This window comes from Urocampus carinirostris, chromosome 20 (genome assembly GCF_059441175.1).
Source record: "Urocampus carinirostris isolate Australia breed hairy pipefish chromosome 20, RoL_Ucar_1.0, whole genome shotgun sequence".
Classification (NCBI taxonomy): domain Eukaryota; kingdom Metazoa; phylum Chordata; class Actinopteri; order Syngnathiformes; family Syngnathidae; genus Urocampus; species Urocampus carinirostris.
Genome location: NC_142368.1, coordinates 17358330 through 17419277, shown reverse-complemented (window position 1 = coordinate 17419277; position 60948 = coordinate 17358330). Strand labels below are relative to the sequence as shown.

Here is a 60948-nt window from a genome sequence, read left to right as displayed (position 1 = left end):
TCAAATGTGACTACGTAAATGGTACAATAGCGCCCGGAAACCACAGGACACTTCAATTCTTGACCCGTGTAAAATACTGTGTCTAAAATATTGCAGTAACAGCACCCTGTAGTACTATTTAACAGATTTCTCAAACGAGAGACCCTAATGTACACTAACTTGTCCGCCGACTTCTCTTTCTACTCTCGTGAAGAGCCAGTTTGTGCCGTGTTCTGATGGAAGTAGAACACAGATGTTTGATTTCTTGACTATTTCTCGCACGGAATATCCTTTATTTCTTAGAAAAAGGATATACTGAAGACTTTCACGTTTTCTGGCCAAGTTGTGATGCTCCCACTAGCTCAAAGGAAGGTCGGTTTTATAGTTTCCCAAACCAGCTCAACTGTGCTAACATTATTGAACAAAGGTTCTTGAATCATCCATCGGTGATTGCTATTTTAGCAAACACAATGTACTATTGGAACACTGGAGTACTGGTTGGAGAGTGTTCTCCATCCGGGCACCGGTGCTGTGGAATGCTCTTCCTCCTGAGATCCGATCTGCAACCTCAGTGGAAATGTTTAAATCTAAACTTAAAACTCACTTCTACTCCATAGCATATGAATAACCTACTCTTCTCGTCAGCTGAAAAATAGTCTGTGTAATATAGTGTAATAATCTGTGAAGCCCTTTGAGACTCTTCGTGATTTAGGGCTATACAAATAAAGATGACTTGACTTGACTAGATGACTTGGTTGCTGGAAATACACCTACAGTGGCTGCCGGACTCATAAACGTGAAATGGTTCCCAACGTTCATTCGTAAGTTGAATTAGTTCCTAAGTTGCTTCACTGCTATATTTTGTATGTTTAAGGTTCGTATCCTGTAGTTTTGTACTAAAAAATAAATATTTCATAAAATAATATGCTCTATAAAGAAAAAGTTAACTTTAACTTACTCTTGGAAGATGAGCTTCAAGAGTTGGGTGACTTCCTCCCCCATGGTAAAAAGTGGCCGACAAAAAGAGTTCTCAACCGCATCAAGCTTTCTTGTTCCACGTTCATTTCAAAAGAAACTGCTTGCCGCCTCTTTACACTTTACACCAACCATATTGAGTGGATGAACGAGATACTAAACCATAAAAATGTCAAAGTTCTTAGTGCGGTGAGTATAGAATTTTTATACATGTACTAGGAAGAGGAAGCGGATTTCTTCTTCTGGGTGGATTCTGGGTGACCTCTCTCACAGAACCACACGCCGGTAGCGACAGAAAGAAGCACTACATTAATGTCCTGTACTCGGAAAAAGGTGCACACACAAACAAAATCTATCTTACAGCAATGGCCGGATATTTTTCGACATCCCGAAAAAAATGTTCATGTCCACCTTTTTAGGCATGTCGAATGGGCGTAAGTAGGTGAGCGTTTTTATAGATGTTGCATTAAAAAAAACAATACATTTGCGGCTAAAATAGTCATTACGGAGAAAAATAATAACGTATGGGGTGTATTTCTGATTAGTTTATTGTCATCTTCAAAAAAAAAAGTGATTTTTCTTTAAAAAATAAGGAGATAAGTGACAAACTTTTAAACAGTAGCTTGTATGAGATTTGTCATCAAAACATCCCAATTTTATATGTTGTTTACAGAAGCCATATCAAACATCAGATCATAAGAAAATGTAATTGTAATTCTTAGTTTCTCACTGCATTCTTGAATGGAGTAGTGTGAACGGTACCAAAGCCAGATAAAGCACTAACGGGAAAGAACCAAAGCTGATTTTCTGTTATCATTTAAATTGTTGCGTTAATTTGTCGTCTTTTGAATTGACCTCCTTTCTGGAATGAAAAGAGAGAATAGAAATAGATCAACAAAGTAGGGGCTGTTTTAATGCTTGCCTTCAGTGGAGGGAGAACATGAACGAGACCGAGAGCGGGAACGAGGAGCTTTGTCATTAATAGGAGGTGGGCTGCGTGAGTGCCTTGGAGAACTGGAGCGTCTAGGGCTGCCAGAACGCCTCGGTGACCGGGAGCGCCTGGGAGATTCAGAGCGGCGCCGTCCGGGACCATCGGAGCTCCTGGGCCCATCCGATCTTGGCGATTCAGAGCGTCTAGGGCTGTTAGAGTGCCTTGAGCTTCCGGACCGCCTGGGCCTATCAGAGCGCCCGGGAGATCCGGAGCGCCTGGGGGATCCAGAGCGCCCGGGGGATCCGGAGCGCCTGGGAGATCCAGAGCGCCTGGGAGATCCAGAGCGCCTGGGAGATCCAGAGCGCCTGGGGGATCCAGAGCGCCTGGGGGATCCAGAGCGCCTGGGGGATCCAGAGCGCCTGGGGGATCCAGAGCGCCTGGGGGATCCAGAGCGCCTGGGGGATCCAGAGCGCTTCGGCCCACCGGATGGAGAGCGATCACGAGAGCGGGAACGGGATCGGGAGAAAGAACTCCTGGAACTTGAACGGCTTCTTGACCTGTGTAAAGAAACAATGGTAAAAATGTAGTATGCAGGTCGTTTCAGTGCATCAGTTAAGCCAAGTTAACACTGCAAGCAAATAGGGCTGCAACAACTACTCGATGTTGTTGATGGATATCGATAATAGGAATAGACAACAATGAATTCCGTTGCCGATTAGGTCGCCATACTTGTTTTTCCAACAGAGGCATCTCTACGTGAACATCTCTGCTAAGAGTTGCCAATGCGCAATAGTGTCTCATCGGTACCAGAAAAGGCTGGCGTCAACATTAAGTACACATACCAAAACTTCTTTAGTTTGGGAGCATTTTCACCTGGATAGTTTGACACGCCTCGGTAAAATTCAAGTAACGTTCAAGCCAATACGGTTTATGTTATAGTACAGTTTATATGCGTATTTCACTATGAAATAGAACGAGAGCGTTAGGTCAGACTGTGCCTGTCAAACGCCAGTGGCTAAAACCGTGAGTTCAAACTGTTGAGAATTGTCATGTTCTTTCACTACAGTTGACCACAGAATGCTCTCTACAAAATGCATATATTTGATTTGATTACTGTTCTACTGCTGCTAATGAGTCTGTTCTTGGTTTGCAGGGATAACAAAAATGTTTACTCTATATTTACTTATGATTTTTTTGACTGTCCCTTAAGAATGGACAGATTTATTTATAGATTTATGTCTCGACTGATTAAGCACTGCACCTCGTTTTTACTGCTAATCCGAAGTATTTTCAATAAAATTTGGTTACGTACGAACATGATGTCGTAGTTATGTTTGGTGCGGCGACTGCTCCCATGGCTGTGCTCATGTGCCAGCAGTCATTTATAATCTACTGTTATTTACACATGTGGGGTTTTCATTAGGGAATGTTACCAAAAGTGTTTCATTGGTGAGATTAGATAGCCGCGCCATGTTGGTAATATTTGTGGTGGTGACACGCTTACACTTGCCTTTTTCACTCGCATTGAAGACTTGGTAACATACTCAAATATATCTTGTGTTACATTGATGAGAAGAATTAACTGTTATGAACTCGGTTTTCATTTATTGAATGCATTGTTTGATGGCAATGCAATGTACTTGGTTGATTTTGCACAGCTTTCTGCAATCATTTCGTCTCAATAGTAATGGTACTAATATAATGATGATGAAAAATATAAAGATGATCTTATCAGATACCTGTTCATAACCTGCGTTGTTTAAAAAACGATTTAAAATATAAATAGAACGAAATGAACCAGAAATATATGTAAATAGTTATGCAGTCACCTCTTGCTGCCTGCCTGAACGAGCTTGATTTTTCTGCCATTAATCTCCTTTCCAGAAAGTTTCTCAACCGCATTTTTCATGTCACTGGAAGAGGCAAACTCAACCACTCTGCAAAGAGCCAGACACGTTTAGGGTAAGTTCACAATGGTAGAATTTCGTCAAACAGAATCACGCTAAGAATATGACTCACCCTTGGTTGAGTATAGGTCGATGTGCATCCGCAAATGTGACCTCCCCAGCTTGTCTCATAAAATCCTTCAAGTCCTACATATGCAGACAGTAGTTAATGAGAGGAAAGGGAAAGCAGGAATGACAGTCAAACACGCGAGAAGACACTGAATTTGTAAAAAGGAGAGCTGGTTGGATAAGAGGGGCGAGAACCACAAACTTCCCAAATGACATCTTTAAAGGTATTCCCAAAATCTTAAGCAAAACGTTAGGAAATAGTACATGCCTTTTGTATAAAATCAATGTATATGGAATCCGTGAATTCTTATTACTTCCCGAGGTAATATATTTTAAGACGGCACGTCTCGTCTTTGTCACCCTGAACTGTAACGCCATCAGAGGAAAACCGGTGTCCTTGCAAACAATTCTCCTCTGTTGTATTATGAGTTAACCAGTCGAAGAGGTTTTGAGTGTTTTAAGCGAAGTTTTGGTGTTTTTTGTGGAGAACGCATAGGAGTTGTGTCACAGGTGAATGCAGTAATGCTACAACAAAAGGCCAGCAGCCAAAAGGGACTAACTGGCAAAAAACACAGACGTCTACGGGGGCTAACTGGGACCGATCGACGAAAGGCACCCAAAGCCTTGGCGGAAAAACGCAAACCTGGCTAATCACGCGGAACACGCAGTTAACCGCCAGGCAGTGGCCAAGGTGATAAATGCAAAACCTTTGGGCAACCCCGACACTAACGAGGAGAAAACTGGACACTGCCCTTATCACACCTGGCAAAAATCACAAAAAGCCAGAATCACCTACCTCCAAACAGAAATGAGCGGTCTGCTCACTGCAATCACCGTCTGTTACAGAGCTGGCTTCACGTGTTGTGTGTATGGGATTCGCTATTTCAAACTGTTGTGTTCCTTCAATGACGTCACAGCTCGGCAGCACACCACATGGGTCAGCTTTGAGAGTAAAATTTTTCGATTTTTGCAACATGTTTGTATGCTTGTGGGGAGAATCACTACACATTTTCCGTCTAATTGATAAAAAAATAATATTTTTGGGAATACCGTTAAGGACCAAATGACAACCATGTGAAGTTAAAATGAGAATCATCCAATTTAATATAGTTTGGATTCTCGGGCACCCCTCTAAAATTAGAACCTCAAAGAAGAATACGGCTGTATAAATTAAACTGCAGTGGTGCCACTTGGGAAGAATTTGGCACAACAAACACCGTTTTCTCAGGGCTCAGTGTCAGGACAGCCAATGACTTGGTACCCTGCCTCAGCAAAGAGAGTGAAACTACTACCTGAGAGCAAAAGCCTTTGGGATAACAGCAGATTAAATCCACGGGCACCTGGGAGGCATTCACGCGCTCTCGCTCTCTCGCGATGCAGTGGGAAGGGCAGAGGGGCATATCGTTCGATCGGGCGAAGACTCTCTATTTAACGATCAACTCGGCCATCGACTGGCAGTCTCTCCTCTGCTTTGTCAACTTCCCGTTTCCTTTCAGATCGCACAGCGCTTCCCCGAATGGGAAGCGAGCTCTCGCATGAGCAGCGGGGCTTCAACTAGCAGCCATAGGACAGACTGGCTGACACCACAGGCTCAACCCAGACAGAAGGACCCAGAAGGGGCTAGCTCCACCATAAGCGAGCGATTCCACATCACACAACAGTCAGGCTGGCAAATAAAGGGGTGAAGAATTGGTTAAAAGTAGAACACAAAGAACAGATAACTATATTTTCCAGAGTATAAGGCGCACTCAAAAACCCCAAATTGGCCATAATTTTGAAGTGTTTTTTGTAACAAAATCTAAATTATACTCGACTGCATCAACGTTTACACATTATATATTTGTGACGGCAGAGGTTATATCAACCGACCATTTTCCATCATTGACAGATTTGAGTAAGAGTTAACGGGGAATTTAAAGACCGTCTGTCATTCTGCGGGGATGAAAATTGGTATGTCCTTAAGATGTGCGGCACTTTAAGAGAGAGGGGCGGAGAGACAAAAAAGAACAATAACTGGTGAATAATAATAAAAGTCAGCAAGAGAAAAGCCTGGCCCAGTGGGGACACAACGATTGACATTTTATGATCTTAAGGCCAAAATCAATGTACAAAATAGCTTTTTCATTTTTTGTGCAACCCTAACTCTTGCAGTAGTTTTGATTATGTGTGCCTTATAGTTGGGTGCGCCTTATCTATGAAAGATCCCAAACCACTATTTTTGGGGTGTGCCTTATAGTGTGAAAAATACTTTACTCTTTTTGAGTAACCACTTCCATTTATACAGCATTTTCCGCACAAAAGGCACACCTAAAAATACCAAATTAGTCAAATTGAAAAGTGCATCTTATAATCTTGTGTGACGTATATACACGGGAAAATATGGTAGATAAAATAGGAAATGGTATACCGGTATGCCTTTAAGAAACATTAGTCTTCGAATACCCTCTTGTGGTTAACATGATAATTGTTTGTTGCTAAATTAAAACAAAGTGCAGAAATTCGACGGCAGCTCAAAAGACAACTTCCCAACGCCCGTTGAAAATCTTTTTTGTTGTTTCTTTGGACAATAAAATTCCGTAAGTATGAAACGAATTGCGATTACCCGAATGGAGATTTTTGTTTATGATAACGTTTTGTACAAAATGTCGTAGTCTTGTTTGAGTTGTCATCAGCATGTGTTAGCTTCGATTGGACAGTATCTGTATAGTTAACAAACTTAGTTTTAAATACGGATAACAGTTTACGCCATTGTCCGAATAAACAGTATCCAAATCAAACTTCTTGTTATTGGTGAATTCGTTCACTAGCCGTCTAGCTGGCATAAAAGGGGGATACTACGGAGCGAGAACAGCATAGTAAACATTTGGGAATTAATTCATTTTAGATTGAAACCAGATGTCATGTTATGCCCGATGAAATAAAGTATTCTAATCTAAATATATGTATTTATTATGCAACCCTAGTACTTACTGAAGTTTTTTTTCAATGCGCCTTATAGTCAGTCCAACGTGCCTCATATATGATATACATATCACAAAAACTATTTTTGGGGATGCGCCTTATAATCCGGTGCACATTATAGTGTGTAAAACACGGTACTTAAAACAGATGTTTATGTCACAAAATGTTCGACTTGTTTGTCCGAGCAGATGCAGGCAAAACTGCAGTGTTTTGAGTAAAAAAAAAAAAAGTCTACATTTACTTAATGCTAAAGGCATTACTGACCTGCCAGCTGACACGAGAGGACAAGTTTTCGACAATCAGGCGGTTTTCGGTACGCATCGGAGGCGGGTTTCGGCTGAAAAGAGGCAACTTCATGAAAATGGCGAAACCCTCCAGAAAAACATTCTCGCTTTGTGATTGAGCTGAAGGATGCGATACCTCCATTTGTTCTGACCGCCTCGGCCGTAACGATCGGAGAAGCGGCCTCCTCCTCCACCGCCTCCTCCTCCGCCACCACCTCCTCCTCCTCGACCGGTACGTGGACGTCCATGAGCGTGTTCTATGGTCACCCTGAAATCACAAACAACAAAAAAGTAGGTTAAGTATTTAACAACATACAGTTGTGGTACCACCTCTTTATACAAGCACCTCTAAACTAGAAGTCAATCGATTATCTGCACTGATATCGGTATCAGTATCACATTTTCAAATTGATTGTCTCCACCTCAGGTGTGTTATTCCCTTTCTTGTGAATGCCAACTTCGATTTTCTTTTGCCCCTGAATGCCGCCATAAAAATAGAACAAGTGTCATGGTAGTCTGTATCCTGTCTTTATTAAGAAATACTAACGTGATAAAAAAAAAGCGGTTTTTGTCCATATAATAAGTTTATTAAGACATATATCACCGACAATAGAGGCGAGCCAATATAGCTAAATGCTATAATATTCATGACTACAGCTAGTTGTACACAACTAAGCTTTATATAACGAGCGTGAGAACCTTATTGTAATGCACGCTTATTGTACGTAGTTGTTCACTGCTTGCTGTAACCAGAGAACTGTTTTGAATGAGAACCTGTTTTTATTGGATTTCCCCATGCAAACAAATGTTTGATTTGAATTTACAATTCGGACTATCACACATTCCAAACATATTGTGTTGTGTGGCTATGGGAGACTACAGAAGAATACCACATTTGTAATTCATGTTAAAATTATATTCCATTCACAGTAAAATGTTTCAGCGCGCTTGTAAAGCTTTATTTGAATTTATAACAAATAGTCCTTGTGTCTTTTTGCATTATTAAACATTTATTACGTCAATTTTCGAGCATATGAATACCCGCTCCAAAAAAAGGTTCATTGGCCTAATCTGAACACAGATAATCGGTAGCGGACCCGAAAAACACATGAGTCGATCTTTACTCCAAACACAAATATTTTTGGTGAACAAAAACCTTGCTTGCTATACAAAAGAAACTAGTGCACAAGCAGTCCCAGAGGCTACCACTAAAGACTACTAGCATCGGTGTGTTCAGTATGCGCATGTAAACTACTACAGGCAAAAAAAAACAACAACATCAAAAAAAAACAATTGCACTGTCAACAATTTTTGTGTACACCCTCAATTAGTTAAAATAACTTTAATTTTAAGTGTACAGTAAGTGCTTACAGTTGTATGCCCGGCCGGATGTGGCCTGTGGACAAATATGATCTACACGATTTTGTCAACAAATGAACCTGCTCACCTTTCATTACAAAGTTCTTTGCCGTCAAGTTCATACACAGCATCTTCGGCATCTCTGGGATCCTCAAACTCCTGCAAAAGATGAAGCACATTGCCCTTGGATTTTAGTGAAACCGGTCCCCAGTAACCGCGAAAACTGGGGGATTGCTTAATGCCATCTTTTTTTTAACCAAAAAATCAACTCTGCGTGCACAGTATACACAAGGTTTCACTGTATATTTCCATATTTGTACAATGACTCATAAATCGAAAAATATTGTTGACCACATTTGCACAACATTGGACGCAACAGGAACCGAATCTGATTTGCGGTGACAAGAGCACCTAATTTAAACCCACGAGTTGACTAGACCACTAAGGATGTAGATGAATTTAGAAAAAGCATTAGATTTTAATCTCATCATCTTTCTATTTTTACTCACGGGACAAAGTTGTTGAATACCTGAGGCCATGAAAACATTTTGAATACTGACATAAAATGATTTTATTCAATGTCCTTCAAAGTCTGGGTCATCATCAGAAACACGAAACAGTTTCCCCTGTCGTGCTTTTATGCTCTCACTTTAGATCTTTCAGGACAGTACAGGGACTCAAAGCAGTGAGATTAAACCCAATGCCTTTTCCTATGTCATCTACATTCCTTGTGATCACACATTGGATTTAGGCGTATCATCATTAATATGATTACCACTAATGTTATTATTGAGCCAGGCCGCGAAAATATTGTCAGACGTCAGACCGCGGTACAGAAAAGGTTGGAACCACTGCGCTGTTGGAGATGCAATTAACAGTTTCATTGCAATTTGTTAACAGTCAAGAATCCTTTAATACAGAATTTTCTTCCAGAGGATCAAAACAAGAATAATATTGAAATTGGTTTATATATACTATGGCAGCACAGCGGATGAGTTGTTGGCGAATCCGCGTTCTGAGGTCATGGGATTGAACCTTCCTGTGTGGAGTTTGCATGATCTCCCCAGGCTTGCGGGAGTTTACTCAGGGGCACTCCGGTTTCCTCCCACATTCTAAAAACATGCATTTCAGGTTAATTGGCCGGTTCAAATTCTCCATAAGTGTGAATGAGTTGTTATTTGAGTGCCCTGCGACCAGTTCAGAGTGTCACCTGCCAACTGCCCGAAGATGGCTAGGATTGGCCCCAGCACCCCCGCGACCCTACTGAGGATAAGCAGTGCAGATGATGGATGGATAAATAAACTAATTCACGCATCAGATTCTCTCTACGATTTAATTTCAGGTGCATTTTTGACCACTAGATGTTGCAGTACGGTGTAGCACAACCAAAAAGAAGTGATGCTGAGTGGCATACGGGTGTAGATGGCTCTTTTTCTTGACCAACTGTTATCGCGTGCGGACGTGCTTCGTTTTGCTTTCGCTTTTAATATAGGTGTACCAAGTGTTTTAGCCCCTAATTATGCCTCCGAAGAAAGTCAGTGCAAGCAGCAAAGTTGCTACAGGTGAAAAAAGAAAAGTAGTGCGTACAACTATTGCATTTAAGAAAGAAATAACAGCAAAATATGAAGGAGGTGTGCGAGTGTCTGATCCTCTCCCCACCGTCCACCTGCGCCTTCTGCTGACCACCACTAAGGTAAGAAATCCTATGCATAATTCTTAACTTTATCCTTTCTTTTTTATTTTTACACGTTCACGTTAGCGTAATCTTTCGTACGGAAGATTACGATAACGCGAACGTACGATTAGCCTGGGTTAGCTTTATGATTACGTTAAACATTCAAGGTAAACATTCAGGGTGTTGGAACGGATTAAAACGATTTACATTATTTTTAATGGGAAAAATAATTTCGGCAATCGAACAAATCTGTTTTCGAACAGGGTTCTAGAACGGATTATGGTCGAGAACCGAGGTTCCACTGTATGTAAAATATATTTTTCACAATCTAAAACACATGCTTGTAAAACTGTTAATGAATTTTGGCTTATTTAAAATCAATATTCATTTTTCAATGAATGAAGTTGTTTTTACCAGTAGGGGGCGCTAAATATTACACACTGTTTCTTTGTAATACGGTGACCAAATTTTCAACGAACTTTTACAAGCCTGTTTATTTGAACTTAAGTATTTATACTTCAATTACAGGCAGAGTGCACGTTTATCTATTTATAAGTTTGAAAACACGAGTGCGTATTTCCCTCACCACAAAGCCATAACCTCTTTTGAGATCGATGTCTCGTATGCGTCCGTATCCTTTGAAAAATCTCTCCACGTCCTTCTCCCTGGCCGAGGGGCTTAGTCGGCCGATGAATATTCGACCCCCAGTCATTTTCAAACCAATTGGAGTTACCTATGAACAAAAACAACGCAGAAATAAAACTTAATCATTTGTAGCGCGGTCACAATGAACCTCGTTAAACAACAGTCGCTCGGCCCTCGAGCTAGCATAGCCAAGCTAACGCTCAACAGCATTTCATGAAAATAATAGTATTCATGCGTAGTTTTACACGCGTTAAGAGGGAATAACTTCTTAAAAAATACAGTTTTAAAGAAAATACTCACACGTTGAGTTTGGTAAGTGAAACGTCGACTTGGAATCCGGATCGCAGAAGAGAAGGAATAGCCCGGAAAATGGCGGAAGATACCGAAATGCTCGAAGAAAGCCGAAGAAGAGAGCGGAAGTAGATATATTTCACATTGAGACCACAAGGCGTCGTTTCCGGATATTGCGACACTCAAAGGGACAGTGTGTTTTATAGAGCGCCTCTTAGTGGTGAGAATGGGACACACTGATAAATGAGTGTATACCTGTCAACCTGTACGGTTTTGCTGTACAAAGTACGTTTATTATGCATTTTAAGACATGTACAACGTACAAGAAAATCTGTAGGGAAAGACTTGTCAATTATGGGTACCATACACTGACTATCACGAAACGGCAAATCAATCAAGTCAAACCAGTTCGCCGCGGTAGCCTCTCTCTCGGTATCGTTTTTTTTTTTTTCGTTGCAAACGAAGCGAGCGGTTTGATACTACTGTGCGCATGCGTCTGCCGCCTCGGATTTCATGTGGTAGTTTGTGTAGTGAAAGGAAGTCCGTCTCTTTTTAGAGAACCGGCTTTTTCGGCTCAACTCATTCGATAGATAGATAGATAGATAGATAGATAGATAGATAGATAGATAGATAGATAGATAGATAGATAGATAGATAGATAGATAGATAGATAGATAGATAGATAGATAGATAGATAGATAGATAGATAGATAGATAGATAGATAGATAGATAGATAGATAGATAGATGGATACTTTATTCATCCCCACAGGGAAATTCACATTTCCAGCAGCATCCCTTCGCTGAGAACAATACAATAATAAAGCAAAAAGAATACAATATAAAAATACACAATGTGACGTGCTAATACCCACTGTAGCGTGTTATATAGAGTATCTAGATAGTGCTACAGAGAATACATATTGCAATAAAATTCGGTAATATGCAATGTAGGGGGTGTGGTTGAATGTGGGCCTTTACTCTGCCGGGTGGAGTTAAAGAGCCTCATGGAATGAGGAAGAAAAGATCTCTTCAGTCTGTCTCATACGGCTCACTTGCTTTGATGCATTATATTACGAATGATTATGTTGTGTAAAGAAGTTGAGAAAAAAAGGAAGTATAAGAGGAGCACATGAAAAAAGACAGGTTTGTGGTCATCTCTTTAATCAGTATTTCACCCACAATAATTGAATGCAGAAAATGAATTAATAAATTGACCAAGAAAATGTATTATTCTACTTAATTCTATTTGCATGTATTTTTTCCTTCTACAGTGAACATCCAAGCGACTTAATTTCTGAACTTTTTTTTATAATAAAGCTCATTCATGTTGAGCAATTCAGTGTCTCCAGCAAAATGTTCATTAACAATATATATGATATAACGAAACACTTGTACAATATAACATGTTAAACTACATAAATAAATACGTTTGGTGTAAGATTATTTTGTATTTTGTAAGGAAAAATACGACAGTTTGTAAGGGCATGGAGCCCTGGAGCGCGACAGGTATGTGAGTGGGAGAACTTTATTTTACTTTGAGGAAGGCAGCATTCTATTTTGGAAAAAAAAAAAAAAAAAACATCGAACTGTATTTCTATTATTCCATTTTATGATTTCCCATGGTTTTAAAGGGATTATTAAATACCTTTTTATTAATAAGCCACTTAGTGTTTCTCCCTACAATCATGCAGATATATTGCTAAATATTACACACGCCAGGGGAATCTAGAAATTTAGTCTCAAAGTTGGGTCAAATCCTATAGAGCTGTGACGTCACCGGATGTCAACAAAGACTTACAACAATGATGGTAAACAGTAGTGGCATAGAGCTCTTTTCTGCTTGGAGGAATTGGGATATTGCTTACCGTGTCACTAAGGGGCGTCTGAGTGTTTTTTTCCGAGTTGTGTGCTTCAATCATCAAAAGTTTTGTGTACAATGTGCGTTCCCCTTTTGCCTTCACCTCCTTTTAGGTAGGCGATTGTCGCTTTTCCTTTGTGTTTTTCGCTGCGTGTCTTGCAATTGGTATAATATTGTCCAGATAGCTCCCCCCGAGCGAAGGCTTCCAGTTTTGTTTGCTCCAGGTGAGCCATGCTCATTGTATTTTTTTCCTCCGGTTGGGTTCATGTTTGTTGCCGTGGCCGTTTTTCATCTTCGGCAGGGTTGGGTAGGGTTACTTTAACTTGATTACTTTCAATTACTTTTGGATGACTCCAACACCAAATATGCTAATAAAAGACAAAAGAAACTAAATATGAATGAAATGATGACTCATGACACGTGGTAAGCTTTCTCTCCTGGCTTTGATCTCTTTGATCTCCGGCAAAACTAAAATAAAATGCGACGGAAACAAAATGAAAATAAATCCAAACGGCTTGCCAACATCATATTTGCCATTCCATGTATTCCATTACTCCCCAAGCCTGCACAAAATTTAGTCATTTTATTCATATTTAGTTCATTTTGTCTTTTATTAGCATATTTGGTATTGGAGTAATCCAAAAGTAATTGAAAGTAATCAAGTTAAAGTAACCCTACCCAACCCTGGTCTTAGGTTCCCGGGTAGCCTGGTTGCTTACTGCATGTTTTCAGTTAGCCAGCCTCCCGTATTTTTCCGCCGATTGGTCCAGGTTAACCCTCTTTAGCAGCTGGCTAGCCTGCCGTGATCATTTGATATATTTACGACTGGGGTTGTGTTTGTTGCTGTGGCCGTTTTTTTGTTGTTGCTGGCTCCCGGTTATCATGGCTACTTACTGCATGCTTTTTGTCAGCCAGCGTTCGGTTTCTTTTTAACCCCTGTTAGTTCTATGTGTGTTTTTTTTTGGTAGTTTGCCCCATTTTGGCCGGCCACCATTTGTTGTACTCTTGCCACACCCACCTGCGACACAACGCCATGGCATTCTCCACAAGAACTACCGAAATTTGTCTTAAAACACTCAAAACCTGACTGGCTTGCTAGGGTGCTAGTGTTTACATGACGTCACAACTGAGGAAGTCAAAGACGAAACAGGCTGTCTTCAAAATGCATTGTCCTGGAAAATAATTGGAATATACCAATTCAAAATAGATACTATGCAAAAAACATGTACCATTTTCTCACATTTTGTATGTTTTAAAATTTGGGTATTCCATCAAACAAAAGAAAAATTACAGCATTACTGAAGTGTGTCGCCATGAGGGTAGGAACCTTTGTGAGGTACCTGTTCATTGGTGTGCTTTACAGCGTGAGCACACCATTCTTTAAATTTTAAAATAATTGTCATTATAAGTGTTTATAAAGTAGCCAGTTCTCTTTCACCTCATTCCTATGTGTATATTTAACAAATATTGTCATTTATATTTTCTTACAGATTGTGTTTTTTATGTTTATGCAGTCAGTTGAGAGTTTAAAAAGTAATATTAATTCATGAGAGTACATTTTTAGTTATCCTTACATTTCCCCATTTCCCTGAGTAAATGTGTTTTAGTATTTTTAAAATGTTCCAAAAATATTTTGGCAGCTAAACAAAGACAGTATGCAAGCAATAGTGTTTTCTTTATAATATATAGAATTTGTTTACGGCTACCTTGACTTTCTATTACAGTCAGTCGGGTAGGTTACCCCAGATGTGAAAACTGCCCAAAAAAAGCTGACTCGGCATTTTTGGTTTTGCTCTCAGAAGGACATCCTACATTCTCAGGCCAGAACAAATTAGACCAGTATCACAATATTTTACAAGCAATCAGGTAGGGGTCTCCAACATGGTGCCCGCAGGCATAGGGTACCCCCTAAAGACAGCTTAGGGGCCTGCGGAAGTGTTCTGAAAATAGCTTACCAGGGATGGGTCATTGTGATTTCCTAGTAAAATTATTTTTTAGTAGTTGATCGAGTCTATTTAACTCGAATTTCAATAATTCACCTCGTATTTACGCAGTAATAACATAGTAACAACATAGTAACGACATAGTATTAACATGATAAATGCTTATTTTACAAATGTATATCCAACTGTGTGCCCTTTGCGCTAATTAGTAACAAAAAGTAGATCTCGGGTTGAAAAAGGTTGGGGACCCCTCCTCTAGAGGTGGAGGACCCTGCCAAAACTTAACTTTAATCCGAACTGATTTACATAATAAAGAACATACACATGCGTCACAATTCAAAGAAAAGCTTTATTTAAGAAGGTATATACACACAATGTAAAATTAAATTAAACTTTTTTACAAATATTAAATTCATATTATTACACCCACTGCCATCAAGCTACGGGGAGAAAATGGAAGGATGAAAGCATTCGAATCAAGAATCATTTTTAAGGAAACGGCCACTGTACAACAGCACCTCAAAACACAACCTGAATTGTTTTATTTCTTATTACTGTTTTACCTTAACGACAAATTAGTTTAGAAGGTACTCAAAAGAGTGCATAACAATTGTCAGCGTGACAGTAGCGGGAAAAAATGAGAAAACTTAAAAGGGAACGGACAAAAATGATAAATAAAGATAAAAGACAATCGTACGCATAGAATAGAAAACAGTAAGGCCTTTGGGGAATCAGATGTTCCATTATATTAAAACAAAAACAGTCCAAAATGCAGATAAAGGGGGGGTATGCATGTCAAGGCAACATTCTGTTAGAAAGAACAATTGAGTACCTTTACCTGTAGGGAATAGGTTTTTGGATTCATCCGAATGATCAGTTTACATGATTAGTGCCAAAAGTTAACACCAGCGTAATAACCGAAAGAGCGATATACAGTGAAGAAAACACCCTGCTATTTTGCTATTTCTCCCATTTAGAAGTCGTGGAGGTGTCTGAATTTTTTATTGTTGGTGCATGTCCACTGTGAGAGAGATAAACTAAAAAGAAAAATCTAGAAATCACAATGCATGATTTTTTAACAATTTATTTGTGTGTTACAGCCGCAAATACGTTTTTGAACACCTGTGTATCATCTAGAATTCTGACCCTGAAAGACCTGTTAGTCCGCCCATTAGAAGTGGTGAAAACCAAAGAACTGTCCAAAGACACCAGAGACAAAATTAAGCACCTCCAAAGGGCTACGGAGCAATTGCCAAACAGCTTGGTGAAAAAAGGTCCACTGTTGGAGCATTCATTAGAAAATGTAAGAAGTTAACATGATGGTCAATTTCAATCGGAGTGGAGCCCCATGCAAGATATCACCTCGTGGGGTCTCAATGATTCCAAGAAAGGTGAGGAATCAGCCTGAAACTACACAACAGGAGTTGGTCAATGACCTGAAAAGAGCTGGGACCACCGTTTCCAGGGTTACTGTAGGTAATACACGAAGACGTCATGATTGGCACGAAAGGTTCCCCTGCTTAAACCAGCACATGTCAAAGCCCGTCTTGAGTTTGCATATGACAATTTGGATGATACAGAGGAGTCATGGTAGAGAGTTTTGCGGTCAGATGAGACCAAAATAGAACTTTTTGGTCATAATTCCACAAAGGGTGTTTGGGGAAGAATGAAGAGTACAATAAGAAGAACACCATCCCCACTGTGAAGCATGGGGATGGTATCATCATGCCTTGGAGCTGTTTTCCTGCCCATAGGACAGGACAAGTGCACTGCATTGACGAGAGGATGACTGGTGCCAGTCAGAGCATTGAAGATGGGTCGTGGCTGGGTCTGCCAATACGACAACGACCCGAAAAACACACCCAGGAAAACCCAGGACTGGCTCTGTAAGAAGCATGTCAAGGTTCTACCATGACCCAGCCAGTCTCCAGACCTGAACCCAATCGAAAATCTTTGGAAGGAGCTCAAAATCTGTGTTTCTCAGCGACAGCCCACAAACCTGACTAATCTAGAGAAGATCTGTGTGGAGGAGTGGGCCAAAATCCCTCCTGCAGTGTGCGCAAACCTGGTGAAAGACTACAAGAAACGTTTGACCTCTGCAATAGCAAACAAAGGCTACTGTACCAAATATCAACATTCATTGTTTCAGGTGTTCAAATACTTATTTGCAGCTATATATGCATTGTGATTTCTGGATTTTTCTTTTTAGTTTATCTCTCTCACGGTGGACATGCACCTACGATAAAAAATTCAGACCCCTCCACGACTTCTAAGTGGGAGAAATAGCAAAACAGCAGTGTTAAATAGTTATTTTCTTGACTGTATAACTGCGATTTCCAAATGCGAATTTCAATCTTGCGTTAGCTTTTAGCAAGACATATGATCTTAAGGTCTTGAGTCAATCGCAAATACATTAGTGGAATTGAAAAATACGCGTGTATATATTTTGGAAACAAATCTCTCTCCGCATAGGTGTTTGGTAAATTGACTGTAATCTGTAGCTTAGATTTTCAGTTGCAGGAAGTTCTTCCCATTACAATTTACGACTTTCATTTTTAGCATGGCTCGTAATACACTAAATGTCCCTAATTATTATGTAATCCCGGCACTGTTACACCTTTCTGTCCTCTTGGGCGCAACCCGCAGGACAATGCCATACAAACTAATGGCTGCTGCCGTTAATCACGAGGGTAAAAAAAATGGAACGGCAAAGCGAAGCAGTGTCGGCGTCATTTTTGAGAGTACTTGTTGCGGAAAACGGCAATAATTTCAAGCACTTCACAATAAATCCAAGAACATTTCAATCCTTGAATACACAACGTTAAAATTCAAGCATTTTCAAAGATTTTAAGCAACTGCATGAACCTTGTGGTCGAGGATTGGTCAAGAAACCGAAGATTGCCTTTAATCTGAAAAGGGGGTTTAGGAAAAGGCTCTGTTTAGGACTTGCCTTTCCATAATTCAAACACAAAGATGTAAATCGAAAGACAGAGTCACTCGTCAAAGCAAAACAAACTAAGTTACACCTCTGGGGGGAATTCTTTGTTGTTATGACCAAGAAACCAGATGGACAGCCATTTTTACTGCGATACTAGGATAATCGGTGACTGGCAACAAAATCTCTTCCGGGTTCTTGAAGCGGGTTTCCATGCCGAACCCAATTTGTAGAGAATTATAGCTAGTGGGGAGTGATATATACTTAAAAATCTTGATGCTTAAGTCAGAGTGGATCACAGTAAAGTGACAGCCATCACGAAACAAACAAAACAAAAAAAACAGCATGCAGCATTCAACAAAAAGGGGGCACAACACCCAACCATCACTCACGACTTCTCAAGTACAGCAGAAGGACAATTAGGCTTTCCTCTTAAATCCATTGAGTAATGCTCTTCTCATTTCAGATGAAGCCTCAGTTTAATACAGGCATGTCAAACTCAGATAGGCTTGAGGGCCGGTGTTATGCCGAGAAATGCACCCCTGCCGAGATTTGCATCCCCTGGCTACTATAACCACTTTTACCTCGTTTTATCTCACTTTTATATCACTTTTCGGGAATGTAATGGCGAAAATACAACCAAAACCAATACATCAAAAACCTCAACACGAGGAAGATGAAGAAACTTGAGAAGGGACTGCACAATACACAAAGAGGTAAGTATTAGTTTCAGGAGCGAGCAGCAGCAAGTCAACTGCAGGAGAGAGAGTGGGAAAGGTGAGAGGAGAGAGAGTGGGAAAGGTGAGATGGCACAACATTCATTTGGACAGGTAACTTAAAATTAGTTTTACCTGGTTATATCAGTATCAGAAATTATTTTCCCCCCATTTTATTAACACTCCACTTATTGAAACATGAATATTTTGTTTGTTTGTTTGTACATGATTCAATTGTTTGTTTGTTTGTACATGATTCAAATTGAATCTTTTCTTCCGGCGCCGTCACGAATGGCAGCCACTCCAGCAGCTCCCGTGTTATTTTCGATTGTTCTCGATTGTTCTCAGCTCAGGGATGCTGCTGGAAATGTGAATTTCCCTTCGGGGATGAACAAAGTATCTATCTATCTATCTATCTATCTAACAGTTCTCAAAAGTGATTCATATACGGTGTGCATTACCGTTAGATTCCATTCACAACAAATACAAAGACGGAATGGTTTAAATTGTATTACATTCCCAACAAATGCAAGACGAAGTGGTTTTGGTTGTATTTTCGCCATTACATTCCCGAAAAGTGATATAAAAGTGGTTATAGTAGCCAGGGGATGCAAATCTCGGCAGGGATGCATTTCTCGGCATAACACCGGATCCAGACATTACGCCCCCTGGTGGGCCCTATCGGTAAAAACAAAAGACGACGTCAAATATTTAGCTTCGAATTTCAGTACTGTGGTTTATCATTCACCCTACGTTTCAAGTCACATTTATTTGTATAGCCCTTAATCCCCAAAAGTCTTAAAAGGACTGCACAGATAGCATTTACAACATCCCCTGATCTGAAACCGACATGCGGGCAAGGAAAAACTCCAGAGAATAAGAAACCTTGAGAAGAGGCCACAAAGGAGGCGATCCCCCTTCCAGGATGACCAGGCCGCAATGGATGTTGCCCACCCTGGGAAATAATGACCAGCACAGCACAAACAATGAAAAAAATAAAGGATTTTGCTGTTTGGCATTAAATCTGTTAACAATTTGTTTATTTCAACAGTAAACCGAACGCAGCATTACATCTGAATCAACTCAACACAGACATCACAAACAAACTCAAGTGGGAGCTATGAATAAAAATAGGCTTTCCTCAATTGTCATACTGCTTTGAAATAAATAAAAAAGGAATAGAAAATAAAAATTTGAGCAGTGAAAAGGCGATAACATCAGGTCTAACTACTGGGCTGGACCAACAGAAGCTGAGAAATACTCCACAATCTTAGAAACCAGAATGGACGTCAGCTTTTATAACTTTACAGCCCTCTAGCGGTGGAAAGAAGCAATTTTAAAAAGAAGCATTTTTTTAACTCAAAAATATAAGGTGGGCCAAATTAAATCCTCCATCGGGCTCGATCCAGCCTGCGGGGTTTATGTTTGACATGCCTGGTTTAAAATGATAATGATAACTTATAGGGCACAGCCTTGAAGCAGAGAAAGGATTTCGAATGAGGTGCTTTGTCTCGTCTCCCCTGGCGTTAGATCTGTGAACCTTTTGATGGCTTTGATACTTTTCTGCAGCCATAGAAGAAGAGCAAGGGGGTGGGGGGGTGCAATCGGTCTGGTCCAGTCTCTGGAGAAGCAGAGGGGACAGACACACTCGGTCCTTGTCAGCAGAGAGCGCGCTCGAAGGCATCATGCTTCCTTCAGCAAGGGGATATCTGGTGGGGAGAAAGGACACATTTGTGGAGGTCAAGGGGAATTTGAGAGGCATCCATAATGTTCCCTCTAAGCTGCGTGTGAGCTCAATTGCGCACTACCCAGAGCTTTTCTGCGCACAAGAAAATCTAGCCAGCTCACAAAAATCAGGGCTCGAAATTGCTCATTAAGAAGCGAATTAAGTCAAATTTACAGTGCGTGAAGATGAAAATATAAGGGTTCCCCTGACGTGTTCTGAATGCCGTATTTTGAAGTCAAGGTCGAAGTAGAACAAAGTTGAGTAAAGTCGGTAGAGTTTTTCGAGAACCGGCTTCTTCGGCTCGGCTCACTAAAAGGAACCGGCTCTTTCGGGTCCTAAACGGCTCTTCAGGTTGTTTTTGCTTCTTTCATTCCTATATTATCCAATTTTATGTAAAAGTATGCACAAAATGGCTTAAAGGAAGAGGGGAATACAACAAAAAAGAAAAAAATACCAAAATGAAAAAGTAGTGAAAAGCTGAGAAAAAAAGAAACAAAAGGAAGAGAAAAAAGAAGGAAAAATTCAGAAAAAAAGCCAGAAAAAAAAGAAAAGAAAAAGAAACAAAGAAAGAAAAGTAAATAGAGAACAAAAAGAAAAAAGTAACAGCAAGGAAAAAATAAACACAATGATATTTTTTTTAAAAGGAATTAAAAAAATAGAAAAAAACAGGGAAAAAGAAGAAAAAGTGTGTGTGGCATTCAAATAATTGCCAATTATACCAAGTGAATCTTGTTGCCAACATTGTTCTTTCACTAAAAAATGTGATAAAAAACAGTTGTGTATCGTGCAACCGACTAAATAAGCCCCCCAAAATGTTAGTATTATGGGACAAAAGATACCAGGAAAAAAAAGAAATGGAAATCTTGTGAAAGAATTGTTGTAAAAACAAATGACGTTTGTAGGCCGTACAACTTTTGCAATAATACATGAGTCAATTCATTCAAAAATGAAAAAAAATGTTGCATTGCCGGAAATTCAGCAAAATGTAACGTGATGTCAGGTTTTGAACACGTTTAATAATGACTTAGTTGCCACACTTGGGATTGCTGTTGCTCACTGTTGTTTCAAGCGTTGCTCACCGACTTTGTGTGAACGCTCAGACCCGTAAGGAAAATTACAGGGAACATTATCCACAACCCCCCCCCCCTTTATTACCCGCTGTTGTGTATCTAAAAGTAACACCAGTTTTGAGGTTTAAAACTACTTCAATTGGCTTTCTATTATGCTCGATACGATAAATGAGGGTTAAGGTAACACAGTGCTTCATATATTTTCTGTCACGCCCCCACCCCCTCAGAAGAAGAAATACTATTGCCCCCCTCCCTCCAAGATCGATCTTTTTAAAAAAATTGATTACATAATGGGGACAAAACATTGCTCGATGTTGATACTAACACGTCACCGCCGTCCGTCCATGCCGAATTTAATCCTTTCGTCACATTTTCGCTTAAAAAAAAACTGAAAGGTCTTATCAGCATGATTAAGTTTTTATGTCTTAAGTGACAGCTTAATTTATTTGGCTTAGTGCTGTACGCCGCCAACATGTATAACATGGCAAGTACACCGGTCTTTGCTCGTCTCTTTTCCAGGAAGCAGTAAAGTGCTACGGGAGGAGACTTTTGTTAGACTCCTTACCCCATCTCTCTTGGGGCCTGTCTCGGCAACAGTGTGAAATATTTTTTTATTGGGTCACTTAAAGGCCCGCTACACTTTGAGTCAACACTTATACTCTGTGCTAAATGTAAAGTGGACACTACTCTACACCAATGTTCCCTGTCATTTTCCTTACGGGTCTGAGCGTTCACACAAAGTCGGGGAGCAATGCTTGAAACAACAGTGAGCAACAGCAATCCCAAGTGTGGCAACTAAGTCATTATCAAACATGTCCAAAACTTGACATCAACTTACATTTTGCTGAGTTTCCGGCAATGCAAAATTATTTTTCACTTTGGAATGAATTGACTCGTGTACGATTGCAAAGGTTGCAGGCCCTACAAACGTCGTTTAATTTTACAATTCTTTCACAAGATTTCCATTTCTTTTTTTTCCTGGTATCTTTTGTCGCATGATACTAACATTTTTGGGGGCTTATTTAGTCGGTTGCACGATACACAACTGTATTTAATCACATTTTTGAGTTGAAGTACAATGTTGGCAACAAGAATGACTTGCTATTATTGGAAATTATTTGAATGCAACACACATTTTTCGTCTTTTTCCTTGTTTTTTTCTATATATTTAAATTCCTGTAAAAAAAATCTCATTGTGTTTATTTTTTCCTAGCTGTTACTTTTTACTTTTTGTTTTCTATTTACTTTTTTCCTTTGTTTCTTTCTTTTCTTTTTTTCTTTCTGATTTTTTCCTTATTTTTTCTCTTTCTTTTGTTTCTTTTTTTCTCAGCTTTTCACTACTTTTTCATTTTGGTGTTTTTATCTTTTTTGTTCTATTCCCCCTTCCTTTAAGTTATTTTGTGCACAATTTTACATAATATTTGGTCATATAGGGATAAAAGAAGCAAAAACAACCTGAAGAGCCGTTTAGTACCCTTTTAGTGAGCCGAGCCGAAGAAGCCGGTTCTGGAAAAACTCTACTGACTTTACTCAACTTCGTTCTACTTTGACCTTGACTTCAAAATACCGCATTTAGGACACAACGTCAGGGGAACCCGTGTATTTTTACCTTCATGCACTGTAACTATGACTTAATTTGCTTTTTAATTAGCAATTTCGAGCCCTGATTTTTGTGAGCTGGCTCGATTTTCTTGTGCGCAGAAAAGCTCTGGGTGGTGCGCATTGCACAGCTTAGAGGGAGAGGAAACATTGCGCTGGATAGATTTTATCGTGCGCTGAGAACGTGCGGGCACGCGCGCAGCTTAGAGGGATCATTGCTCTACACCATGTTGAGAACAGTTCACGTTAAACGTTCTATTCCTATTCAGACTGTTTGATTCAAATCCAAATAGTAATATGTTGTTCTACTCACATATTTGGTTTCTTAAGTATTATATACTGTATTTTTATTATTGCACTAATTTATTACTGCTTGATGGATTTGTATGGGAAAAGGAAACAAAGCTATTTACAACAGTGGATTATTTTCATCAGAGCTTTTCTTGTGGAAAATCCAATGCACCCTAAGCTTACCAAAACCCTAACCCGGGCAGCCCTCATGTATATTAAGTTTGAGACCCAGTGGTCAGCAACAACTGGGTCTCGGACCGGTACCGGGCAACACAGAATGAAAGAAAGTTACCTTATATTTTGCTGCTATACCGTAATTATTGAGTATAACGCGAGTCTGTGTGCTCAGTATAAACAAACAGGTTTTACTGTGTTCATCCATATTTGTGTCACGGGGCGTGGTGTCGTGGAAGGGAAGACCGGACCAGAACAGAGGCAGGAGGCATGAAGGGAGAACTCAAATGCGTTGACGATCCGTAAGTTTTATTTAATTCAAGTCAAGTCAGTGACTTGACTTGACTTGACTTGACTTATTTAATAAAATAAAAGTCGCCCAATACTCCGGGGCAAAACAGAACAATACAGAGTTCCTCCGGCACGAACTTAACGGGACATGGCATAACAGACTAAAACAGGACACGGCATAACAGACTAAACAGGACAAGGCATAACAGACCGGGACTGTGAAGAATGAGTAGTAATGAACCCGCAACCGCAGAGCCCACCATGCAGCCTTAAATACAGACCCACCATTAGTGGAACTGCTTTCAGCTGTTGCCCAGGGGGCGGGGCAGACTGGTCACCAAGGCGACCGTGACAGAGCCCCCCTCTTAAGGGACAGCTCCCGAGGTCCCAAAAAAGAAAAAATTACAACCTCACGCCCCGGAATGGTTCGACGCTCACGATTGGGGCAACCCCGCTCCCTCCTCCGAACACGCAGGAACGGGGAGAGGCAGGCGCCATCTGCGTCGGGCGGATCGGAATTGGCGCTCGGCAGGGGGGGGTCCGGCGGGCAAGCTGGACAGCGGATAACAGACAGGCAGAACCGACGAGAACAGGACAGGCAAAATCAGGGCAGAATCAGAACGGGAAAACAGGTCAGGCCGATGCAGAAGAGTCGCACTCAGGTCAGGCCGATGCAGAAGAGTCGCACTCAGGTCAGGCCGATGCAGAAGAGTCGCACTCAGGTCAGGCCGATGCAGAAGAGTCGCACTCAGGTCAGGCCGATGCAGAAGAGTCGCACTCAGGTCAGGCCGATGCAGAAGAGTCGCACTCAGGTCAGGCCGATGCAGAAGAGTCGCACTCAGGTCAGGCCGATGCAGAAGAGTCGCACTCAGGTCAGGCCGATGCAGAAGAGTCGCACTCAGGTCAGGCCGATGCAGAAGAGTCGCACTCAGGACAGGCCGATGCAGAAGAGTCGCACTCAGGTCAGGCCGATGCAGAAGAGTCGCACTCAGGACAGGCCGATGCAGAAGAGTCGCACTCAGGACAGGCCGATGCAGAAGAGTCGCACTCAGGTCAGGCCGATGCAGAAGAGTCGCACTCAGGTCAGGCCGATGCAGAAGAGTCGCACTCAGGGGGGTCAGATGCAGAAGAGTCGCACTCAGGGGGGTCAGATTCAGAAGAGTCGCACTCAGGGGGGTCAGATTCAGAAGAGTCGCACTCAGGGGGGTCAGATTCAGAAGAGTCGCACTCAGGGGGGTCAGATTCAGAAGAGTCGCACTCAGGGGGGTCAGATTCAGAAGAGTCAGGCTCAGGGGTTCAGGTTCAGAAGTGGCGATTCAGACAGGACAGGCGGAATCAGAACAGGCAAGACATGAGAGGGTCAAAATCAAAACAGACAAGACATAAGAGAGTCAAAATCAGAACAGACAAGACATGAGAGAATCAAAATCAGAACAGACAAGACATGAGAGAGTCAAAATCAGAACAGACAAGACATGAGAGAGTCAAAATCAGAACAGACAAAACAGGAGGAGCGGAGTCGGACTGGCAGGCAGCGGAGTCGGAGTCGGCCCGACGGGCAACGGAGTCGGAGTTGGCCCGACGGGCAGCGGAGTCGGAGTTGGCCCGACGGGCAGCGGAGTCGGAGTCGGACTTGCACGCAGGGGAGAGGGAATAGCAGGCAATCGGCACGGGAGTCGGGCAGGCAGGCGTCAATTCTTCCTGGGACCCCATTCGAGGCACAGCAAGGGCCACGACGGGCGGGGCCGTGGTTCGAACGGGCAGGGAAGGCCAACTCAGTAGGCGCCTGCCAAACTGCGCACTCCAGCTCTCCCCAAGTCGCGCTGGGATCGTTCGCTGAGTTCAATTGTTGGCGGGTTCATTCTGTCACGGGGCGTGGTGTCGTGGAAGGGAAGACCGGACCAGAACAGAGGCAGGAGGCATGAAGGGAGAACTCAAATGCGTTGACGATCCGTAAGTTTTATTTAATTCAAGTCAAGTCAGTGACTTGACTTGACTTGACTTATTTAATAAAATAAAAGTCGCCCAATACTCCGGGGCAAAACAGAACAATACAGAGTTCCTCCGGCACGAACTTAACGGGACATGGCATAACAGACTAAAACAGGACACGGCATAACAGACTAAACAGGACAAGGCATAACAGACCGGGACTGTGAAGAATGAGTAGTAATGAACCCGCAACCGCAGAGCCCACCATGCAGCCTTAAATACAGACCCACCATTAGTGGAACTGCTTTCAGCTGTTGCCCAGGGGGCGGGGCAGACTGGTCACCAAGGCGACCGTGACAATTTGTGTAATGATCGAAAAACAGGAGCACGAAATTCTAACAACTAGTCCACCGGTTATATATATGACTTTGAACTTTTTAAGGCCCACACCTTCAAAAAGAAGCTCCACAGAACCAGGAATGTTTCTACTTGCAGACGCCATCTTCTGGCTCAAAGTCATGATTGCAGCCTTGGTGAGCTCGTTCATGATGCGCGTGCAAGTAGGTACATTTGGCGCTACAAAAAAAAAATCTTCTTTCCTGGGGTTTGAGTTGGTGTTTGCACTGTATTTAAAGCAGGCCTTTTTTTAAGTTCACCATTTTCATGCTTAACGAAAACTGCAGGGACTAGCAGTTCAGCAGTCATCAACCCCCATTCCTCGTTCTTAACATGTTCCGCCCCAAACAGCTCTGACAAAAGTAAAGTGCGGTGGAAACTAAAGCATAAGGGCTCTTTGACTTCAGTTGAGCCTGGTTAACACATATCTAAACACAGGGTTGGGTAGGGTTACTTTAACTGGATTACTTTCAATTACTTTTGGATTACTCCAATACCAAATATGCTAATAAAAGACAAAAGAAACTAAATATGAATACAATTTAGGCAAGCTGTTTGGATTTATTTTCATTTTGTGTCTGTCGCATTTTATGTTAGTTTTGCCGGAGATCAAAGAGATCAAAGCCAGGAGAGAAAGCTTACCACGTGTTGTGAGTCATCATTTTATTCATATGTAGTTTCTTTTGTCTTTTATTGGCATATTTGGTATTGGAGTAATCCAAAAGTAATTGAAAGTAATCCAGTTAAAGGAACCCTACCCAACCCTGTTTAAAAAACATCGCAAACACCGCACCCCGCCTTCAACTGGGCATGCAGTAAATAACTTTTAAACTTTGCCTTAATGGAAAATCAGCATACCGTCAGAAAAGTCTTCTGTGGAAGTGACAGAGAGCAGGCTTTGCTGGTCGCTGCTCTCAGAGTCTCTACGGAGAGGTAGAGCTGCTGCAGATGCGCCTCTGGGGCGGTCTCCGGTCCACAACGAGAAGGAAGAGGAGGGAGCCTGATGAACAAGGACTGTCTCTGCGTGATTGTGAGAAGGGAATGAGGACGAGGTGGACGGGAAACACAAGTCTATGTTTCTCTGGTTCTGGCTTTCGCTCGGGTCTTGGCCTCCGACGGCCCCCTGAGGTAAACCCTCTGACAAAACGATGGGGACTCTGGTTTCTGGAGCAGGTGGTGAAGGAGGAGGAGGAGGGGCCGGAGAACCTCCATATACTGCTTCCTCATAAGACGGCAGCACCACTTGGACCCCCTCCACCATGATGGAACCCGATTGACTGGAAATTCCTTGCTCCCTCCTGGTAAGAAGAAGGACAAATTGAGCCAAACAGAAACAGGACTACAAAAGCAGAGTCAGGTGGGAATGAATTGCGCAACCATCACTTTATTTAGACATGCATGTAAAAATACGACCAGCGGCCTGGATACGGCCTGTTAGATGATTTCATCTGGGCTACTATAAATTTGTGAGTACCGTAAATTTCGAACTATAGAGCGCACCTGATTATAAGCCGCACCCACATTTTAAGAGGAAAAACGTTTTTGTACATACACAAGCCGCACCTGTAGATAAGCCGCATGCGCCCACATTTAAAAATGTAACACAAACATAAAATTAACCCAAACCCGACTTCAAGTCCCGCGATTGAAACTAAATGTCCTTCTTTAAAGTCCACAGTTCAAAAATCACAGCCGGCAAAATGAAGGGAAAATGATACCGGTACTTAAGGTTTGATGCAGACCTGCAGAGTCCGGGTCCCGTTGAAAGTAATCCAAGGAAAAAGGTGTATATTTCCAAAGGTAAGGGTGGGAAAAATATATCAGATGAACACATTTACTCACGCAACTCCTTTTTCTTTAACCAACTTTTTACCCCCTCTTCTTTCCTCGTCTGTCCCTCACCTTTAGCGGTCCCCACTTAAAACTCGGCACCCCGTATTTGTTCCGCTCCTCATTTTTCGTTCAGACGTGCAAAACATATCAGAATAAGTGTCCAAAATAAATACAAATAAATACATTACAAAATATACAGTTGCAAATACATATTATACATGGGTTACACATATTTACAAAGAAAGAGTTTTCAAAGCCTTAATAATAATAATATAGCTTTGACAGGGAAGTTAATGGTAGCAACACTCGAGCGCCGCTAGCGGACGTTAGAAAAATTACATAAAGTTGCCGCATCACTGAATAAGCCGCAGGGTTGAAAGTTAGGGAAAAAAGTAGCGGCTTATAGTCCAGAATTTACTGTATGTCAAGAAAAGAAGCAAGTCTCCTTTTCATCTCCATCAAGTTATGTTGATTTTAACTAATGCAAACTGGTCACTAGAGGGCAGAAAAAGATATGCTTCAACTTTAGTAGGCCCAGCCTAGTACGGTTGCTCCCCTACTAACGATCATTCGATTTACGAAAAACGGTGGATACGAAAAAAAAACTTTGGGATGTCAAAAAATATCCGGACATTGATATAAGTTAGATTTTGTATTGTGTGCACCTTTTTCCCATGTACGGGACATAACTGTAGTGCTTCTTTCTGCCGCTACCGGCGTGTGGCACTGTGAGAGGTCACCCAGCATCCACACTGAAGAAGAAATCCGCTTCCTAGTTTGTGTGTAAACATTCTATACTGTATCTCCAGCGCACTAAGAACTTTTTTTATTGTTTAGTATCTCGTGCATCCACTCAATATGGTTAGTGTAAAGTGTCTTGAAATGAATGTGGAACAAGAAAGCTTAAAAGGGTTGAGAAAATGTTTTTTCTCGGCCACTTTCTACCACAGAGGAGGAAGTCGCCTAACTCTTGAAGCCAATCTTTCAAAAGTAAGTTAAACTTCACTTAATTTATCTTTATAGAGCATATTATTTCATGAAATGTTTATTTTTTTAGTACAAAACAATACAGGTTACTTTTACAAACTTTAAACATACTTGTATAAACCTTAAACATCCAAAATATAGCACTAAAGCAACTTACGAACAAATTCGACTTACGAACGATCGTCCGGATCTCGTTCGTGAGTAGGGCAACGTCTGTAGACAATTTAATGTAGTCAAAATATACTCATCACGATCAGTCTGAAACAAGATACCTAAAAAGTATAAAAACGTGATAGCTCACCCAAAAGCGCTGGGAACTTCTACTCTTGACAATTCCCCGCATATATGGTGTGGTTACATTAACGAGAGTCCAGTGAATCTAATCAGGTAAAATATTTACTCCAAAACACAAGATAGTTACGACAGATGATTTAGAAAAAAAAAAACGCCTAAATGCATTCCTGCATTGTTTGCTCTTATCTGTCTGTTTGGCTCCATTATTCCCCTTAAAAAAAGGGAAATTATGCTTTATCTTTAGAATGTACGCCTCCTGTTTTTATCCGTTGGTAAGCACGAGGTAACTTATTATATTGAGTGTCTTTGATGTGACTTACCGATTAACATAGAATTGCTCGGAAATACATCAAACATACCATGTAAAAAATGCTTGCTACGAATCCTGGAATAATTCGAGGGCTGAGAGTTCCTCCGTTTGATTTGCAGATAAACTTTGCAGTCTTCTGTCTTTATCAAAACGGACAGGGTTGGGTAGGGTTACTTTAACTGGATTACTTTCAATTACTTTTGGATTACTCCAATACCAAATATGCTAATAAAGGACAAAAGAAACAAAATATGAATAAAATGAGTAAATTTTGTGCAGGCTTGGAGAGTAACGGAATACATGGAACGGCAAAAATGATGTTGGCAAGCTGTTTGGATTTATTTTCATTTTGTTTCTGTCGCATTTGATGTTCGTTTTGCCGGAGATCAAAGAGATCAAAGCCAGGAGAGAAAGCTTACCACGTGGATGCTTTCAGGAGGCCGGGAACGAATTAATTAATTATTAGTTATTTTGTATCGGGAAACTTTGCTCGAGATATGAAAAATTCGAGATACAAGCACGACCTGGAAACAAATGAATTCCGTACTAAGAGGTATCACTGTCCTTCGTTGACTGTGGTGTGTAACATGAATGAAATCATCTTTTATTAAATGTCAGCCAAATGTAGGTGGCGTTTCATGCAGTTTGTTGTGTCGTCGACTTTGAGATTCCATGTACAGTAAACTACTTGTTTTTTGCAGGGGTTGCGCATGGCCCTGTACGCAGATCTCAACTTCAGTGCCTGTGAAAGACCTGTGACGACATGGAGGCCACTAAGCAAATCGCCTTGGCCAGTGCCTAACAGCTGGCTTAGAAGAGGTAAAAACTAGGGAAATCCAACAGTTAATTTAAAAGAAAGCATTGTGATGGCTTGCAGCTGGTGTTGTTACAATGTGATTTCTACCCAGAGCTCTGAATGTCAAAATGAATAGATTCAATTGAGGATGGGTCAATGGCAGGAGTAACTGACCGATAACCAGTTAGAATGAACAACACAATGGATGATGAAAATCTGTAAAGTAGTGAAACCTCAAAATGTTAACTACGATATAGAAAGGGATTACCGTATTTTCGGCACTATAAGGCGCACCGGGTTATAGGGCGCACCCCCAAAAAATTGTTTTTGGTCCTATATTTTCCATACATAAGGCACACCAGATTATAAGGCGCTACAATGGGAACGTCGACAAAACAGTCAGATAGTTCAGTCAAAACTTATTACCCCATTAACATTCCAAAAGCTTGCAAAGAAGCAAATACCTGTCTCAGACATGTAAGGAAACAGTGTCTGTACGATGTCACCAATCACTCAAATGCATTGTTCTAAATATCATTCGGAAGGGATTCAAGAAATGCCAAACATTTCTTAGTTTCCATTTTATTTCTTGCTGGCAACTGTGTGGACAGCAAAGTAAGAATTCTATTGTGCAGGGAAACGGGGTTCTTTACTGTGCATATGACAATAAACACTTTGAATTGAATTTAGTTTAAAAATAGACTCACAGAAACATCAAGATTGTTCTAAAACAAGATACCGGGAAAATATAAAGCCGCATAGCTCACCTAAGTTCTCTTGCAGCCATCACGTTCAATAATGATACGTAACCGTGGTCTTCTTACAACCGTGAGTGAAGTAAATCCAGGAGAGTCAAATATTTACAAATACAGAATAGTAAAAAAATGTTTTCTCTATGCCGTAGTGCAACCCAACGTGTGATTCACGTTCATCTTTTTCGGCCAATTGCAGGCTTTGTTTCGCCCCTTTAGCCTATGCGAGGCTGTAAATGATAAAAAGGATCCGCCCCCTTAACCTTCGAATAACTTTAGCCAATAGTGACTGATTCAAATGATGATTGACACATTGGTTAGGAAACGAAACGCCGGTATATAAATCCCAGCATACACCGCGGACTACTTCGGGGGAAAATCGAGTCGGCGGCTGCTTGCTTTAGTTGCAAGACTTTGCGACTTAATATTGATCCATATATAAGGCGCACTGTATTATAAGGCGCACGGTCAGCTTTTGAAAAAAATAAAGGCTTTTAGGAGCGCCTTATAGTGCGGAAAATACGGTACTCTTATTACTCTGTCCTCTAACTGCCTTTTCCATAGCCACTACTTTGTTGATTCGTGCAGTGAAGATGCATCCAGCATAATCTTTGCAACATGACATAGTGGGCTGCAATTGACCGTTCTCCACGCTGATTGATCATAGCAGAAATTGGTTTGATGCATGACCCACTGTATTTTCCAGAGGCGGGGATCCGTGACAGTTTCCCTGCCTGCTCGTGAACCCCACACTTTATTGAATTCAAACGCACCACCTCAAACGATTGGTTAACATTTGATGTCACCAGAGAGATAACACAATTATGAGCATTATGTAATAGAACTCTTTTTTTTTTCCCCCTGTGTGGCTCGGTACTAAATTACCCGGGCTCAGGAGGTAGAGCGCTCGTCTTGGGATCAAGAGATCGCAGTTCAAACCCCGGCTGCTCCGTGTTACATGTCGAAGTGTCCTCGGGTAAGACACTGAACCCCTAATGCCCCCAATAAGCAGGTTGGTGCCTTGCATGGCTGCACGGCCGCTATTGGGAAATGTGAAGCACACTGTAAAGCGCTTTGGGAAGTCTTGACTTGAAAAGAGCTATATAAAAAATGCAGATCATTTCATACCCACAGCCCGGTAACAGTCTGCAGCCCAACACTAGGGGATCCCTGAGCTACACTATTCATCTCTGGCTGAGCTTTCTTCATAAACATTATTCAAAATGAGTCGTATGAAAAAAGATCACAATATTCCATGGCATCTTCTGTTTCCATCTTACCTGTTGTGGTGGAAAGACTTGAGTTTGGGCTGTACAAGCACAAACAGCACGACTAAAAGCAGGATAAGTGCCACAGAACTAGCAGTGGATGCTACAATAGACAGAGCTGGTATGCCCAGTGTAGTGTTGGGCTCCTTGTCTGTAGAATCAAAGAGGTTTGGAGAGAAAATTTTCCATTAATACCCACCGGGCCAAAATCCAAATCCAGTTTTGGTGACAAACCTTGAGATAGCCGGCAGCTAATCTGCATGGGAGTGTCCCACTCGCCGTTCTCACAAGTAAGAAATTTGTAGTCTGCTTTCAGTGCGTAGCCCTCATCGCAGAAGTACTCGATGACAGTCTTATGGACGAGCTGTCGGCAGCCGGGTGGGTGACAGCGGTAGCCGCCATTTTCCGGTTCCGTTGGGGGCGAACACACTGAAAAAGCAGTGACAGCGGTTTTCACAACAATAATGCTAAGATAAACATATAAATTGTAATTTTTTTCACTTTATAGGTCAGGTCATGACAAATCATGTTTCTCTCTGAGCTGAAGCTGACAATTACTATATATTTTAAGCAGGGTTGGGTAGGGTTACTTTAACTGGATTACTTTCAATGACTTTTGGATTACTCCAATACCAAATATGCTAATAAAAGACAAAAGAAACTAAATATGAATCAAATGATGACTCACAACACGTGGTAAGCTTTCTCTGCTGGCTTTGATCTCCGGCAAATTGAACATAAAATGCCACAGAAACAAAATGAAAATAAATCCAAACAGCTTGCCAACATCATTTTTGCCGTTCCGTGTATTCCGTTACTCCCCAAGCCTGCACAAAATTGAGTTTTTTTATTCATATTTAGTTTCTTTTGTCTTTTATTAGCATATTTGGTATTGAGTAATCCAAAAGTAATTGAAAGTAATCCAGTTAAAGTAACCCTACCCAACCCTGATTTTAAGCCATTAGCAGTTTATTTAATACTGCAGCAATATTATTAAAACAAGACTACACTACCAATTCACTAAGGCTGCGAATATTACTCAAAGTTGTCCACAAAATTTGATAAAAACAGTATACAATGAACTTCATTGTTGCTTGACAGGTTTTTCCAACAGCGTGAGCAATGTTCCCTGTCATTTTCCACGGGTCTGAGCGTTCACACTAAGTCGGTGAGCAACGCTTGAAACAACAGTGAGCAACAGCAATCCCAAGTGTGGCAACTAAGTCATTATCAAACATGTCCAAAACTTGACATCAAGTTACATTTTGCTGCGTTTCCGGCAATGCAAAAAATGTTTTCACTTTTGAATGAATTGACTCATGTACTATTGCAAAGGTTGTTCGGCCTACAAACGTCATTTGTTTTTACAATTCTTTCACAAGATTTCCATTTCTTTTTTTTCCTGGTATCTTTTGTCGCATAATACTAACATTTTGGGGGATTTATTTAGTCGGTTGCACGATACACAACTGTATTTAATTACATTTTTTTAGGGGAAGTACAATGTTGGCAACAAGATTGACTTGGTATAATTGGAAATTATTTGAAGGCAACACACACTTTTTCTTCTTTTTCCTTTTTTTTTTCTATATTCTTAAAGTCCCGTAAAAAATCTCATTGTGTTTATTTTTTCCTTGCTGTTACTTTTTTCTTTTTGTTCTCTATTTACTTTTTTCCTTTGTTTCTTTCTTTTCTTTATTTTTCTGGCTTTTTCTGAAATTTTCCTTCTTTTTTTTCTCAGCTTTTCTCTACTTTTTCATTTTGGTATTTTTTTCTTTTTTGTTCTATTCACCCTTCCTTTAAGTCATTTTGTGCATAATTTTAAATAATATTTGGTCATGTTGGGATTAAAGAAGCAAAAACAACCTGAAGAGCCGTTTAGGACCCGAATGAGCCGGTTCCTTTTAGTGAGCCGAGCAGAAGAAGCTGGCTTGGGGAGTAACGGAATACATGGAACAGCAAAAATGATGTTGGCAAGCTGTTTAGATTTATTTTCATTTTGTTGCTGTCGCATTTTATGTTAGTTTTGCCAGAGATCAAATAGATCAAAGCCAGCAGAGAAAGCTCACCACGTCTTGTGAGTCATAATTGTTTTCATATTTAGTTTCTTTTGTCTTTTATTAGCATATTTGGTATTGGAGTAATCCAAAAGTACCGTATTTTCCGCACTATAAGGCGCACCTAAAAGCCTTAATTTTTTTCAAAAGCTGACCATGCGCCTTATAATACAGTGCGCCTTATTTATGGATCAACATTAAGTTTTCCAACTAACTTGCAGCCGCCGACTAGATTTTCCCCCGAACGCCAAGTAGTACGCGGTGGATGCTGGGATTTATTTACCGGCGTTTCATTGGCTAACCAATGTGTCAATCATCATTTGAATTGATCTTTATTGGCTAAAGTTATTCGGAGGTCAAGAGGCGGATCCTTTTTATCATTTACAGACTGCCATTGGCTCAAACGGCAAACAAAGCCTGCAATTGGCCGAAAAAGACGTGTCAATCATCATTTGAATCGATCACTATTGGCTAAAGTTATTCGGAGGTCAAGAGGCGGATCCTTTTTATCATTTACAGACTGCCATTGGCTCAAACGGCAATCAAAGCCTGCAATTGGCCGAAAAAGACGTGTCAATCATCAGTTGAAACGATCACTATTGGCTAAAGTTATTCGGAGGTCAAGAGGCGGATCCTTTTTATAATTTACAGGCTGCCATTGGCTTAAACAGCGAAACAAAGCCTGCAATTGGCCGAAAATACGTATGCGTATAGCATGTGGCTGACGGCATAGAGAAAGCATTTTTTTTCTATTCTGTATTTGTAAATATTGTATTCTCCTGGATTTACTACCCTCACGGATATAAGAGGACATTGCCTGCACATTATTATGAACACAACGACTTTGGTGAGCTACTCCGGCTTTCTATATTATCCCTGTATCTTGTTTCAGACTGAACTCAATGTTTCTGTGATAAGCGGTGCAGATAATGGAGTGTCTATTTTTAAATTCAACTCAATTCCAAGTGTTTATTGTCATATGCACAGTAAAGTTGCGAGCGAAAAAGAAAATAGATACGAAGGAATGGTTATCATTTATTGAATCCCAAGACTTTAACCTTCCGAATGATGGAATGATGCATTTGAGTGACATCTTACGGACACCGCATCCGCACGTGTTTTCGACACGTATTTGCGTCTTTGCAAGCTTTGGGAATGTTAAGGGGGTAATAAGTTGGACTGAACTATCTGACTGTTTTGTCCACGTTCCCATTGTAGCGCCTTATAATCCGGTGCGTCTTATGTATGTCAAAAATAGGACCAAAAACTATTTTTTCGGGGTGCGCCCTATAACCCGGTGCGCCTTATAGTGTGGAAAATACGGTAAGTGAAAGTAATCCAGTTAAAGTAACCCTACCCAACCCTGGAGATAACACCTAATGCCTTTTCATGTGTCGTCTGCTTTCCTAGGAGTCTAGCGTGCACCGTATAGTGTCGGAAATACGATTCGTTTTTTGCAAGTTACTAGCCTTTTGCTAACATTTTACAGGCTTTATTGCACATAGATAGAGAAAGTTATAATAAGTACAGAAAATTTTGACAAATTGTTCAAAAGAGTTTCCCGAACGATTCACTAGTAGTAGCTTAAAACCTGAACCCTTACCATTGCTTTTAACACAGTGTGGGTATGGATCGGACCAGGATCCAGAATGGTCACAAATGATGCTGGTAGGTCCATCTGCAATGTATCCAAACTCACAGCCATAGCTCAGAACAGCACCCACTGGAAAGGAGTCCCAGTTCGCCTCAGTCAGGTTCAGCAGGTCTCCATGCTGCACGGCGGGTGGCTGCGAACAACCTACGCAAAAACAACTTGTCAGAAAACAGGGCTCGTAAACCCTTTTTTCAAATAAATTTTAAGGACTTTCAAATCCAATTTTCTAATTTCTCCAGTACCATTAAAAGAGGAAATTCAGCGTGGATCATGTATTTTTCAGAGACACAATTATAAGGCAGCACGGCGGGGCAGTGGTTAGCGCATGTGCGGCACAGTGCAAGTCATGGGAACCTCCTGCGTGGGTTTAAATCCAGCTCCAGACTTCCTGTGCGGAGTTTGTATGTTCTCCCCGTGCTTACGTGGGTTTCCTTCGGGCACTCCGGTTTCCTCCCACATTCCAAAAACATGCATTTCAGGTGAATTGGCCGGTCCAAATTGTCCCTAGGTGTGAATGAGCGAGTGAGTTGTCTGTCCCTGTGTGCCCTGCGATTGGCTGGCAACCAGTTCAGGGTGTCCCCTGCCTACTGCCCGATGATTGCTGGGATGGGCTCCAGCACCCCCGCGACCCTACTGAGGATAAGCGGTGCAGCTGATGAGATGAGATGAGACAATTATATAAGATAAGTGGGTGTGCATTTACCAAGACTAGTGTTTTTTATACCATGGAAAGCAGGGTTGGGTAGGGTTACTTTAACTTGATTACTTTCAATTACTTTTGGATTACTCCAATACCAGATATGCTAATAAAAGACCAAAGAAACTAAATATGAATAAAATTATGACTATCAACACGTGGTAAGCTTTCTCTCCTGGCTTTGATCTCTTTGATCTCCGGCAAAACTAACATCAAATGCGACAGAAACAAAATAAGAATAAATCCAAACAGCTTGCCAACATCATTTTTGCCGTTCCATGTGTTCCGTTACTCCCCAAGCCTGCACAAAATGGAGTCATTTTACAAACTGGTATTGGAGTAATCCAAAAGTAAATGAAAGTAATCCAGTTAAAGTAACCCTAACCAACCCTGCAGATACATCGCATTAACACTGAACACAAGGGTAGGATGGACAACAAGAGCAATAACAATAGCAGATGGTTTCCCAGCGAGGCGGCAAAGTGGAGAAAAATGCAATGACTCAAGATTTGAAAGTTTGTGATGTCATTGACTACACACACAGACACACACAAATACACACACACACAAAATGCATCATCCACTGAGGAATTAGGAAGTGTCTAAACTTGTGGAAACATCCCCTACTACCAGCCACCCGGTTTGTAGTGTTGCAAAGCATTTTAAGGTAATCCTACATTTTTAACCATGCAAAGTGTGAAGAAATATTACCGTAAATTCCGGACTATAGAGCGCACCTGATTATAAGCCGCACCCACCACATTTTAAGAGGTAAACCGGTTTTGTACATACACAAGCCGCACCTGTATATAAGCCGCATGCGCCCACATTTAAACATGTAACACAAACACAAAATTAACCCAAACCGACTTCGAGTCCCGCGATTGAAACTATATGTCCTTCACTAAAGTCCACAGTCCAAAAATCACAGCAGGCAAAATGAACGGAAAATGATACCAGTACTTAAGGTTTGACGCAGACCTGGAGAGTCTGGCTCCCGTTGAAAGTAATCCAAGGAAAAAAGTGTATACTTCCAAAATATATCAGATGAACACATTTACTGACGCAACTCCTTTTTCTCTAACCAACTTTTTACCCCTTCTTCTTACCTTGTCTGTCCCTCACCTTTAGCGGTCCCCACTTAAACTCGGCACCCCGCGTTTGTTCCGCCCCTCATTTTTCTTTCACACGTGCAAAACATATCAGAATAAGTGTCTAAAATAAATACAAATAAATACATTACAACAAAAATACAGTTGCAAATACCTATTATACATGGGTTACACATATTTACAAAGAAAGACGATACACCGGGAGAGTTTTCAAAGCTTTAATAATAATAATATAGCTTTGACAGGGCAGTTAATGGTAGCAACACTCGAGCGCCGCTAGCGGCCGTTAGAAAAATGACATAAATTGGCCGCATCACTAAATAAGCCGCAGGGTTGAAAGTTAGGGAAAAAAGTAGCGGCTTATAGTCCGGAATTTACAGTACATGTTTCTGCATGAAATCTAAATATATTTCATCGGTATTGTTCAATTATTGTCCGGGATAATGCATTTTGAGTGCAGCATGCCTTAGCTTTGTCATCCTGAGTTGTGATGTCATTGGAGAAACACCGACGCCCTAGCAAGGCAGTAGCCATATTGTTTTACGCGTTAATCAAAGAGGTTTCGAGTGTCTCAAGCCAAGTTTTGGTGGGGAATGCCTAGGCGCTGTATGGCAGAAGGATGCAGAAATGGTACAAAGGGCGAGCAGCCAAAAAGGGCCGACATGGCAAAAAAAAAAGCCCACAGAAAGCTAGCATACCGGTCACTGAAAGGCAGCCTTGGTGGAAAAACGTGAGGCTGGCTGGTCAAAAATGACGCAGTGAGCACCCAGGCTATCTTGGAACCAACCACAAAAGGCTGCAAAGACCGGGAATAAACAAATCAAGGAACATGGCAAAACTGGCGCTAATGCCAGGCTAGCCTATCAAACGATACGCAGTGAGCAGCCAGGCTAACCTGGAACCAACAACTAAAAGCGGCAACGGTGATAAATGCAAAGTCGGCAAGGAATGAACAAACCGACACAGCAAAACTGACGATAACGCCAGGCTAAGCAACTAAAATATAGATGGTAGGCAGTAAAACTGATGCCAAAAAGGGCATAACTGGCAAAAAAACACCATAGAGAGGTGTCAACGGGGGCCTAACTGGGACGATCAACGAAAGGCTGGCTGATCAAAATGATCCAGTGAGCAACCTGGAGCCAACCAAAAAAAGCGGCAAAGGCGATAAAGCTGAAGCCATCAGAGAATAAACAAATCAAGGAACATGGCAAAACTGGCGCTAATGCCAGGCTAGCCAATCAAAAAACACGCGGTGAGCAGCCAGGCTAACCTGGAACCAACAACAAAAAGCAGCAAAGACGATAAACGCGAAGCCGCCTATGAATAAACCAAAGGACACGGCAAAACTGGCGCTTACGCCAGGCTAGCCAACTAAACAATACACAGTAGACAGTAAAACTGTTCGCAAACAAAGAAGGAAAGCCCTCGGGAGTCCCTACGCTACTGAGAGCTAGCTGGTGAAGGATTTTATACATTTGACTATAAAGGATTTTATATGATTGACCCATACTGCAATGAGGATTTTCACTGAGTAGGCTTTAGTTCAATGACAGGTCAGGCTGTTCCAAATGCAAAATATTTTGTCTAGTTCTGTTGATAACAGGACTCTGACGGAGGACGGCAGGCGTTGTTTTGGACTTCAGAAGAAGGCTTCCCAGAGACTCCAACGTCGCTGATTCAGCCGTTTTCGATAGAGTACACTTAGTTAAATTGTTAATCAAATTAAATCTGCCCCCGTGTGAAAATGTCGGCTTTCTTGTTCATCTTTTCCTTCAAGAAACGAGCGCGAATAAATTGTTGGGTGAATATAGATTGTGTTTGGTTAATGGAGTCAGATAACTAATTTGAACAATTTGGTAAACGCTACATTTTGATATTAATTCCCAACACTGGATAAATTTATACCAACAGCGAAACCCGCGGCGGGAAACACAATCTAAGAGCCACATTCACCTACCTCAAAGCAGACATGAGCCTTATGCAATCGCTGTTCACTAAAATTGCCGTCTGTTTCCGAGCTTGCCTCTCATGTTGTGTTAAAGGGATTCGAATTTGGAAAGTGTTGTGTTCTTCAATGACGTCCCAGCCAGTGTTCCCTCTAAGCTGCGCGCGTGCGCAATTGCGCACTGCTCGCACATTCTCTGTGCACAAGAAAATCTAGCCAGCGCACAAAAATAAGGGCTCGAAATTACTAATTAAAAAGCGACTTAAGTCAAAGTTACAGTGCATACACGGGTTCCCCTGACGTTGAGTCCTAAATGCAGTATTTTGAAGTCGAGTTAGAGTAGAACGAAGTTGAGTAAAGTTAGTAGAGTTGGTCGAGAACCGGCTTCTTCGGCTTGGCTCACTAAAAGGAACCGGCTCTTTCGGGTCCTAAACGGCTCTTCAGGTTGTTTTTGCTTCTTTAATCCCAACATGACCAAATATTATCTAAAACTATGCACAAAATGACTTAAAAGAAGTGGGGAATAGAACAAAAAAGAAAAAAATACCAAAATGAAAAAGTAGTGAAAAGAGAAAAAAAAGGAAAAAAAATGAAGACAAAAAAAGAAGGAAAAATTGAGAAAAAAGCCAGAAAAAAAGAAAAGAAAGAAATGTAGGAAAAAAGTAAACAGAGAGCAAAAAGAAAAAAGTAACAGCTTGGAAAAAATAAACACAATGAGATTTTTTTTTAAGGAATTTTAAAAAAGTAGAAAAAAAAACACGGAAAAAAGAAGAAAAAGTTTGTGATGCATTCAAATAATTTCTATCAAGTGAATCTTGTTGCCAACATTGTACTTCCACTAAAAAATGGGATTAAGTACAGTTCTGTATCTTGCAACCGACTAAATAAGCCCCCAAAAAGGTTAACATTATGCGACAAAATATATCAGGAAATAAAAAGAAATGGATATCTTGCGTTGCTCACTGACTTTGTGTGAACGCTCACACCCGTGGAAAATTACAGGGAACATTGGTCCCAGCTCTACAGCAAAAGAGCCATATGGGTGAACTTTGAGACAAAATCTCTCGAGTTCCCCGGTGCGTGGAATATTTTGCAACATATTTGCATAATCATGGGGAGAAACAATACACGTTTTGATTGACAAAAAATTAAAAATCTGTTTGGAAATACCTTTAAGCGACCCACTACTGCAGCTGTTCGATCACATTGTTTTTGTCCACAAGGGGAAGAGCTGCAGCATTCCCCCAAAATGAACAATAGACGTTTTTTTTTTATTTTTTTGCATTTGAAGGGTTAAATCACATACGGGGCCAAAGCTTTAGTGTGACCTTATTCTCCAAAACAACACACACCCGAGCACTGACCTTAAGAGCAGATGGTGTAAACAACAGAGAATGCGCCCATGCTCTCATATCATTCTCAAAAAGGACAGCTGGGAGGCAGAATTCCATCCTCTCAGCTTAGGGGTTTTAAACAAACAACCCTTTTTTGCACGTGTTGAGCACACACACCACACCTGCCCCTCCCATAGTGGTACTGTGACAACTGCACGTTGATCATATTTCAGATGGCAGACTTTTGGGCGAGGACATTTGCTGAAAGTGAAAAGCAGTGTGATTTCTGAGTCCGGTACCTTGGCTGTGCATGTCAAAACGTAAGCGAACGTTGTTTCCTTTTTTGTTCATGTGTCGCAATAGTAGGCCTGCAACTAACAACTATTTTATAGATGACTTATCACAGACTATTGAAGCGATTACCGTAAATTCCGGACTATAAGCCGCTACTTCTTCCCCAAACGATCAACCCTGCGGCTTATTCAGTGATGCGGCCAATTTATGTCATTCTTCTAACGGCCGCCAGCGGCACTCGAGTACAAAAGGTAAGATTTAGACCGCTGGAATATATGCGCCGAGGAAGACTGCATCTTCTTAGCTTGTGCACAAATTAAATTAGCGTAAACTTACCCTCATCGTGCAATTTGCAAAAAGAAAGGCACATGACGCAGCTTTCAAGCTAAAAGCAATCCAGCAATCCGATAAAGAAGGAAAAAGAGCTATTGAACGTAAACTCTACTTTGAAAGCGTGTTGCTAGCGTGTTTTTGAATAAGGGAGCGTGGGACGACGTCTATATGGCAAAGTTTCTTTCCCATACTGAGGAAGACGACTTTGATGGCGTCAGTTATAAGGAGGAAGATGAGGATGGTTTACCGTGATCTTTACAAGTACGGTATATCTATTTTAACAGACCCGTGTACTGTTTTGAGAGCGTGTTTCTAGTAGCGTGTTGCTACCTGTCACAGTCACGGTTTGGGATGAAAGTTATATTAATATTATCAAAGCTTTGAAAACTCTCTCGGTGTACCGTCTTTCTTTGTAAATATGTCTAACCATGTATAATAAGGATTTGCACCTGTAAATTTTTGTAATGTATTTATTTAAGACACTTATTCTGATATGTTTTGCGAATTAAAAAAGAGGTGCAGAGCAAACGCGGGCTGACGGGAAGTGGGGTAAAGGTGAGTGAGACCTGTTGTCGCGCCGGACAATAGTGGATATATATTTTTCCCACCCTTACCTTTGGAAATATGGACATTTTTTCCTTGGATTAGTTTCAACGGGTACCCAGACTCTGCAGGTCTATATCAAATCTTAAGTACCGGTATCATTTTCTGTTCATTTTGCCGGCAGTGGTTATTGGACTGTGTACTCTATGTCCAGTTACAATCGCGCGACTTAAAGCCGGGTTTGGGTTACTTTTGTGATTGTGTTACATATTTTGATGTGGGCGCATACAGGTGCGGCTTGTGTAAGTACAAAAGCGGTTATCCTCTTAAAATGTGGTGGGTGCGGCTTATAATCAGGTGCGCTCTATAGTCCGGAATTTACGGAAGTCGACTAATCAGTTTTTTTTTTCTTAAATCCAGGATAGATTTGATTTTATGACGTGGAAAATTATAATAAACAATAAAACGGGTACAACGAAAAATACACATTTTATAAAACATACTGCTGATTTGTATGATACAAATCTAAAATACAGTGAAGTGAGGAGCAACCTGGCAATGGCAGCACAGTGACCAGGTTCAAGTCGGCAAATTCGAGCCCTAAAATACCAACTGTCTGCCAAAGGAGCGGGCACAGGTGAATAACATCAGTAAGCATGGACCGGAACCGCTGATGGATTCAAATTTACATGAAAAAAAGATGAAAATTGGGGTTGAGCCTTATGTTAGCAGTAATAGAGTTAGTACTGCACATCCAGCATAAAACAACCTCTTCCCAGTTTCTATGTAGGATCTCTGACCAAAAGGCCTTCTGTTCAACCGTACAAGTGAATAAACCAGTTAATGTGATGTCTACCACGTACGTTATCTGCTTCAAATTGCATGGAGCGTTTTGTTGACTGGAGACTAAGCAGTTGTATGTACACTTCGGGACCAAATCAGGTATGAAACCTGATAAATGGCACATGGTGAGAACAGCGTATACTATACAATGTCTAAAGTCATAAGTGATAGTTTGGAGGATTGAACCAGATCCTATATGAGCCCGTGTCTCACCTGGGCAATTGCTGAAATGAAAAAGGAGAGAAACATCTTGAGGGCAAAGGCGGTGCTGTATTCACTGTGGTGGTAATTGAAGTCTGGTGATTAAGTGGAGCTACAGCTTGTAGTGCTTTGGCCTGCGGCTTCCAACACCCTTGTGAATGCCCTTCTTTGTTCTTACCTTTCAAAGCTGACGTATTGCCTTACCCCTGCATGCCTACAAACTGCCAGGCAAAAAAGGCATCGGCAAAAGAATACCCGGAGGTTAATTGTACCAAGGCTTTACTGTTTGCGGAAACAGTTTTTACACAGCAGACGGGAAAAAAATCCAAGGAGTAATCAACACAGCCCAGAAGATCGTTGGCTGATCTTTACCCAGTCTGGAGGACATTGCAATTATAAAATACTTTTATCACCCAGGTGAAGGATTTTTTAATTTTATTTATTTGACTGTAAAGGGATTTAATATAATACAAATTACATTTGTTGAATGCAGTGGGGATTTTTCACAGGGAAGGCTTGGGGTCAGTGTGGCCTGGACAAGAATGATGTTTACAGAAAAACAAGAACGAGGACAAGGGGTGACGCGAGAAAAGGAGACAAGTGTTCTGATAAGCTTTCTTGTTGTGAGTTTCTTAGACATGGCGGCGCCTTTCGGCGAGGAGGAGGTGAAGCTGGCACCTGACCCGCCCCAGGGGAGGAGTCAGCACGCCCATAGGGGTGGCCGATGCCCCGACGTGTGAAAAAGACGGAAGACGGAAGAAGAGAGACGGGAGCAGAGATGAGAGATCAGATCGAAGACGAAAGGGAGGCTCAACGAAGACTAATTTGACAATAATTCGATGGAATTCACTTAGTCAAATACTTTAAGAAAATAAATCTGCCCCCGTGTGGAAAAGCCTGTCTCTTGTCAATATTTTCCCTAAATTAAGAAACGAGCATGCATTGGTAGGAGAATAAAGTTTGCGTTTGGTTAATGGAGTCAGATAACTAATTCAAACAATTTGGTAAACGCTACATTTGTAATATAGTTTTTTCCCTAAAACAGGCCACCATCTCTGTGACCCATATCAAAGTTGTTGCAGGTTTCATAAAACAAGGACTAACAGGCTGAGAGTTTCTTCCCCAAGGCCAACACCACCCTAAACAAGCGTGCAAAACTGTGAAAATATATATGTGTGAGTTTTTTTAGGATTTTTTTGTGACTGCTAAATGTTAATGCACTACTTTTCATAGGACTACTGTTATGATGCACTATTCTTTCATTGCACTATTTTTATAACTTGGGCCAGTCTCTCGGCACTACTTTGTATACATTTGTGTCCTATTTCTCATTTTTTTCTCTTTTAAAGTCTTTATCACATGTTTACCATGGAGTGCCATGTCTAATCGCATTGCATACAATGTTTCAAAACGATGACATCAATGAGAAAGACAATTCAATTCAGTCTTAGAAAATCTGTATGTCTTGTGTGTAACAATTTGCAAAAAGAAAGGCACATGACGCAGCTTTCAAGCTAAAAGCAATCGAGCAATCCGATAAAGAAGGAAACAGAGCTATTGAACGTAAACTTTACTTTGAAAGCGTGTTGCTAGCGTGTTTTGGAATAAGGGAGCGTGGGACGACGTCTATATGACAAAGTTTCTTTCCCATACTGAGGAAGACGACTTTGATGGCGTCAGTTATAAGGAGGAAGATGAGGATGGTTTACCGTGATCTTTACAAGTGCGGTATATTTATTTTAACAGACCCGTGTACTGTTTTGAGAGCGTGTTTCTAGTAGCGTGTTGCTACCTGTCACAGTCACGGTTTGGGATGAAAGTTATATTAATATTATCAAAGCTTTGAAAACTCTCTCGGTGTACCGTCTTTCTTTGTAAATATGTCTAACCATGTATAATAAGGATTTGCACCTGTATATTTTTGTAATGTATTTATTTAAGACACTTATTCTGATATGTTTTGCGAATTAAAAAAGAGGTGCAGAGCAAACGCGGGCTGACGGGAAGTGGGGTAAAGGTGAGTGACACCTGTTGTCGCGCCGGACAATAGTGGATATATATTTTTCCCACCCTTACCTTTGGAAATATGGACATTTTTTCCTTGGATTAGTTTCAACGGGTACCCAGACTCTGCAGGTCTATATCAAATCTTATCTAATGAGAAAGACAATTCAATTCAGTCTTAGAAAATCTGTATGCCTTGTGTGTAACAAGGAAAGCTCTTTTACGCAATTGGATGGTTCCTAAACCTCTTCATCTGGACACAATATGGAGAATGTTTGAAAAAAGGACTTCAGTAATACTTATTTGAGAAACAAAATGCGCTAGAAACGTTTCAAATATCTAGATAAATTCAGAACCCCATTGACAAGACTAAGATTCACACGGTGAGCAACGCTTGAAACAACAGTGAGCAACCATAATCCCAAGTGTGGCAAGATAATTCATTATCAAACATGTCCAAAACTTGACATCAAGTTACATTTTGCTGAGTTTCCGGCAATGCAAAATTATTTTCCCCTTGTGAGTGAATTGACTCATGTACGATTGCAAAGGTTGCAGGGCCTACAAACGTCATTTGTTTTTACAATTCTTTCACAAGATTTCCATTTCTTTTATTCCTGGTATCTTTTGTTGCATAATACTAACATTTTTGGGGGCGTAATTAGTCGGTTGCACGATACAGAACATTTTTTAGTGGAAGTACAATGTTGGCAACAAGATTCACTTGATATAATTGGAAATCATTTGAATGCAACAGAAACTTTTTCCTGTTTTTTTCTCCTTTTTTTTTTATTTCTTAAAAAAAAAATCTCATTGTGTTTATTTTTTCCTAGCTGTTACCTTTTTCTTGCTTTTTTGTTCTCTATTACCCTTTTCCCTTTATTTTCTTCTTTTTTTTCCTGAAATTTTCCTGTTCTTTTTTTCTCTTTTTCTCTCCTTTTGTTTTTTTTTTTTCTCAGCTTTTCACTACTTTTCTTTTTTGTTCTATTTCCCCCTTCCTTGAAGTCATTTTGTGCACAATTTTACATAATATTTGGTCGTGTAGGGATTAAAGAAGCAAAAACAACCCGAAGAGCCGTTTAGGACCCGAAAGAGTCGGTTCTTTTTAGTGAGCCGAGCCGAAGAAGCCGGTTCTTGAAAAACTCTACTGACTTTACTCAACTTCGTTCTACTCTAACTCGACTTCAAAATACCGCATTTAGAACACAGCATCAGGGGAACCCGTGTAATTTTACATTCATGCACTGTAACTTTGACTTAATGCGCTTTTTAATTAGCAATTTCGAGCCTTCAGTTTTGTGAGCTGGATAGATTTTCTTGTGTGTGGAAAAGCTCTGGGTAGTGCGCAATTGTGCAAAAACACAGCTTAGAGGGAACATTGATCCAGACGTGTGTCAGCTCAGAGTGTATTAATATGGAATCTTTGCAAAATCTCACAAACCCCCCAATTCTCCCCCCAAACATTTTCTCCTTGAATCTGCACCAGGGGTCAGGGACCTATGGCTCGTGAGCCATATAAATATATGTTTTTTTTTTTTTTACAAGTGCATTACTTTTTATTTCATCGTTATACATTTGACCTTTTCACACCAAAACCTCAATTTTATTTTGAAAATCCCCACATTTCTATACTCCTAATTAACAGATGTTATTATAAATTCTTAGCATCGATTATGAGATCCCCCCCACCAAAAAAAAAAAAAAAAAAATCTGAAAAAAAAATCAGTTCTTTAGTAAATCGAAAAATACAGACAGAACATTGGCAAGAATATTGAAAAACAAAGTACATAAATTGAGCCATATATGGCTCTTTGAATGAGTTGATATGGCTCGGAGATGAACATTTTTATCGTATTGCTTCGTGCTGAGCCAATTGTCAAACATATTGACCAGAACAGTCCTGATCCAGTAGCTATAGAACACATGTTAACTATAGTTTACAGTCAGGATGTCACACCATCAGACCCCAATTTATATGGAAGCTCATTAAACAACCTAGGTTCAATGTTGAGACACTATATGATGAAAACTAACAGAACAAACTTAAACCCAAAACAAACGTTTTACCCAGAAGCTCTAGCAAAGCACCTAAAGCAATTTGATTCGGTGAGCGGGAGGAAATGGGCGGAGCTATACACAGGAAAGGACAGAACGCACACACTTTTTTCCCTTTACCCAGCGCCGTCTGCACTGAAGTTAAATACGTTGGCATTCTTGTTTGCAGTATTTTGTGACATTTACACAAAATCACTATTATACATTGTATCCATTTAAAGGTAGTCAATAAACAAAAATACTATTAAATTATTATTCTTTTAAGAGATGGGGGAGCGTTTGCTCAGGTTTGTGCGTGCAATGTAATGTCCACTAAAAGAAAACAGATTAGAATTTGTATAACGTGCACTAAAAAGACGGAATTTACAGGGTTGGGTAGTGTTACTTTAACTGGATTACTTTCAATTACTTAATAACAGAATAATAATTACTTTTACTCCAATACCAAATATGCTAATAAAAGACAAAATAAACTAAATATGATGTCACAGGGACCGGACCAGAACGGAAGCAGGAGGCAGGAAGGATGAACTCAATCGCGTAATGACCAGTTACTTTTATTTAGCAAAATAAAAGTTGTCCAACACACAGGGACAAAACAAAACAAAAACAGGCTTACAGGCAAACAGGAACTCAGACCAGGAATACTCACAAAACAGGCTTTTACTCAGAACGGGCAAACACAGGTTTCCTCAACAAACAGAACAGATTAATGCAGAACAGAAAACGCAATGAACCAGCCACCGGCAATCCCCAAAACCCGCCTTTAAGAAGCACACACGCAAATTAGACGATCTGCTACAACCGGTGCCCAGGGGGCAGGGCCAGCCGGTCGCCACGGCGACCATGCTGGACATGACATATGAATACAATGACTACATTTTGTGCAGGCTTGGGGAGTAACGGAATACATGGAACGGCAAAAATGATGTCGGCAAGCTGTTTGGATTTATTTTCATTTTGTTTCTGTCGCATTTTATGTTCGTTTTGCCGGAGATCAAAGAGATCAAAGCCAGGAGAGAAAGCTTACCACGTGTTGTGAGTCATCATTGTATTCATTTTTAGTTTCTTTTGTCTTTTATGAGCATATTTGGTATGAGAGTAATCGAAAAGTACCGTATTTTCCGCATTATAAGGCGCACCTTCAATGAATGATATATTTTAAAACTTTTGCCACACATAAGGCGCACCCCATTATAAGGCGCTATAAGTGCATGCTGGTTTAAGATCAGGTAATTGTGCAATTTTGTAATTGTAATCCTGTGCAGTCCTTCTAGACATTTTTGTGATTAAGGGCGTCATAAATAAATGTGACTTAACTTGACTTAGCTACAGTAGAGGATGTAGTTACGTTATGCAACCGTTAGATGGTGCCGCGCTAAAGGGAATGTCAACAAAACAGTCAGATAGGTCAGTCAAACTTTATTAATAGATAACAAACAAGCTTTCCACAACTCCATTCACTCCCAAAATGAATAAACAGCCGTTTTATTATTTTCTCTGAGGTAAAGCATTTTCGTGACACATCTTTAACATCTTTGAACAACAGCAAGGCATAACATTTTACTTGTCCTCCATTTAGTCAACACGCAAAAAAACGTCTGAGACTGTTATGGTAAATTAAACGTTAGTGCAATCGCAATATAGTGACACTCGTAATGTGCAAAAACAACAAGTGCAAAACAATAACAGTAAGGCAATAACATAATAACTGTAAAATGTAAAACGTTGTAGTGGGTTTTACATAATTCACCCATGGAACCATAGTTCAGTTAGCAAGTTCCTAGGGGGACTCTTAATTCTGCCGGCTCGAGCCACTCTCGTGTTCGATTCATTAATGTTGAACTCTCTCGCTGCTGCTCTATTCCCATGTTCTACTGCGTGACTGATCGCCTTGAGTTTAAACTCTGCGTTGTAAGCGTGTCTCTTAATAGGAGCCATTTCAGGGTCTTTATACAAACGCACAAATAAAAGAGAATCGTTGTTTAAAATTTCCCAGTATGCACAGCGCACTTCTTCTTCTACGCGAAAAATGGAGTCGGTGGCTGCTTACCGTAAGTTGCGAGACCTTGTAATTCAATATCGATCCATATATAAGGCGCACCGGATTATAAGGCGCATAGTCAGCTTTTTTTAAAAAAATCTGATTTTATGTGTGCAGAAAATACGGTAATTGAAAGTAATCAAGTTCAATTAACCCTCCCCAACCCTGGGAATAAACGTGAGTGCATGTCTTACCTGATGCATGGCCAAAGTGGAGAACAGTAAAGAGGAGAAGCGTGGGGAAGGCCAGCCTGAGGGCTAGAGAGGAGGTGGAGAAGGAGAAGGAGGAGGCAAGGTCTCTCGTATGCAAGGCTACCATTCCATTGCACATCTTTTCCTCCAACAACCAAAGAGTCCTCTACGACTTAACCTATCGGGGACACAGAAAACAGGAGAGAGAAAGACGGATTAGCGCACACATTCAGCATCTCATTACGTAACCAACAATACGGACTCAGTGGGGATGGTGAACGACATTCAGGCAGTAAGGCCAGGAGCCTTTTCTCAAACCATTTAAAAATAAGTGCACGGTTCCTCCTAGGATTGCAATTAATGATTATTTTAATATGAACTGACGATTGAAACGATAAGACGAATAATTGGATAATTATAAGAATTTTCTTAAATTGAAGTGGATTTCATTATTTGGAAAATGATGACAAACACAAGAAGAATGGGTACAATGAAAAATACTTCTTTTATTGAACATACTGCAGATTTGTAAAAAAATTAAATACAATTTCTAACATATTTAGCCATGAGGCTATTTAACTCCACCCGGGAGAGTAAAAGCCCACATTAAAACCCACCCCCTCATTTGCATATAACCCTATTTTTTTTACAGTGTGTATTTCCGTACCCGTACTCTGCAGGTCTGCATCAAACCTAAAGTACCGGTATCATTTTCCGTTCATTTTGCCGGCTGTGATTATTGGACGGTGTACTTTCATGAAGGACATTCAGTTTCATTCGCGGGACTTAAAGTCGGGTTTGGGTTAGTTTTGTGTTTGTGTTACATTTTTTTAATGTGGGCGCATGCGGCTTATATACAAGTGCGGCTTGTGTAAGTACAAAATCGGTTTTCCTCTTAAAATGTGGTGGCTGCGGCTTATAATCAGGTGCGCTCTATAGTCCGGAATTTACGGTATTTTGTTTTGGGTTGCCTTATGTTCCCCGTTTTTTAGCTAATATCCTATGACTTGTCATGATTCCAGTATAACCGGAAAGGCAGCACTCAGTCCCAGCCTTAAGTACAGTAGTTGTGTGACGTTTTGTTTAATCCGTAAAGCAGGAAATGAACCAATGTATTCTTGGAAGAAAACTAAGGGGAAACAGATGTGGCGCATTAGTAGGAGTGTACAGTATGTAGGGGAAAGAGTAGGAAGAACTCCATCGATTCATGAGTTCTGAGCAAACATTGCTGTGTCACAAACATACCTGTCAACCCTGAGTGAGTAAAAATCACAAAGTTCAAGCTATTAAATCTTTGTGGATTTTAAGAAACAGAGTAAAAATAATAGAGAAGAACACTGAGGGTGTTGAAAACTTCACCCGTTCCATTATTGTGCATGGGAATTTATGAAGATCCTTGATTTTTATCCATTATTTATGCAGTGTTCATTTGACCTGTGAAAAATGATGGGTCCCAGGGACTCGCATGCTCAACAATCTATGGGTCCCAACAGAGATTTATGGGTCTCCAAAATTTAGTCTTATCGCGGTTTAAATTGTAAATCGGCGACAAATATATCATATAAATCTATATATTTATTCAGTTTTAATCATCACAGTTTATTGGTAATACAAATCAGTTATCACTTCAAGATTTTTCAGTTCACAACAATATTGTACATTATACAAAATATTATTGCTGAAATAATCATATTAATCTATATTTTCATTCCGTTTTAATCATCACTGTTAATTGGTAATACAAAGCAGTTATCGCTTCAAATTTTTCAGTTCATATATTCTTTGTGGTTTGCTGTCCCGCCATAGTTGTAATGCCTTCTCAAGGTCCAATTCATTATCATCCTCCTCATAGCGTAACCAGGAATATAATTGAGTCCATTTTGGCAAAAAAGTCCTTTTCTTGCTCGGAGTATTCTTTTGTTTATTTTCTTTCGTCGAATCGTTCGCTTCAAAACACGTGTTTTCCTTGCCTTCCCGGTCTTCTGAAGAATTTCTCCGCCGTTTTTTCGTGCCGGAATTATTGCTGTTGTTACCACTTTCTGTGTTATGTTTCGACTTATTACCGACACTGAAGAAATTACCAATTTTTTGTTGATTTGCACCTAATACCAACTGTTTTTCGGAGGCATACTTCTCTTTCACTCGACAACCGCCACAACTATGACGTCATGTCGAAGCATCAAGATCTCGTTTCGAGATCGGCGCGAGACCAAAACAACAATGGCGGATCTGCCTGACGAAAAGTTTGGAGTGCGGTAAATCTTTGTTTAAAAAAAAAGTAATCTGGTAATAGTGACAATTTAGTGTCAAAAACGTTGCGTCCTGGGGACGCACGTTGATTTGACCCAATGCGTCCCCAGCAAAAATGATGCGTCTAGGACGCGGGCAAAAGAGAACACTGTTTATGTCATATATTTTTAACAGAACTGTATGGCGGATGTCACACGTCATTTGATTAAACCCTTGCACTTATCGCTTCATTATCAGATACTTCCTGGTTTTACAAAATGTTGATATTACCTGTGTTTCTATTTTTAGCTTCTGATTCTGCCTGAGCTTAGAGACCATTTCTTCCCCAGGGCCATCACCACCCTAAACAAGCATGCAAAACTGTGAAAATATATATCTTGTGACTTATTTGAGATACTTTCTTGTTGCTGCTAAATGTTTCAACACTATTTTCCATTGCACTAGTGTCAAGATGCACTCTTATTGCCTTAACTCATCTTGAGTGAATCTTGTATTTTTATCTTTTTAATATTTGTAATATTCTTTTATGTATACATGTATATAGTTTCTTATTTTTATTATGCTGGCAACTGTGTGGACAGCAAAGTAAGAATTTCATTGTGCAGGGAGTGGTTCTTGACTGTGCATGTGACAATAAACACTTTGAATCTTGAATTGTACTGTTATTATAACGTAGGCCAGTCTCTAAAGCACTACTTTTTAAATGTGTTTTTCTACTTATCCTGACAGTCTTTACTACATGTTTACACCGGAGTGTCAGTTCTAATCTCGTTACATTTAATATTTCACAACATTGTACCCTTTTTGCTAGTTATCAGGCTAAAGTTTGACTTCCTTTCTAGCTATCTATCTAGTCAAGTCTATTTGTGATGCCCTTGATCACAAGGAGTCTCAAAGGGACTGCACAGACAACAGATTCTTGCAAACTACATACTATTATGACACCATCCCCTGATCTAAAACCTACATGAGGGCAAGGAAAACTCAAAAACTTCAGTCAAGTCAAGTCCTGTTCTTTTGTGAAGCCGTTAATCACAATGAGTCTCAAAGGGCTGCCCAAACCACAGATTATCGCTATCTACATACTATTATCACACTATCCCCTGATCTAAAACCTACATAGGGGCAAGGAAAAACTCAAAACCTCAGTCAAGCAAAGTCCTGTTTATTTGTGAAGCCCTCAATCACATGGAGTCTCAAAGGGCTGCACAGACCACAGATTATTGCTATCTACATACTATTATCACATCATCACCTGGTCTAAAACCGACATGAGGGCAAGGGAAAAACTCAAAAACCTCAGTCAAATCATCTTTATTTGTGATCCGCTTAATCGTGAGGACTCTCAAAGGGCTGCACATACCAAAGATTATTGCAAACTATAAACTGTTATTACACCATCCCCTGATCTAAAACTTACATGAGGGCAAGGAAAAACTCAAAAACTTCAGTCAAGCAAAGTCCTGTTTATTTGTGAAGCCCTCAATCACAAGGAGTCTCAAAGGGCTGCACAGACCACAGATTATTGCTATCTACATACTATTATCACACCATCACCTGGTCTAAAACCGACATGAGGGCAAGGGAAAAACTCAAAAACCTCAGTCAAATCATCTTTATTTGTGATCCGCTTAATCACGAGGACTCTCAAAGGGCTGCACAGACCACAGATTATTGCAAACTATAAACTGTTATTACACCATCCCCTGATCTAAAACCTACATGAGGGCAAGGAAAAACTCAAAAACTTCAGTCAAGCAAAGTCCTGTTTATTTGTGAAGCCCTCAATCACAAGGAGTCTCAAAGGGCTGCACAGACCACAGATTATTGCTATCTACATACTATTATCACACCATCACCTGGTCTAAAACCGACATGAGGGCAAGGGAAAACTCAAAAACCTCAGTCAAATCATATTTATTTAAGATCCCCTTAATCACAAGGACTCTCAAAGGGCTGCACAGACCACAGATTATTACAAACTACAGACTGTTACTACACCATCCCCTGATCTAAAACCCACATGAGGGCAAGGAAAACTCAAAAACTTCAGTCAAGTCAAGTCCTGTTCATTTGTGAAGCCCTTAATCACAATGAGTCTCAAAGGGCTGCACAGACCACAGATTATTGCTATCTACATACTATTATCACACCATCACCTGATCTAAAACCTACATGAGGGCAAGGGAAAACTCAAAACCTCAGTCAAGCAAAGTCCTGTTTATTTGTGAAGCCCTCAATCACAAGGAGTCTCAAAGGGCTGCACAGACCACAGATTATTGCTATCTACATACTATTATCACACCATCACCTGGCCTAAAACCGACATGAGGGCAAGGGAAAAACTCAAAAACCTCAGTCAAATCATCTTTATTTGTGATCCGCTTAATCGCGAGGACTCTCAAAGGGCTGCACAGACCACAGATTATTGCAAACTATAAACTGTTATTACACCATCCCCTGATCTAAAACCTACATGAGGGCAAGGAAAAACTCAAAAACTTCAGTCAAGCAAAGTCCTGTTTATTTGTGAATCCCTTAATCAAAAGAAGTCTCAAATGGCTGCACAGAGCGCACATTATTGCAAACTACAGACTGTTATTACACTATCCCCTGATCTAAAACCTACACGAGGACAAGGAAAAACTCAAAACCTCAGCATGAGCTAATCCCCCTTCCAGGAAATCAAAATTCAAGAGTTGTATTAAAAACAATTCACTACTTTGGTTAATTTGATTCAATTCCCTTTTTTCTGCATTATTAAGCCACAAAAATGTTTAAAAAAATATGATTTGGAACAACACCTTTCTTTTAATTAGTGAAATATGTGTATGTTTTAAACTACTTTAGAGGAACCTAATTTCATTTTCAAATTCTGAACCAACCTATCACGAGGCGTCAGACAGACAGAGCTGGAACTCCTTCTTGGATGTGACATTAGAGGGCAGTAACGCTCACAGGACAATTCAACAATGAGGACTGGAGCCACCATCTGCATCATTTTTATGCACTTTTTTTGTTTTCTTCATTTCAAAGTGAAGTCTATAGAGCCAGACTGCCAGGAAACACAGCAATGGGAATTGTTTCAAGCATTTTCAAGCACTTTGCCCAATATTCAAGCATTTTCTTGACCTTGAAAACATCTATCTCATTTTTATCTTTCCATCTGGCTATTTAGATGCGTTTTTACTTTTTAGCTCCCGCTTTAGTTTTTTAGATGTTTAACATTCTTAACAGGATTTTTATGACAGTCTATTTAACCCTATTTTTAATGATTAACCTGGTAAGATATTAGAAACATGATAAGTTGTTAGTTTAGAAATTTAAATAAATACATTCCAGTTGATGGGCTTCTTGGACAAAATAATTTCTATTCAAGTATTGATCATTATTTTTAAGCAATTGGTTAAAAGAACAGCAAGCGAAGGTTTTTGTGTATTAAACAAATGTATTTCGTTATCTTTGTAACGATTTATTTACACAACTAAATTCCAATTTATAGGGTTTGTGACTTGACTTGACAACGTTATTATCAATAACAATAAAGACAATTGAATTCCAGCGATGCAGTGCGCATGCGCTCGCCGGATTTTTGTAAACAATGAAAATGTCCTTTAATAAAATCAAATACTTTAACTAAGGGTAGGCAAAAAGTGTACGTTAAATGAAAATTGTATTAATCTCGGGGGAAAAACGTTTAAGATGCGATAAAATCGAATAAGACACAAGTTACAACACTTACAAACGTACTGCGAAACATTTAAACAAAGAACGCGACCGGTAACTGAGAAAAACACATATTATGTACTTGTACGTGCGCAACAAAGTGTATTTATTAACACAATAACACATTAATAGTCATTTAGTGTATTCGATAAGAATAAAATAACAAAGAATTGCGTTTTATGTCCAAATAGAAAATAGGTACAGCACGCTGGCGCCTTTGAGTAGTTCAACTAATAGCAACAATACACTAGCAACACTCTTGAGACTTGCTTATCCGAGGAATTAATAGAGGAAAAAATAATAATATTACGTAAAAAGCGAGTAATTACTGAGATACAAGCGCTGTTGTTGTGAAACACGGCTTCTAGCCACATTAGCAATCGCTCATCAAGTTTCGATATATAACACTGATCCTTTCAACCCCATGAGATACATTTTAATGGCCGAGCCAAAACGAAATTAAATGAAACAAAATAAAAGCTAATAAATGATTTTTAGTGGCCTATCGCCGCTTCGCTCGACTTACCGACAAAGGGTGACCAAATGAGGCCTCCTTCCTTGTTCACATTCGACGCATTAAAGCGCAACGAAGACACACAATGCGGTAAGACTTGAGGAGAAGGGAATGATGTCCTCTCTTGGGTCGTATTTCCCAAGGGATAATTTTGTCGTTTTCTCGTCCTCGTCTAGTTTGAGCTGACTCACTATTTACTTTTTTTTTTAATTTTCTTTTTTTTTTCTAGTGGCGGAAGAACTTGCTGTACGAGAACTCCACCGGCTGCCCTAGCTCTCGCGCGGTTTCCATGGCTACTCCCTGAAAAAAGGGGCGGGGCCTAGTCCCTCAAGTCGTTTTCGGGATACCTTCGAAGCGGGGGCGATATGAGGTTCGGAGGTTTTGGGGTGGGCAAATTACGGCCCGTGGGTCATCCGACCAGAAAACAAAAATGGTCAAAAGTTGAAATGAAGTACACCCCAAAACTCTAGCAAAGCACCCAGAGCAATTCGATTGGGTGAGCGGTAGGAATGGGTCGTAAAAAGTGATTAATTTCTTAAAAAATGATTAATTTCTTGAATTAAATGAGAGAAATCCAATCTTTGATGTCATTTTCCTTTTTAGAAATTGTGAGAAAAAAAACGGAGCCTGAATGAGTTTACTGTTGAGATATTTTATGATGAAAACCCACTGAACAAACTGTAAACACCCCAAAACTCCAGCAAAGCACCTAGAGCATGTTACAATGTATGTGTTTCACCCGGTGCGGTTACAGGGGGCACCAACTTGCAATGTACACAATGAAGTTTCCGATGAAGCTGATAAACATACATCTTTGTCTTCATTTAAATGTAATATCTAACGTAAAACAGAGCAATTTGATCGGGTGAGCGGTAGGAATAGGTAAAGCTGTACACACAGCTCATGTACTCCCTTTTAGTTTGTATGTAGTAAAAAAATGATTAATTTCTTAAAAAATGAGGAATGTCTTAGGTTAAATTAGAAAAATCCAATCTTTGATGTCATTTTTATTTTGAGAAATTATAAAAAAAGGAGCGTAAATGAGTTTACTGTTGAGATACTTTATGATGAAAACCCACTGAACAAACTGTAAACACCCCGAAACTCCAGCAAAGCACCCAGGGCAATTCGATCGGGTGACAATAGGAATGGGTGAAGCTGTACACACAGCTCATGTACTCCCTTTTAGTTTGTATGTAGTATAAAATGATGAATTTCTTTAAAAATGATTAATTTCTTAAAGAACGATTAATTTATTTGATTAAATTAGAGAAATCCAATCTTTGATGTCATTTTCATTTTGAGGAATTGTTAAAAAAAAACGGAGTGTGCATGAGTTTACTGTTGAGATACTTTATGATGAAAACCCACTGAACAAACTGTAAACACTCCGAAACTCCAGCAAAGCACCCAGAGCAATTCGATTGGGTGAGCGGTAGGAATGGGTGAAGCTGTACACACAGCTCATGTACTCCCTTTTAGTTTGTATGTAGTAAAAAATTATTAATTTCTTTAAAAATGATTAATTTATTTGGTTAAATATATTAAAAATATAGGCTACAACTAAAACACTTTAATTGTCTTTTTCTCTTTACATTTTGCTTTACTAAAATTTTAAACCTTCCTGTGTGGAGTTTGCATGTTCTCCCCGTGCTTGTGTGGGTTTTCTTCCACATTACAAAAACATGCATGCCAGGTTGATTGGCCGGTCCAAATTGTCCCTAGGTGTGAATGAGCGAGTGACTTGTCTTTCACTCTGTTCCCTGAGACTGTCTGGCAACCAGTTTAGGGTGTCCCCTGCCCACTGCCCGAAGATAGCTGAGATGGACTCCAGCACCCCCGCGACCCTACTGAGAATAAGCGGTGCAGATAATGGAAGGATGGATGGATATTTGGTTAAATTAGAGAAATCCAATCTTTGATGTAATTTTCATTTTGAGAAATTATATTTAAAAAACCGAGTGTGAATGAGTTTACTGTTGAGATACTTTATGCCTGAAAACCCACTGAACAAACTGTGAACACCCCAAAACTCCAGCAAAGCACTCAGAGCAATTCGATTGGGTGAGCAGTAGGGATGGGTGAAGCTGAACACACAGCTCATGTTCTCCATTTTACTTCGTATGTAGTAAAAAATGATTAACTTCTTTGATTAAATTAGAGAAATCGAATCTTTGATGTCCTTTTCATTTTGAGGAATTATAAAAAAAAAAACGGAGCGTGAATGAGTTTACTGTTGAGACACTTTATGCCTGAAAACCCACTGAACAAACTGTAAACACCCCAAAATTCCAGCAAATCAACTAGAGCAATTCGATCGGGTGAGTGGTAGGAATAGGTGAAGCTGTACACACAGCTCATGTATTCCCTTTTAGTTTGTATGTAGTAAAAAATGTTTGATTTCTTTAAAAATGATTGATTTCTTAAAAATGGTTAATTACTTAGATTAAATTAGAGGAATCCAATCTTTGATGTCATTTTAATTTTGAGAAATAATAAAAAAAACGGAGCGTGAATGAGTTTACTGTTGAGATACTTTATGGCTGAAAACCCACTGAACAAACTGTAAACACCTCAAAACTCCAGCAAAGCACCCAGCGCAATTCAATCGGGTGGGCAAACTTCTCTCCTTTGCCCGGCGCCGTCTTTACCAAAAGTAAATACAGATGCTCCCATACTGGCGAACATTCGACATGCGAAAAACAAAAGATACGAACATTTTTTTCGGGATTTCGAAAAATATCCGGACATTGGTGTAAGTTAGATTTTGTACTGTGCACCTTTTTCCGAGTACAGGACATTACTGTAGTGCTTCTTTCTGCCATTACCTGCGTGTGGCGCTGTGAGAGGTCACCCAGCATCCACCGCGAAGAAGAAATCCGCTTCCTCTTCCTAGTTTGCGTGTAAACATTCTACACTGTATCTCCAGCGCGCTAAGAACATTTTTACTGTTTAATTTCCCGTGCATCCATTCAATATGGTTGGTGTAAAGTGTAAAGAAGAGGCGAGACATTTCTTTTGAAATAAACGTGGAATAAGAAAGCCTGATGTGGTTGAAAAAATGGTTGGATCGCTTTTTTTTTCGGCCACTTTTTACCACGGAGGAGGAAGTCGCCTATTTTTGAAGCTCATCTTCCAAAAGTAAGTTAAACTTCACTTTATAGAGCTTATTATTTTATGAAATGTTTATTTTCTTTAGTACAAAAGAATACAGGTTACTTATACAACCTTTAAACAAATTTATACAAACCTTAAACATACAAAATATAGCACTAAAGCAACTTACGAACAAATTCAACTTACAAACGATCACGTTCGCAAGTAGGGCAGCGTCTGTATGTTTGCAGTTTTTGGTAACCTTTTTAGAAAACAACTCTGCTTGCACCTTGTTTTGAAACCATGATTTAGAGCAAAACGAGCTATTTTTTACTTTTAAGTGAAATTTAAGTGGTAAATATATATATTGATATGGGACACATGCTCTGGTAATATTACTTTTTAGGGGAATTTATTTTAATCACCTAACGTCACGCAGTGAAATAAAATGTTAGCTTTTGTCTGGAGAGCAACATTGGCAGTTTTGTTGAATTTTGTATAAAAGAATAATAATAATAATAATAATAATTTCCTTGTATTGTCATTCTGTGTAACAATGTACACAGAACGAAATGTCGATTGCACCTGACCCGTTGTAGCGAGCCGATGCAGCCGCAGCCAACAGAGGGCGCCGCCGACCACTTTTTAAGTCTTAGGAATGACTCGGCCGGGGCGCGAACCCGAACCTCCCAGTCTCAAAGCGGGCGCCTTACCATCTAGGCTACTGAGCTGGTGTAAGGTGTGGCTCTCTGAAAAAAAACAAAAATATTTAGCTTGGGGATCAAAAAGTTTCCTAACCGCTGGATTAAAACCACAAAAACAAAACCCAAGAACCGTTTTGGAACCGAAAGAGCCAAAGGGTAGACTCTTTTTAGTGAGTTGAGCCAAAAAAGCCAGTCCTCAAAAAAAAATCCCAGAATCCCCCTCACTGCTTGGGTCTAATGCTGCCGTCTAGTGCTCAATAGGAATACAACAAGTTGACATTTTTTGAAAACCATCTTTTTAAAAGAGCTAAAAACAACACTCACTGATACCTTGATGTTTCTTCTTTTTTCATTCTTTTTCCTGCTTTTACGATTTTTGGTTATTTTTATGCTTTCTTTCTTCCCCTTTTTTCATCTTTTTTCTTGCTTGTTTCTTTTTTTTAAATCTCGAGGATGAACAAAGTATCTATCTATCTATCTATCTATCTATCTATCTATCTATCTATCTATCTATCTATCTATCTATCTATCTATCTATCTATCTATCTATCTATCTATCTATCTATCTATCTATCTATCTATCTATCTATCTATCTATCTATCTATCTATCTATCTATCTATCTATCTATCTATCTATCTATCTATCTATCTATCTATCTATCTATCTATCTCCTTTCCCCAAATATTTTTTCTTCTTTCCTTTTTTTTTCCGATTTTTTTCCACAAATTAAAGCAGTGGTGGGCAAACTACCGCCCACGGGCCACATGCGGCCGGTCAGGCTTTTGCAGGGGGCCCGCCTAACGAAAATAATCAAAATATAATGTCACTATATCATGATAGTAAAGTACTACTGATAAAAACGTGTTTTTTTAGCACATACCTGGCGGTGCCCACCCCTCTCCAGACCAACAACTACATAAATACTACAAAAGTACTATAAGATTACTACAAAAGTAAATATCCAATTAAGTGCTTGTAAACAGGGATCTTATATATTATTTTGCTTTCATTCCGAAAAGAAAACAATCTGTAGAAATACTACAAAATACTACTACTGT

The 60948-nt window shown here is 40.2% G+C and overlaps 2 protein-coding genes and 1 long non-coding RNA gene across 3 annotated transcripts; 1 reads left to right on the top strand and 2 right to left on the bottom strand.

Moving 5' to 3' along the window:
• Positions 1-1484: 1484 nt before the first annotated feature.
• On the bottom strand, positions 1485-11269 carry srsf5b (serine and arginine rich splicing factor 5b). Its single transcript, XM_088325004.1, has 8 exons — positions 11125-11269; positions 10766-10912; positions 8593-8663; positions 7282-7413; positions 7126-7198; positions 3905-3978; positions 3715-3822; positions 1485-2442 (listed from the first exon to the last, which is right to left on the bottom strand). The coding sequence occupies exons 2-8, from the start codon at positions 10889-10891 to the stop codon at positions 1866-1868; spliced, it is 1161 nt and encodes a 386-aa protein (XP_088181130.1). The 5' UTR covers positions 10892-10912; positions 11125-11269; the 3' UTR covers positions 1485-1865.
• Positions 11270-15247: 3978 nt separating this feature from the next.
• On the bottom strand, positions 15248-56377 carry susd6 (sushi domain containing 6). Its single transcript, XM_088325660.1, has 7 exons — positions 56101-56377; positions 49602-49776; positions 35949-36143; positions 32523-32717; positions 32301-32439; positions 26907-27346; positions 15248-20278 (listed from the first exon to the last, which is right to left on the bottom strand). Exons 2-7 carry the CDS (start codon positions 49735-49737, stop codon positions 20253-20255), a joined length of 1131 nt encoding a protein of 376 aa, XP_088181786.1. The 5' UTR covers positions 49738-49776; positions 56101-56377; the 3' UTR covers positions 15248-20252.
• LOC148346418 (uncharacterized) lies at positions 41318-44415 on the top strand. The gene is made up of 3 exons (XR_015848350.1): positions 41318-41410; positions 41483-41635; positions 43941-44415. It is a non-coding gene; the product is annotated as an uncharacterized LOC148346418 (long non-coding RNA).
• Positions 56378-60948: the final 4571 nt, after the last annotated feature.

Bases quoted from the DNA above. Each gene is read 5' to 3' on its own strand.
- srsf5b (XM_088325004.1), bottom strand. From the start codon at position 10,891: ATGACTGGGGGTCGAATATTCATCGGCCGACTAAGCCCCTCGGCCAGG. The intron at 7,414-8,592 runs GTGAGCAGGTTC...TTGTGATTTCAG, and splicing joins AAAGAACTTTGTAATGAAAG to GGTGACCATAGAACACGCTC. The intron at 3,979-7,125 runs GTCAGTAATGCC...CTGCATATGTAG, and splicing joins CCTCTCGTGTCAGCTGGCAG to GACTTGAAGGATTTTATGAG.
- susd6 (XM_088325660.1), bottom strand. From the start codon at position 49,737: ATGTGCAATGGAATGGTAGCCTTGCATACGAGAGACCTTGCCTCCTCC. The intron at 32,440-32,522 runs GTTTGTCACCAA...TTGATTCTACAG, and splicing joins TAGCTGCCGGCTATCTCAAG to ACAAGGAGCCCAACACTACA. The intron at 20,279-26,906 runs GTATGCTGATTT...TCTCCCCACCAG, and splicing joins CACAGAAGACTTTTCTGACG to ATATCCCCTTGCTGAAGGAA.